The sequence below is a fragment of the Lathyrus oleraceus genome, chromosome 7, assembly GCF_024323335.1.
Source record: "Lathyrus oleraceus cultivar Zhongwan6 chromosome 7, CAAS_Psat_ZW6_1.0, whole genome shotgun sequence".
In the NCBI taxonomy this organism is placed as follows: domain Eukaryota; kingdom Viridiplantae; phylum Streptophyta; class Magnoliopsida; order Fabales; family Fabaceae; genus Lathyrus; species Lathyrus oleraceus.
Genome location: NC_066585.1, coordinates 417,111,354 through 417,183,442, shown reverse-complemented (window position 1 = coordinate 417,183,442; position 72,089 = coordinate 417,111,354).

Below are 72,089 nucleotides of genomic sequence, written 5' to 3'. Positions count from 1 at the left end.
GAGTTCATTTTGATGCAATTCCTAAAGGCACCAGCTATAGACGACACATGTTGTCTACTAGATGTCATCGACGAATACATAAGAGAGATGGAGTATGAACAAATATCATACTCCGAAATACTGAAAATTCCAAGGCTTCCTACTTTTGAAGATGAAAATTTAAGTAAGGAATACCAAGATGACAGCCTAAGAGAACGCCTAACACTAACGCCCGATCATATGCCTTGCCCAAATAAACCAACCCTAGAACTTAAGACGTTACCCAAAAATATAAGGTACGAATTCCTAGACACTGAACTTGAGCGACCTGTAATCATAAATGCAGACTTAGGGAATATAGAGATCGAAAAGCTTCTACACGTTTTGAGAAAATACCCAGCTGCTTTAGGCTACAATATCTCAGACCTAAAAGGAATAAGCCCTTTCATATACATGCATCGCTTAATGCTAGAGGAAGACAGTAAGACCTCTAGAGAACATCAAAGACGGATAAATCTCATTCTGAGTGATGTAGTAAAGAAAGAAGTCCAAAAGTTGTTAGAAGCATGTATTATCTACCCGATATCCGATAGTCAATGGGTCAGCCTAGTACATGTCGTACCAAAGAAGGGAGGCATCACAGTTGTTAACAATGAAAAGGGAGAATCTATAGCACAAAGAGTGGTTACTGGAAGTAGAATGTGTATTGACTATAGAAAATTAAACAAAGCCACTCGGAAGGATCATTTTCTTTTACCGTTAATTGATCAAATGCTTGAAAGATTGGCTAAGCATTCTCACTTCTGCTACCTAGACGGATATTCAGGATTTTTCCAAATTCCTATTCATCCCGACGACCAAGAGAAAATGAACTTCACATGCCCCTATGGTACATTCGCCTTCCGACGAATGCCATTCGGACTGTGTAACACTCCCGCAACATTCCGAAGATGCATGATGTCAATTTTCGCTGATTTCATATATGACATCAGGGAAGTCTTCATGGAGGATTTCTCCGTATGCGGGCAGAGCTTTGAAGGCTGCTTATTGAATTGAAATGGTACTAAAAAGATGCGTAAAAGTGAACCTAGTGCTAAACTGGGAAAAATGTCATTTCATGGTCCGACAAGGAATCGTGCTCGGACACATAGTAGCCAACAAAGGGATTGAAGTCGACAAGGCCAAAACAGAAGTTATAGAAAACCGCCGGCCTCCGACAACCGTGAGAGAAATACAAAGCTTCTTAGGACACGCCGACTTCTACCGGCGATTCATTAAAGATTTCTCAAAAATCCCCAAACCACTGACTGGCTTATTGATGAAAGACGCCAAATTCATCTTTGACGACAAATGCCTAACGATGTTTGAACAACTAAAAACAGCTCTTATTACCACATCTATCATGCAACCACCCGATTGGAGATTACATTTTGAAATCATGTGTGACGTTAGTGACTATGTTGTAGGCGCAGTCTTAGGAAAAAGAATGGACAAGAAACTTCATGCAATATACTATGCAAATAGAACCCTAAACCCTGCACAGATGAACTATGCCACCACAGAAAAGGAACTTTTAGCCATAGTGTTCGCTCTAGATAAATTTTGTTCCTACCTAGTAGGAGCAAATATAATTATCTATACTGATCATGCTGCAATTAGATACCTGTTAAACAAAAAAAACTCCAAACCAAGACTCCTAAGGTGGATCTTACTATTACAAGAGTTTGACCTAGAAATCAAGGATAAAAGGGGCACAAAAAATGTCGTGGCTGATCACTTGTAAGGAATAGAAGGTATAGAACCTGAACGAGTGCCTATAAACGATGATTTTCTGTACAAAAGACTCATAGCCCAATTAGAAAGCGATATAGCTAAAGATGCGTTAACCCATAAGGATACCAAAACAAACGAAGTAGTGGAAGCAATTTACACCCAAACCACACTACCATGGTACGCTGACTTTGTCAACTACTTTGCAGCTAGGGTGCTTCCGCCAGACTTGACCTACCAACAAAAGAAAAAATTCTTCCACGATCATAAATACTACTATTGGGATGAGCCTCTAATTTTCAAGAGAGGCGCCGACAGTATTTTCTGTCGATGTGTCCCAGAAGATGAGGTAGAAAACGTAATTTCCCACTGTCATTCTGCTCCTTATGGAAGACATGCAAACACCTCGAAGACTTGCGCTAAGATCTTGCAAGTAGGCCTCTTTTGTCCCACTCTGTGGAAAGATGTCCACATCGCGATCACAAATTGCGACCGGCGTCAACGCACTGGCAACATGTCTAGACGCGACGAGATTCCCCTTAAAGGTATTTTGGAAGTAGAAGTCTTCGATGTTTAGGGAATCGATTTTATGGGACCTTTCCCATCTTCTTTTGGTAACAAGTATATCCTTGTTGCGGTCGATTACGTATCAAAATGGATTGAGGTCATAGCCTCTCCAATGAACGACACACGAGTGCTAATTAGACTCTTTAAGTGTATAATCTTCCCTAGGTTCGGAGTGTCGAGACCTCTCATCAATGATGGTGGCTCCCATTTTATTTCAAGGATTTTTTAAAAGCTATTACTAAAATATGGAGTCCGGCATAGGGTAGCAACACCCTACCACCTACATATGAGTGGGCAAGTAGAAGTCTCAAACCGAGAAATTAAACAAATCTTAGAAAAGACAGTTTCCACCTCTAGGAAAGATTGGTCCTCAAAATTACCAGAAGCCCTGTAGGCATATATGATAGATTATAAGACCCCAATAGGAACCACACCTTTTAAGATAGTTTGTCGAAAATCATGTCATCTGCCAGTTGAATTAGAACATAAAGCATATTGGGCCATTAAGACCCTTAATCTCAATTATATTGCCGCAGGCGAGAAAAGAATATTAGATATCCATGAACTAGAAGAACTTAGGCTAGATGCATATGTGAATGCCTGAATCTATAAAGAAAGAATAAAAAATGGCACGACAATCGCAAATTAAGGTAAGAGTTTAACCAAGGAGACAAAGTACTCCTGTTTAACTCCCGTCTCAGACTCTTTCCTGGAAAACTTCGTCCTAGATGGTCCGGTCCCTTCGAAATTACCAATATCTTTCCAAATGGAGCAATAGAGATAAAAGGAAAGAAAAGTGAACCATTCATAGTAAACGGCCAACATTTGAAATATTACCACAACATTGATAACAATGATTTCATTGCAAATCTTAAGCTTGCAGAGCCTCGCGCTCATTCAAAAGAATAACACCTATCCTATTTTTGTCGAGCTTACGACAATAAACAAAGCGCTTGTTGGGAGCAACCCACACTCTGTCTTTAACTATTTAATTTCATCACAAATTTAAAATTATTACTATTGCTTAATTTTCATTTTTCTGTTTTCTTCTTTATTTATTTCTCATAAAGTTAATAGGTAAATTTCTGTATTATTGACCATTACTAACTTAATGATATTATCTACTTTATTTTATCTAATAATTAGGAACTAAATTATTACTAACCTTGTACCCAGATGGATGCACCATGACCAAGTTAGGTATAAGAGACAGTGTTAAGTTCCTAATTAACCAACTAGGCTGGGACACCTTTCCTATCAAGAGAAAATTTATTTCCTACAGTAGGTTGACTTTAGAATTCCTAAGCTCCCTAGTGCACCTACCAAACCACGGTATTGGACTTAAAAAAGGCCTAATCACCTTTAGGTTGTTTGATATTGATTACCGTTACACCCATAAAGAAATGGTTGAACTCCTAGGATGCCCTAATGGTCCTGATACCTTTACCATTACTCAGGAAGACAGGCTAGTAGACCATCAATTAGATCTCTTCTAGGGTAGCATCACAGGAAACGGCCATACTGAGCCAGACCTTATGCATTCAGAGAACAGAACAGAACAGAACCTAGATCTCTTCTTTGATTCGTTACTTCCATAAGATCCTAGCTCACACCTTATTTGGAAAGACGAACTCTTCATAATGTACTGCACATCACAGGCCCGACCTGTTAACGCTGCTACGTTTATGATAGATAATATCTATCGTATGGCACAAGAGGATTATGGACCAATTTTAGTGGGAGGTTTAGTGACCATGACAGCAAATGCCATCAGACTGAGACATCCAGTTATTAGGCTCAACCCCTTAGGTGGAATACGACCAATGAATATTGACATTTGCTTCAACACCGGTATCATTAGGAACTTAGGTCCAGATGTGTTTGAACTTCTAATCAACCGCGAAGTAGTACACTTGTTTACCCTGCCAGACCTTAGGACGGGTGTACATGATATGAACAACTGGCTCTATGATTTGGATGGTCCACCAGATGCACCACCTTCTCCTCCAGAGACACCCCAAATCTACGACCATTATGACAATTATCTCTCTGATGCTAAATCATATGCCCCAGTTATACCTGCTGCACCTCTCACCAATCATGTTGTTGTCATCGAAGTTGTTCAGACAGACGTCACCAAACTGAGAGGCGAGCTGAGCACCCTCCGCGTGGATCACATTTACCAGCACTTCTACGCATTCACTCCTCCTACCAGCAGTCGCTGTAATGGCTAATTTATTATAGTATTACCGATTTACTGACTTTTATTTTATTTTATTTTTTTGTTTGGAATTTTATTGCTATTTGCTGTTACACATTGGGATTTATATAATTACTTCATTTCTTTTTATTCTAATAGATAAATTATTTCATCTTTTCCCGTCTACTCGAATCTTTTGTTCATAAATTTTGCGATTAAAATTCCATTCCACGATATCATCTTTATTATTCCCATGCAATATATATTATTGGTAAACTAAATTCCATGGTCAAAGCAAAATAAAGGCACACACATGAGAAACCACATTGCATGTGGCGCCTGCGACACACAGTCGTGGCGCCCATGTGAGGGTTGTGGCGCCTGCCACATGGCCCATAGTGGCGCCCGCCACCAACACCAAAAGTGGCGCAAGCCACTACACAAGCCTGCATGCGTAGGCTGTGTATTTTGACCATTCATATCACTTTTATGGTGTTGTCCCTTGCATTCAAGACATTGCATTAATGCCATTCAACCACTCTTTGCTCAAGACATAAAAAACCGTAAATGCAATTTATTTACCAATTAATTTTCCAACCACCATCACCTCTATATAAACCACCAAAATTAACTTAACAAACCATAACTCTCATTTACGTATTTCACTCCTCTTTTTCTCTATTCTCACTATTACGCATAGAGTGTGAAATCCATTATGGCACAGATGAGGGAATACTAAATAGTGTTCAGAAACGGCGAGTCGGGTGAATTACAAGAGGAGACGTACACGTCTCTAAGCGCCAGAAAAAATGAATCAACAAGGTACGCCGATGAACACTATTTATTTGCCTTAGGAATTTAAGATAGTGTTAATTATATGCTAGATATGTTAAATTTAAATTATTTTCTATCTCTCAAGGACCCTGTCTATGCTCAACTAACATTAGAATTCTTGAGCTCATTAATTTTTAGTCCTACACCTAATAGAAACTGCTCCAGTCGGACTGTCCAGTTTCGTTTATTTAACGTCGAATATGCCCTTACATTTTCCCAACTATCGGACCTGCTACATTCCCCCATTGGGATGGCGTAGTAAGTGAGGTCCTAGATACTGAGGGTTGGCAACGCGCCTTCCAACCATTTTGGAGGGCAATAACCGGTACAGTCACCCATAGTTTTGAGGGAAACAAAGCCACTTTAATTCAAAACCCGGCTATTCGATATTTTCGGCAAATATTGACGTGCACCATTTTTGGCCGAGCAAACTCTAACAAGGTGAACGAAAAAGAACTCTTTTATTTGTTCACCACATTTTTGCCATAAAAGTTGAATACCATCCCTTTTATGCTATCTCGCATGCAGACCATTGTCAATGCGAAACGAGGCCCTATTATTTTTGGAGGTTTAATAACCTCCATAGCCAGAGTCCTAGGACTCTAAGAAAAATTCTCCAGGCTAACCCCACTCCCGTATCATGCATTGACATTGACATGGCAAGGAGCATGAAACTAGTAAAACAAAGGAGTGACGGTAGATTTAATTTAATAATTGCTAATATATCCTCTCAAATCCAAATCACGCAGATGTGCGCAACCCGGATAATTATTGTTATACTAATGATCTGGTGCTTAACCAAGTCCCCGCGCACATTCCTGAGAATGTAGCTGCTGGCGGGGACACCGATGAGGATCACATTCTGGAGCAAACTGCTCCCGCTACTGACCCGCACACCACACACACATCCTTTGAAAATGTTGCACGTACATCTTCTAGTCAAAGACCAAGAAGAAATGTGGCACCAATCACTCTTGATGAGATCTATGCTGAACTGCTGCGGCGTAGAGAATTAGACGCTCAATGAGACCTACATATCCAAACCATGGGAGCTCAGTAAACTGAAATGATGCAAATCCTTCGCCAAATGTAGCATGATCAGCATGACTATGCTTTCAGAATCGAACAAAACATGTCCGAGCTTGATCCATGAAATGGCAACATTGACAATGCGTGTGGAAGATCTCCAGAACTATACACCACCTCACCAGCCAGGAAACGGTGGACGTCCACATACATGTGGAAGAAGGCGTCAGTAGCAGAATAACCAAGTTCTACCTTTCTTTCCTATCTTATGTCGTTGCATTGGGGACAATGCAAGATTTAAGTTTGGGGGAGGAAGCTTTACCGCTTTTTATTTATTGTTTTCTAGTTAGATTTAAATTATTGTTATTTTCTTTTGTTATTTTATAATTTTTTGGTTATTTTAATTTTTTGTTAAAGTGTCAGTCAAGTTAAATATCAATGTGTTTTCGAGTCTTTATGTGTGGTTTCCGTTATTTACTAATTCTCCAATTTACTTAAGCCATACAAAAATTTTGCAAAAATCTAGACTTAGAGATACAATATATCTTTTGAAAATTATAAACTATAAATAAAACTGAGGTTGAATTGTAGAGATTTGGAAAAACTTAATAAGATCAGTATCATTTTAACACCTTAAATCTCCCAAGTATAAGATCGATTTGAGTACTTGTCATTCCATAGCCTTAAATTCCATCCTTTAATATTTCATTAAGTAGTTTGTCTAGCAGTCAGCACCATCCTAAGCACACACTACGCAAGAAGTCGATGCAAATAAGTGTATGATTTCAGGCTTAAAAGAAGAAAAGATTTAGAAATGTATCAAAAATGTTGTTCCCTCTAAGTTAGGTGATCCTCACCCAGTCATTTAGCCCAACGGTATAACCATCTTCAATTGTTATTTGAGCCAAAGTGCGAAAAAGAAAGAAATAAATAATGATGAGATCATAGTCACTAACAGATTATCTTGCTATGAATGTGAAAGGATAATGGGCTTAATGTGATTGCTCCAGAATGAAAAAGGATAAAAAGAAGGTTTAATAAGGTAGGCTTAGGAATGACAACATGATTCAGATTGGTTTGTATAGGAGGGAGACTTATGGTTGCAACATTGCGACTGTGTGTTCTAACGACACCCTTAGTGTGGAAGTGAGTACCTGTTAATACAATTTGAACCAAAGTAAAGTTTATAGACTAGAATGAGTATCTGAATGGAATTGTGTTTTCTACAAGTCTTGATAATATATGTTGCAAGTATTTTACAAAACTTTTCATTCATGTACGCGTCATTTGCTTGAGGACAAGCAAAGGTTTAAGTATGGGGGAGTTTGATAACGCGAAAACGTATCATATTTTTGGCTCCATATGCATTGCTTTTTACTCAATTTACACTTATTATTACGCATTATTTTATGTTTATTGCAGGTATTTATCGATTAAAAGGTTTACCGCAAGTAAAATGGAAAATAGAAAAAAGGAAAGAAAAAGGGAAGAAAAAGAGAAGAAAATGAATATTTCAAGGAGATAATGGGTGACCAAAGCAAAAGGGCTTGTGGCGCCCATTATCCAAGGAGTGTGGCACCCGCCACATTGGCCCAGGAGGTAGGTGGCGCTCGCCACCAGCCCTTGAGAAGGGGTTCCTACAAAGGTGGCGCTTGCCACTCATTAAGAAGTTAGGGTTATGGCAACCGCCACAACCTAGTCTTCCACTATTTTCTCCACTTTTTTAGCCACGATTGCCACCACCTTGCTACATTTTAGGGATTGCGGAAAAGATATAAAAGTGGACCTCTCAGACTCCCAAAAATATCTATCTTCTTCCAGTTTTCAAGTTTACGATTATTTTTTTTATTCAGCATTTTTTTCTTTTAGTTTTCTAGGCAGTTTCTTACCTTGTAAAAGTGATAGTTTCTCCATATCTAAGACTATTACGGTTTATTATTTTACGCATTTGGGATTCAATTGTAAGGGTTATTCATTGCCAATGTCTGCCGGAATTATATTAATCGAAGATTCAAGATTCAGTTCCTGTTCTTAAATTGCAGTCTAGGTTTCATTTTGATTACTGTTTTATTTATTTATGTCTTATTGCATGTTTAGTTTCCCAAATACCATGTCTATTACCGGATCCATGTCCGGCTAAACCCTTAGGTATCGTATGTAAAGACCGTCGAAACGACGGGATTCAATAAATAATTAGTGTTAGTTTTTATAAAACTTATTTTCCAGTTAGTAGTTTCTTATTTTAATCAAACTATTTTTCGTATGAGAGTATGAAACAAACTAAGGTTACGGTCAACAAGAACGAGAGTTTGAGATTTTAACCAGATAGCTGAAACTAGGCATTAATCCTAAACACAACGAGAGCGTTTTAGGATTAATTAGACTTTTTTTATATTCAAAAATTAATTTTAAATTCAAAATGAGACTGCGAGAGCCAAGCATTCTGGTTTAGGAGTATGGTCGGAGTCAATAAAAACGAGGGTGTGAGACTAAGTCCTTTCTATAAATAATTTCTACTGAAGAATATTTTAACCAATAAGATTACACCAACTATCTATTGAATCCCCGAAGTTTGAGGGATTACATACCGATATCCCCAATATCTCATATTAATATTCTATTTACGTTATAGTTATTTCTCTTCATCCCTCCAATCATAGAATAATTATCAGCCTTATATTAACATAGCAACATTTGACCACGATACGTTCGATTATTAGTCCTTGTGGGTTCGATAATATTTAAAACTATGCGATAGGACTGTGCACTTGCAGTCACGACTCATATAGACTTACTAAGTCGTGATCATGTAATGCTCCCACAACATTCCAAAGATGCATGATGTCAATTTTCGTTGATTTTCTAGATGACATCATGGAAGTCTTCATGGATGATTTCTCTGTATGCGGTCAGAGCTTTGAAGTATGTTTATCGAATCTTGAAATGGTACTTAAAAGATGCGTAAAAGTGAACCTCGTGCTAAACTGGGAAAAATGTCATTTCATGGTCCGAAAAGGGATCATACTCGGACACATAGTATCCGATAAGGGGATTGAAGTCGACAAGGCCAAAATAGAAGTTATAGAAAACCTTCAGCCTCCGAAAACCGTAAGATAAATACGAAGCTTCTTAGGACACGCTGGTTTCTACCGGCGATTCATTAGAGATTTCTCAAAAATTAAAAAACCGCTGACTGGCTTATTGATGAAAGATGTCGAATTCATCTTTGATGACAAACGCCTAGCGGCATTTGAACAACTGAAAATATCTCTTATTATTGCACCTATCATACAATCGCCCGATTGGAGATTACCCTTTGAAATCATGTGTGACGCTAGTGACTATGCTAGTAGAACCCTAGACCCTACACAGATGAACTACGCCACCACAGAAAAGTAACTTTTAGCTGTAGTGTTCGCTCTGGATACATTTCGTTCCTACCTAGTAGGAGAAAAGATAATCATCTACACTGACCATGCTGCAATTAGGTGCCTATTAAACAAAAAGGACGCCAAACCAAGACTCCTAAGATGGATCTTACTATTACAAGAGTTTGACCTAGAAATCAAGGATAAAAGGGGCACTGAAAACGCCGTGGCCGATCACTTGTCAAGAATGGAAGGTATTGAACCTGAACGAGTGCCTATAAACGATGATTTCCCGTACAAAAGACTCATAGCTCAACTTGAAAGCAATACAACTAAATATGTGTTAACCCATAAGGATACCAAAACAAACGAGGTAGTGGAAGCAATTTACACTAAAACTACACTACCATGGTACGCTGACTTCGTCAACTACTTAGCAGCTGGGGTGCTTCCACCAGACTTGAATTACCAACAAAAGAAAAAAATTCTTCCACGATCTTAAACATTACTATTGGGATGAGCCTATGCTTTTCAAGAGAGGCGCCGACGGCATCTTCTATCGATGTGTCCCCGAAGATGAGGTAGAAAACATAATTTCCCACTGTCATTTTGCTCCTTATGGAGGACATGCAAGCACCTCGAAGACTTGCGCTAAGATCTTGCAAGCCGGCCTCTTTTGGCCCACTCTGTGGAAAGATGTCCACATCGCGATCACAAATTGCGATCGGTGTCAACACACTGTCAACATATCTAGACGCGACGAAATGCCACTTAAAGGCATTTTGGAAGTAGAAGTCTTCGATGTTTGGGGAATCGATTTTATGGGACCATTCCCAAATTCTTTTGGTAACAGGTATATCCTTGTTATTGTCGATTACGTATCAAAATGGATTGAGGTCATAGCCTCTCCAACGAATGACACACGAGTGGTAATTAGACTCTTTAAGCGTATAATCTTCCCTAGATTCAGAGTGCCGAGACTTGTCATCAGTGGTGGTGGCTCCCATTTCATTTCAAGGATTTTTGAAAAGCTATTACTGAAATATGGAGTCCGGCACCGCGTAGCAACACCCTATCACCCACAGACGAGTGGGCAAGTAGAAGTCTCAAACCGAGAAATAAAATAAATCTTAGAAAAGATGATTGCCACATCTAGGAAAGATTGGTCCTCAAAATTACACGAAGCCCTGTGGGTATATAGGACAACTTATAAGACCCCAATAGGAACCACACCTTTTAAGCTAGTTTATGGAAAATCATGTCATCGGCCAGTAGAATTAGAACATAAAGCATATTGGGCCATTAAGACCCTTAATCTCAATTATACTGCCTCAGGTGAAAAAAGAATATTAGATATTCATGAACTAGAAGAACTTAGACTAGATGCATATGAGAATGCCCGAATCTATAAAGAAAGAACTAAAAAATGGCACGACAATCGCATATCAAGGAAAGAGTTTAAGAAAGGAGACAAAGTACTTCTGTTTAACTCCCGCCTCAGACTCTTTCCTGGAAAACTTCGTTCTAGGTGGTCCGGTCCCATCGAAATTACCAATATCTTTCCAAATGGAGCGATAGAGATAAAGGAAAAAACGAGCGAACCATTCATAGTAAACGGCCAATGTTTGAAACATTACCACGACATTTACAACTATGATTTCATTGCAAATCTAAATCTTGCAGAGCTTCCCGTTCATTCACAAGAATAACATCTATCCTATTTATGTCGAGCTTACGACAATAAACGAAGCGCTTGGTGGGAGACAACCCACACTCTATCTTTAACTATTTAATTTAATTATCCAAATTTATAATTATTACTACTGCTTATTTTTCATTCATTCTTTCTTTCTTATTTCTCATAAAGTTGATTGGTACCTTTCTTTACCATTGACCATTATTAACTTAATGTTGTTATCTACTTGATTTTATCTAGCTACTGACCATCACAATGCGACAAGTAAATTACATGGATATAGTCTTCAGAGGCATAGCTCAAAGGAGACATTTTGACGCTCTACCTCAAAGAGAAATGGCACTAACTTTATACCCACATGGACGCACCATGACCAAATTAGGTATAAGACACAATGTTATGTTCCTAATTAGCCAACTAGGCTGGGACACCTTTTCCATCAAACGAAAAATTTAGTCCCTACAATAGGTTGACTTTAGAATTCCTAAGTTCCATAGTTTACCTACCAAACCATGGTATGGGATTTAACAAAGGCCTCATCACCTTTAGGTTGTATGATAATGACTACCTCTACACCAATAGAGAAATGGCTGAACTCCTATGATGCTCTAATGGTCCTGATACCTTTACTATTACCAAGGAAGATAGGCTTGTAGACTATAAATTAGATCTCTTTTGGGGTAGCATCACAGGAAACGACCATCCCGAGCCGGACCTTATGCATTCAGAGAACATCTATAACCCTGTCATTCGTTACTTTCATAAGATCCTAGCTCACACCTTATTTGGAAAGGAACAGAATAGAACCTTTGTGTCCAAAGACGAGCTCTTTATAATATATTGCGCATCACATGCCCGACCTGTTAACGTCGCTACATTCATGATAGCTAATTTATACCGTATAGCACATGAAGACCATGGGCCAATTTCAGTGGGAGGCTTAGTGACCATGATAGAAAATGCCATGGGACTGAAATACCCACTCGTCAGGGTTATACGACCTATGAACATCTGATTTTGTGTCAACACCGATATCATTAGGAACATAGGTTCATATGTGTTTGAATTCATAATTAACAGCCAAGTAGTACACCTGTTTACCCTGCCAGACCATAGGACGAGTGTACATGATAGGAACAACTGGCTCTATGATTTGGATGGACCGCCAGATGCACCACCTCTCCTCCAGAGAAACCCCAAATCTACGACCACTATGACAATTATCTCTCTGACGCTGAATCACACGCCCCAGTTATACCTGCTGCACCTCTCACCGATCATCTTGCTGCCATCGAAGTTGTTCAGACAGACGTTGCCAATCTGAGAGGCGAGCTGAGCACCCTGCGCATGGAATTCCACGGCTTTATGGATGTAGTGATAGAGAACCTGGATCACATTTACAACACTTCTACTCGTTCGCTCCACTTACCAGCAGTCGTCGTAATGGCTAATTTATTGGAACATTACCGATTCACTGACAGTTATTTTATTTTCTTGTTTGGAATTTTATTGTTATTTATTTTTACACATTGGGAATTTATTTAATTACTTCATTTCTTTTTATTTCCGGTAGACGAATTATATCATTTTTTTCCGTCTACCCCGTTCTTTTATTTTTCAATTTTGCATTTTAATTTCATTTTACCATATCATGTTTATTATTCCTACCTATATATTATGTTGGTTTTCTTCTAGCAGCCTATTAAACCATTATTCCATACCGGTAAACTGAAATTCAAATGAAAATTATATCAAAGCAATAAATTGGCACACACATGGGAGCAGATCACACTGCATGTGGCACCTACCACACACAGCTGTGGCGCTCATGTGAGGATTGTGGTGCCCACCACAAGTCCCTAGTGGCGTCCGCCACAAGCATGAAAAGTGGCGCCGGCCTCTACACCAACCTTTCACATGCACGTTGCTACTATTTGTCACATCAAATCACCTAATTGTTTTGTCCCAAGCATGCTTGACAATGCCTTAAAGCCTTTTCAACCATTTTCAAAATTCTTTGACCAAGGCATTGAAGACCGTAAATGAAATTTATTTCATCAATAAATTTCCAACCACCATCACCGCTATATAAACCACCAACATAACCTCACCAAACCACACCTCTTAGAAGCATAATTCTCCTCCCTTTTGCTCTATTCTTACCACATTACACAAGAAGTGTAAAATTCATCATGGCACAGATGAGGGAATATGAAATACTGTTCAGAAACGGCGATCCAGGTGAGTTACAGGAAGAGACGTACACGACTCTAAGTGCAAGAAAGATCGAATCAACAAGGTACGCCGATGAACCCTGTTTATTTGCCGTAGGAATTCTAGACAGTGTTAACTATATGCTAGGCACTTTAAATTTAAATTATTTCCTATCTCTTAAGGTTCCTGTCTATTCTCAATTAACACTCGAATTTCTAAGTTCGTTAATTTTTAGTCCCACACCCAACACAAACTGCTCCAGTGGGACTATCCAGTTTCGTTTATTCAACGTCGAATATGCCCTTACATTTTCCCAACTAGCGGACCTGCTACATTTCCCCCATGGGGATGGCGTAGTAAGTAAGGTCTTAGATACTGAGGGTTGGCAACACACCTTCCAACCATTTTAGATGGAAATAACCGGTACAGTAACACATAGTTTGAGGGAAACAGAGTCACTCTAATTCACAATCCGGATATTCGATATTTCCGCCAAATATTGGCATCCACCATTTTTGGAAGAGTAAATTATAACAAGGTGAACGAAAAAGAACTCTTTTATTTGTCCACCACATTTTTGCCACAAAAGATGAATACCTTCCCTTTTATGCTATCTCACATGCAGGCCATTGTCAATGCAAAGAGAGGGTCGATTATTTTTGGAGGTTTAATAACCTCCATAGCCAGAGTTCTAGGACTCGAAGAAAAATTCTCCAGGCTAACCCCTCTCCCGCATCATGCCATTGACATAGACATGGAAAGGAGCATGAAATTAGTAAAACAAAAGGGTGATGGTAAGTTTAATTTAATAATTGCAAATAATGTCTTACAAGATTTCATCCTCCTAAATCCAAATCGCCCGTAACCCAAAAAATTATTGTTATATCAATGATCTGGTGCCTAACCAAGTCCCCGCACACATTCTTGAGAATGTAGCTGCTGGCGAGGACACCGATGTGGATCACATTCCAGAGTAAATTTCTCCCGTTACTGAACCACACACCACACACATGTCATTTGAAAACGTTGCAGGAACATCCTCCAGCCAAAGACCCAGAAGAAGAAATATGACACCAGCCACCCTTGATGAGATTTATGCTGAACTGTTGAGGCATAGCGAATTAGACGCTCAACGCGACCTAAAAATCCAAAACATGGAAACTAGGAAAACTAAAATGATGCAAATCCTTCTCCAAATGCAGCATGATCAACACGACTACGCTTTCAAAACCGAACAGAACTTGTCTGGCTTGATCGATGAAATGGCAACATTGATAATGCGTGTGGAGGACCTACAAGACTATACGCCACCTCACCAGCCAGGAAACGGTGGACGTGCATGTACACATGGCAGAAGGCGCCACTAGCAAGATACCTAGGTTCTACCTTTCACATGGCAGAAGGCGCCACTAGCAAGATACCCAGGTTCTACCGCTTTTATTTTTCGCTTTCTAGGTAGATTTAAATTATTGTCATTTCCTTTTGTTATTTTATTTCTGTAAAGTGTCAGTCGTGTTAAATATCAATGTGTTGTCGAGTCTTTATGCGTGGTTTTCGTTATTTACTAATTCTCCTATTTGCTTAAGCCATACAATTTTTTTTTTCACCAGAATGAAAAAGGTATAAAAAAGAAGGTTTAACGGGCTTAATCTGATTGCACCAGAATGAAAAAGGTATAAAAAAGAAGGTTTAGCAAGGTAGTCTTAGGCATGACAACATGATTCAGATTGGTTTGTATAGGAGGGAAACTTATGGTTGCAATATTGTAACTATGTTCCAACGATACCCTTAGTATGGAAGTGAGTACCTGATAATGCAATTTTTGACCAAAGTAAAGTTTGTAGACTGGAATGAGTATCCAAATGAAATTGTGTCTTTTATGAGTCTTGATACTATATGTTGCAAAGATTTTAAAAAACATTTTATTCATATACGCAACATTTGCTTGAGGATAAACAAATGTTTAAGTATGGGGGAGTTTGATAACGCGAAAACATATCGTATTTTTGGTTTCATATGCATTGATCTTTACTTGATTAATACTTATTATTACATAGTATTTTATGTTTATTGTAGGTATTTATCGAATAAAAGGTTTACGAACAAGCAAAGTGGAAAATAGCAAAAAGGAAAGAAAAAGAGAAGAAAATGGAGAAAAATAGAGATAATGGGCCATCACACCAAATGGGCTTATGACGCCTATCACCAGGATGTGTGGCGCCAGCCACATGAACCAAAGAGGGTGGTGGCGCCCGCCACCAAGCATGAAGAGTTTGTGGTGCTCAACCATAAAGTTGTGGCGCTCGCCACGGAGTCAAGGACTAGGGTTGGGGCAACCACCACAACCTAGTCTTCCCTACTATTCCTCCATGATTTTAGCCACTAAGCCACTCACTTTTGGCTACAATTTAGGGGAGTGGAAAAGATATCATGGAGTTTTGTTTTCCGGCAGCAAGACTCTCTCACGCTCTCTCTTCCAGTTTTCAGTCTACGCTTAATTTTAGTCAGATTTTATTTTCTTTTAGTTTTCTAGGTAGTTTTTCTTACTGTGTAAAAGTGATAGTTTCTCCACATCAAGGATGATTGCAATCTATTTTACGCATTTGAATTCAATTGTAATGGTTACTCATTGCCAAAGCCTGCCGACATTCTTTTATTTGAAGAATTATGATTCAGTTCAAATTCTCAATTCATAATCCAGGTTTTATTTTGATTTCTATTTTATTTATTTATATCTTATTGCATGTTTGATTTTTCATATACCATGTCTGTTACCGGATCCATGGTCGGCTAAACCCTTAGGTATCGATATGTAAAGACCGTCGAAATGACGGGATTCATAGATGGTCGGTGTTGATTTGTATAAAACTTATTTTTCCAGTTTTAGTTTCTTATTTTATTCAAAATGTTTTACGTACGAGAGTATAAAACAAACTAAGGCTACGGTCAACAAGAACGAGAGTTTGAGATTTTAACCAGATAGCTGAAACTAGGCATTAATCCTAAACACTGCGAGATCGCTTTAGGATTAATTAGACTTTATTCATATTCAAAAATTACTTTTAAATTCAAAATGAGACCGCGAGAGCCAAGCATTATGGTTTAGGAGTATGGTCAGAGTCAATAAAAATGAGAGTGAGAGACTAAGTCCTTTCTATAAATCAATTCTACTGAAGAATATTTTGAACAATAAGATTACACCAAATATTATCGAGTCCCCGAAGTTTGATGTGTTACATACCAATATCCCTTTATCGCATATCCTTATTAATATTCTATTTACGCTATAGCTATTTCTCTTCATCCCTCCAATCTTAGAATGATCAGCAGCCTTAGACTTACATAGCAACATTAGATAATGATGCGTTTGATTATTAGTCCTTGTGTGTTTGATAATCTTTAAAAATACGCGATAAGACTGTGCACTTGCAGTCACGTTTCCCATAGACTTACTAAGTCGCGATCAATGGCCAAACATTCCACAATGATGACACTTCCATCTTTGGGTCTTGCTTCCTGAGTAAACCTCTTGACACCCTTGTTGATGTTGGGACATTTGATTTGACATATGTTGTTTCAGTTGTCCTTTAGGTGGAACAAAGTTAATTATATGACCTTTTCCTTTGTTCATTCTCCTTTGATAGTCATAGCCTAAACCTTGATCATTTCCAGCATTCTTACCAGTTTGAAGAATTTCATCTAGTACATTTGAACTACTGTTAAGCATTCTCACAGACTTAGTCATATTGTCAATTCTTGAATTGAGCAGTACAACTTCCTCCTTCAGATCAGAGATGATAGAGAGATGCTCCACTATCTCAGCCTGTAGTTGAGCAATAGTTTTCTTTTGATCTTCTCCTAGTTTACATACTTCTTCACTTCTTAGGAAAAATTCTTTGTAGGATTTAGCAAGTTCTTCAAAGCATCTTTGGTTAGTTTTTTCTTCAATTTTGGGCCTTCTGCCAAACTCCTGATTTTTGGTGATGTCGAATGACTTGTTCTTGACATTAGCTTTTGTCTTCCAATCCATCTTCTGTTGGTGTAAGCCCTAGAGGATAATACTTTTGGTACTTGCATCGAATTATTTATTAATAATAAAAGACTTTTTCATTATTATGTTTGTTTAATAAAGTCCCTAGAATAGCTAGTCCGTTTAATGTATCAAGTGTGACTTAATCATGAGATCATATTAAACATAAGGACACTATTCTTAAAGTATCTGTAGTCAAGCTTTATTGTGAAGTGGGATAACATTAAAGCATTAAGACTATTTTGTATATAGACTGATGATCACATCTCATGGATCATGGATAAGGAGTTATCAAGTCTTAAACATAGGTATGAATATTAAGAATAATATTTATACTGGATTGACCTGCTATGAGAATACTATATAGAATGTTATGCAAAGTGTCATAATCTATTCTCGTGGTGATAATGGTGTATACCACCCTTCGACATGAAACCACTATGGACCCTAGATGTAGAGTCGAGTGCCTTATTGCTGATCGTTCGTAACTGGATGACCAAAAAGACAGTTGATGGGTACTCCACGAATCATGCTGAGGGACATGAGTGACCTAGATGGAATTTGCCCATCCCGCGTAACATGATAAATGTCTATGGGCCCAATATTGAACTGGACAAGGATGACACAGTCTATGCCTTGTGTTCAATATAGACATAACGGCAAAAGGGTAAATGTACACATAAGTATTATCACAAAGGGATTTGTCAGATCACATGACATTTTCGTGTCTTGGGTAGCAGTTATGTGTTGCTAGATACCGCTCACTATTTATTATGTTAAATACGTGATTTAATATAATTGCCAATGTCGCGAAAACCTACAGGGTCACACACAAAAGGACGAATTGATGAGAGATAGAGTAACTAAGGAATACCATAATGTACGGTGTACTTAAGTGAATTGTAGAACATCGTAAGGTATGGTGTACTTAAGTAGAATACGAAATATGGTAAGGTACCACGCACTTAAGTGATTTTGGCATAATATAAGATATGGGCCACATACACTTAAGTGAGATTTTTAGCTTGCAGCCCACACAAATGGTTCTATAAATAAAACCCTTGTGCAGAAGCATTTGTGCAGTTGCAATTTCGTTTCTCTCTCTCTCTCTCTCTCTCTCTCTCTCTCTCTCTCTCTCTCTCTCTCTCTCTCTCTCTCTCACTCAAATCCTTCATTCGTAACAGCTAGCACTGAGATTGAAGGAATCTGTTTATCTGGACTGATTAGAGGCGTTATCACCGTTCAACGTTCGTGATCGCTCCGTAGATCTGCATCAAAGGTTTCAATCGCCACAAGAGGAAACGATTCTATCACTGATCATGCCCATTCATAAGGATCACTAAAGGAGAATTTTTTAAATTCTGCTGCATTTTGGATCGTCCTTCTCCTTCAGTGGTATCAGATCCACTTATGAAACCATGCATCTGATAGCTGTTTATTTTCTGTATTTTCTATATTAATATGATTAAAAGACATAATGAATCAAAGAATAAACGAGTAGTTAAATTTGGCATCATGTGTGTACGATTTGGATGATTGACGTTGACTATGCTTCGGAATCCGACGTTAGTATGCTGAAGCAGCGATACATTGACCGTCCATAGGTTACGCAATTGAGATCGATCAAGTTATATATATGATATAAGTAATCCTGATGCAAAATATGGTATATATGAGATATTGTTTCTGTTTCGTTCATTCAAACACTTAATGTTTATTTTCCTTTGAGCGATCAATGGTCATTTGCTTTTTGATCCGACATTAGTATGGTGAAGCAATGACGTGTTGATGAATCATACTGAATTAACAATCGAGGTGTGCTTGAAGGTCTGAAATTGGTGCATTAGGGTTCAGGACGGCACAAGGGTTGTGCTGTCAAAGAATTATGCGATTAGGGTTGTGACTGCGCAAGAGTTGTGCTTTAAAGTATCAAGTGTTGATGCGAAAAATGACATCGATTTCAAATGAATTATTCATTAAAATTTTGCGTCGGGGAGCTTCCCCTGCAACCCCTCAGGGGTCGCTGCCCCCTTGACCCATGTCCACTGAACGGTCAGCAAAACCATCATACGTTGATTGGGCAGCGGAACCCCCCGCTAACTCTGCGTACTGTGATCAGTCGCCAAAATTTAATTTGGTTTTAATTAATTAACAGAATTTAAATTAATAATAATAATTTGTTTATTATTATTGTCTTATGGTGATCGGTTATGGCCTTAGTTTTCCTTTATTTTGTTTTGGGATTTTAAAATACGACATGCGTGTCGTGCCTCTCTTTTAATCTCTTAATGTAACTTTTTTTCTCATCTCACTCCCTCGTATGCAAAATGAGTTTCTTTTATATTATGTAATTTTATGAAGAAAGAGAAGAATACAATATCAAAGGAGGACAACCTTGAAGATCTTGCTTGGAGAAGCTTAGATTGTCATTAGGTTAACTTAGGTTCTCTCATTGGCTTGGGAGAACAATTGCGCTAGGGGCCATAACTATTTCATTATGTATGTTGATGCATGTGAATGTATGTTGATGCATGTGAGAGACGATTTATATGATAAATAAGCCTGTGAGATCAGAATAATTGCAAATTCCCTCAAATTAAATATTAAGTTTATGCTTTCCAAATTTTGGCATTCATCAAGACTAGTATCGAATAATGTAGGTTTCGCCTACGCGAGGTGCATATTCTATATTAGTAAGGTGTGATGGGATAATTGTAATATTCAATTGCTAAAATAATGGGTCAAACTTAACTAAACAAATTATAATAAGATTATATATGTTTAGAAGCAAGAGTTGGAAATGATCCATGTGATGGATTGAAATAAGGAGTTATTCACCCAACTAAAATATTTAAGAGTTATATTAGATACAATTGGAAGGAGTTCCTACCTAAATAACCTAGTTTTATGTAATCCGCCTACGCGGACTTAAAACAAAGTGAAATGTGGATCTCGACCCACTAGAAAATCTTCCAACAGTATTTTCTAAATCAAATGGTGAGGGTCATTTGTTTTGAGTAAAATAGTGGGAGAATATTTAATTAAAGGCCTAATTAAATATGTTATTGATACTTATATTTTCATTATTTTCATGTAGATTACCATGACAACAAACACCTCTAACAACATTTTGCGGTCAATCCTTGACAAGGAAAAATTGTCTGGGACAAATTTTCTGGATTGGCACCGAAATATGAGGATTATCCTCAAACATGATAGAAAGCTGTATGTCTTGGAGAAACTAGTTCCTGAAGAGGAACCTCCTAGTTCTGCACCTAAGGCAGAAAGAGATGCTTATAAGAAGCATGTCGATGATGCCAATGAAACTGCTTGCCTCATGCTAGCTACCATGAACTCAGAGTTGCAAAAGCAACATGAGGACATGGCAGTGTTCGATATGATCGAACACCTGAAGATGCTCTATCAAGAGCAAGCAAGGAATGAAAGGCTTGAAGTTTTAAAAGCCCTTTTTCAAGGCAAGTTAGCTGAGGGAGCCCCTATAGGTCCCCATGTGCTCAAGATGATTGGGTATGTGGAGAACCTTGAGAGGTTGGGTTTTCCCCTCGGAAAGGAACTTGCGACTGATTTGATATTGAAATCATTTCCAGAAGGATTCAGTCAATTTATCCTTAATTTCAATATGAATGATATGGACAAATCTCTTCCTGAACTACTAGCCATGTTAAGAACTACTGAGTAGAATCTGAAGTCAAAAGGGAAGTCCATTCTGATGATCGGAAATGGAAAGAGACAAAACAAAAGACCCACCAAGCAAGGTGATAAAGGGAAAGGAAAGGAAGTTGCCAAACCCAAAGCCACTGTTGATGCTTTGAAGCCTAGTGGAGGCATAGCAAAGGAAGGCACCTGCTTCCATTGCGGTAAGACCGGACATTGGAAGAGAAACTGCCCAAAGTACCTGGAAGATAAGAAGAATGGAGTAAAGACTTCAACTTCAGGTATTTTTGTTATTGAAATTAATTTATCTACTTCTGCATCATGGGTGTTAGATACTGGATACGGTTCTCAAATTTGTACCAATGTGCAGGGGCTAAAAAGGAGTAGAGATTTGGCAAAAGGTGAAGTTGACCTACGAGTTGGCAATGGAGCAAAGGTTGTTGCTTTAGCCGTAGGAACTTATGTATTGACTTTACCTAGTGGTTTAACAATTCAGTTAGAGAACTGTTATTATGTACCTGCAATTAGCATGAATATTATTTATGTTTCTTGTTTAGACAAGTTTGGTTTTTCATTTATAATAAAGAACAATTGTTGCTCCATTTATTTGAATGATATATTTTATGATACTTCACAAATGAACAATGAACTATATGTCCTTGATCTTGAAATGCCAATTTATAACATTAATACTAAAAGGATGAAACCTAATGAGTTAAATCCAACTTACCTTTGGCATTGTCGATTAGGCCACATAAATGAGAAACACATTTCCAAACTCCATAAAGATGGACTCTTGGACTCTTTTGATTATGAATCATATGAGACATGAATACCTTGCTTAATTGGAAAGATGACAAGGTCTCCATTCACAAGAAAAGGTGAAAGAGCTAATGATCTTTTGGCCCTCATACATACTGATGTATGTGGACCATTGAACATACAAGCGAGAGGATGTTTTCAGCACTTCATCACATTTACTGATGATTTCAGTAGATATGTTATGTGTATTTAATGAAACATAAATCATAGTCCTTTGAAAAGTTCAAGGAATTCAAGAATAAAGTACAAAACCAAATAGGTAAGAATATTAAAACTCTTTGATCAGATCGAGGTGGTGAGTATTTAAGCCTAGAGTTTGATGACCATCTGAAAGAGTGTGGGATCATATCCCAACTTACTCCTTCTAGAACACCTCAATGGAACAGTGTATCTGAGAGAAGAAATCGAACCTTGTTAGACATGGTCCGATCCATGATGAGTCACGCCGATCTTTCAAACTGCTTTTGGGGACATGCACTATTGACAACAGCTTACACACTTAATCGTGTTCCATCCAAAAAGGTTGAGAAGACACCATATGAGATATGGAGTGGTAAGAAAACACATATGTCTTACATGAAGATTTGGGGTTGCGAAGTTTATGTGAAGTGACAAATTTCAACTAAGCTTGAGCCCAAATCTGACAAATGCTTATTTGTGGGGTATCCTAAAGAAACAAGAGGGTATGACTTCTACAATCCTTCTGAGGGAAAAGTGTTTGTCGCTCGAACTGGAGTTTTCCTAGAAAAGGATTTTATTTCTAAAGGAATCAGTGGGAGGAAAGTAGAGCTTGAAGAAATTCAAGTATCACAAAGCATTGATACACCTATGGAGGAATTAGAGCAGGAAACACAAGTAGTTGTGGAAGAGCAACTTGCTCAAGTAGAACAAGACCATCGTAGGTCAAGCAGGATACGTCACCTACTTGAGAGATATGGATATCTCATAACTGATCAAGGTGATGTATTACTCATGGATCAAGATGAGCATGTGACCTACCAAGAGGCCATAACTGGTCCTGAGTCTGAGAAGTGGTTAGAAGCGATGAAATCTGAAATGGGTTCCATGTACACAAACCAAGTTTGGACCTTGGTAGAGCCTCCTGTAGGAGTTAACCCTATAGGATGCAAGTGGGTCTTCAAAAAGAAGACTGACATGGATGGTAAAGTACATACCTATAAGGCAAGACTAGGTGCAAAAGGATACAAACAAATTCATGGGGTTGACTATGATGAAACCTTTTCACCAGTTGTAATGCTTAAATCTGTTCGGATTTTACTTGCTATCGTTGCATATCATGATTATGAAATATGGCAGATGGATGTCAAAACTGCTTTCCTTAATGGGAATCTTCTTGATGATGTGTACATGACACAACCTGAAGGATTTGACATACCAGAAGATGCCCAAAAGATATGTAAGTTACAAAGATCAATCTATGGATTGAAGCAAGCTTCCAGAAGCTGGAATCTTTGTTTTGATGAAATAGTAAAACAATACGGATTCATCAAGAATGAAGATGAGCCTTGTGTCTACGAGAAGTTTAGTGCGAGCACGATCGTCTTCCTGGTATTATATGTAGAAGACATATTACTCATTGGAAACGATGTCCTTACCCTACAACAAGTAAAGTCTTGGTTGGGGAAATGCTTTTCTATGAAGGACCTGGGTGAAGCAGCCTATATATTAGGAATCAGGATTTATAGAGATAGATCATAAAAACTGCTTGGCCTAAGTCAGAGTACATACATAGACAAAATGTTGAGACGCTTTAATATGCATGATTCCAAGAAAGGATTCATACCTATGCAACATGGTCTATGTATATCAAAAACATAATCCCCTTCAAGTAAGGAAGAAAGGGATCGCATGAATAAGATTCCATATGCATCTACAATAGGATCTATCATGTATGCCATGTTATGTACTCGACCAGACGTCTCGTAATCTTTAAGTGCAACGCGTAGGTACCAATCTGATCCCAGTGATGCTCATTGGGTAGCTGTCAAGAATATCCTTAAGTATTTGAGAAGGACTAAGGACTCATTCTTGATATATGGAGGTCAGGAAGAGCTTGCTATAATTGGATACACCGATGCTAGCTTCCAGACAGATAAGGATGACTTTGGATCGCAATCTGGTTATGTGTTTTGCTTATACGGTGGCGCTGTGAGCTGGAAAAGTTCAAAGCAAGATACAATTGCTGATTCTACAACCGAGGTCGAGTATATTGCTGCCTCAAGTGCAGCAAAGGAAGTTGTTTGGATCAAAAAGTTCATTAGTGAACTTGGCATAGTTCCTAGCATTGTAGATCCCATTGGTCTCTATTGCGATAACAATGGTGCTATCGCACAAGCTAAGGAGCCTAGATCTCACCAACGATCCAAACACATACTTAGGCGTTATCACCTCATTCGAGAGATAATAGATAGAGGAGATGTGAAAATATGCAGAGTACCTACACTTGACAATATTGTTGACCCACTGACAAAGCCTCTTGCACAGCAGAAGCATGATGGCCATACTAGACCTATGGGCATTAGGGGTATGCTTGAATGGCTCTAGTGCTAGTGGGATATTGTTGGTGTAATCCCTAGAGGCAAATACTTTTGGTACTTGTATCGAATTATTTATTAATAATAAAATGCTTTTTCTTTATTATGTTTGTTTAATAAAGTCCCTAGAATAGCTAGTCCGTTTAATGTATCAAGTGTGACTTAATCATGAGATCATATTAAACATAAGAACACTATTCTTAAAGCATCTGTAGTCGACCTTTATTGTGAAGTGGGATAACATTAAAGCATTAAGACTATTATGTATATAGACTGATGATCACATCTCATGGATCATGGATAAGGAGTTATCAAGTCTTAAACATAGATATGAATATTAAGAATAATATTTACACTGGATTCACCCGCTATGAAAATACTATATAGAATGTTATGCAAAGTGTCATAACGTATTCTCATGGTGATAATGGTGTATACCACCCTTCGACCTGACACCACTATAGACCCTAGATGTAGAGTCGAGTGTGTAGCGGGGTATTCGTTACCATTAGAGATATTGACTAAATCCAAGGTAAACCATACAAGTCGAGTCGCCACCGCACTTCTATTTATCCAAAGGAATGGTTAGAAAACGAACAAAAACCTAAAAGTTTTATCAAATCAAAAACTAGTAAAAATGTTAGAGATCTGGGTAAGGGGGTTGGTTATGCAATGGGAAGGTTTTAAGCACCCAAAACATCCTAGGTACTCCTAGGGAGCCCTTTTCATACTTGTTGTAAAAGTTGGTATTTTGTGAAAATTTGTTTGTGCAAACATGATTGAAGAGATGAGAAGAGAATATAAGTTTATTTACATTTTGTGTTTGGATGGATAAACCCATTGCCTACATACCATCTTATAAAAGATTAGTTTCAAAACCTCGTAGTTCGGGGTAAAAATCTCAAAATAAGTTGGTGAATTGATTGGTCCAAAAGCCTTAAGGTCTTTTGTTATCCAAGGGAGAAAACTCAACCTAAGACCACAAATCCACCATGTGAGGATAGCTTCAACATGCTAGTGAGGGGTTAACCCTATAATAAGCATGGAAGACTCATTGTCCATCACTAAGGATATAGGTGAGTATTATATCTACCTCAAGGATAACTCAAACCTAATAGCTAAAGGTTATGAAAAGTTTGCTTAAGAAAGTGGCCATTGAAACCACGAAAAGCATAAGGCTTAGGTTTCTAATGTTTGAAAACGAAGTGTTAAATGTTTGCACAAAAGTTTTGGCTTGGGTTAGAGTGGAGGGAAGAAGAAGAATGGCTAAGGTCCTAATCATATAAAAGATAAGGGATAAGAAACAAGACCACAAATGGAGTTCCTCTCTTGAGATCGTATTGATGATCCAAGTAGCTCCCATCCTCTGGAATATGCAAGCAAAATAATAGTAAGCTCAAGCAACAATCAAACAAGTCTCTTAAGCGATCCTCAATGCATCTTGTATCTTTCACTTTGGATGAACATGGCAGTGGTTCTTCAATTTGAGCTCTCATAGGATTCCCTAGCACAAGAGCACACACATCAAAAGTTGTATGAAACAAATCAAGAATGGACAAGAGTGAGTTTAGAGGTTTGGTCCTTCTAATCCATCTTCACATTAAGATCCTTTTACTCCACTTTCCATAGGGAAAGTCCTAGAAACTAAGTCTATTTGTCCATTTCTTTGCATTTTGGTCCATAATAATCAAAACAAAAGCACAAGCACAATAATACCTACACAATTATGTGCTCAAGTGAGCAAAAGGCAAATTGCATTAAAATAAACATGTGCTCAAATGAGCAAAGGAAAAAGCAAATGAATAATATGTACAAGAGTAGTAAATTGCATAAAAGTAAAGAGCAAAAAATAAATGTTAATTGTTAATGGTTAATGTTAGTAGTTAGTGTGCCATAAGGAAAATTTAGCGATATGTTAAGCAATCGTAATTGGACTTATGTAGAAGTCACAACTATTTGAGGCCGGTCAATAATAATGTAGGCAACAACATAAGTTAGAAGTCTTGATTAGTGAACCAAGTTCCAACAACTTGCCATGCCAAAAAGAAGAAGAGAAATGATCTTGTATTGGTTTAAGTCCTTTGCATGATTTAGAAAGCAACCTATCCTTAATGCAAAGCCATTCACTTGATCATTTGATCAAGATGAATTAGATTTGGATCAAGGAAGATTAAACCTCCCTAATCAATGCTAACTTATCAACCTTTAACTCATTGATACAAATATAAAAGAAGGAGAAGAAGAAGAAGAAGAAGAAGAAGAAGAAGAAGAAGATGGATAATGGAAATGAATAAAATGCATCAAATAAAAAGGAATGTACCAATCCATAAATGTTGACCAAAGATAGGGAAGATCAAGGTCAAACCATAAAAAACAGAAATGAGATGAAGATTGGAAGTCAAGAAATAAACAAAATATTTTTTGGCATTTTAATATTTGATAATAAACTTGAATTAAAATATTAAAGAAAGGTCAAACTTCAAATTCACTTCAAGTCAACTTTAAAAAGTCCAAGTGAATTATCCCAAGTTCAACATGGTCAAACAAAGTTTGACAAAAAAATTTCAGCATTTTTAAAAGTCAAAAACTATATTTTATCAATTTAAAATGAATAAAAATAACCTAACTGAACTAAAATCTCAAATCAATTAATAAATTGATGAGAATATTTTTCATAGATCCATCATCATTCAAAGAGGTTAGAAAAATATTTTTGTAATTTTTGAATATCAAAAACTATTTAAAATGAATTAAGAATAACCAGAAAAGAGAAAATTGTTTAAAAATAGAAAAAGATAAAATAAAAAATATTAAAAATCAATTTTAGAAACTAGAAAAATTAAAAGAGAAATAATGCAATTGGTCCTATATTTTTTGGACCAATAATAAAAGAGATATGGATTTTAGAAATAATATGGAATTAAAAAACTGAAATAGAAAATAAAATCAGAATTAAAAAATGGCAAAAAGCGTGAGCCCTTGGATCTGAGCTCATTAATTGAGCTGGCAGATCCAAGCATTCAGAGGCGCGCGTCCAACATGTTCCACGGTCAATGCAACTACACGTGGTATTTAAAAAAGTCATAAGAATGGAGCGTGGAGATTAGATCTGGAGATTGAGATCAATGGCTCACAATCAATCTGGCAATGAGACGGTGGCCACCGCCACCGTCTTCTCCGGTGAGCTCCGGCGAAGTTCAAAAAACACAGATCTTCAAATGCTTACTAAAATGGATGATCTAGGCACCATTCGAAAGGTGAAGTGATGTACATCACTCCTATGTCACTCACTTCCCCTCTAGATTTCTATTAAGAGAGAAATCAGAGATGGAAGTTTGGTGGTGTTCAACTGAACTTGCTCGATTCCAACAATTAAACACACAATAATGATGCCTCTATAAAGAGGACTTCAGATAACACAAGATCAAGGCAAATGGAGCAATGTATGATGAGATTCGAAGCAAAATTCAGTGGAGCAAAACCTTTGGATTGTGAAGAATTGAGTCACTCTCTTTGGTTCCTTTTGCAAACAGAAACTTCAATAGATCAAATGATGAAGGTCTAGGAACTTTAGATCTGAAAATTCAACCAAATGCAATTGAATTTCAGATCTGAATTTTTGGAGAAAAATGAACTTTGTTCCTTTGGTATGGTTAGGGATTCACTTTTGCAGCATTTCAGGCGCCTTCAGGTTGGAGAATTATGAAGCATAGCACATGTATTTATAGCTGGAAAGGGCTGAGTGCATGAGTTAACTCGTGTGCATGGCAAATGGATTTTTCATTGCATGGGCTTGTGGGATCATGTGGAAGGCCCAATGAAGACTGAAATGACCTGCTGAGTTCATGTGAAATGGTGGAAGTGTAATCAGCTCATGCATGGCAATTGGATTGAATTTCACAAAATGCACTTAATCCTTCATGCCTTCAAAAATGGTGCTTCCAAACTCCAAATGCAACCTAGTGAGTAGTGGTTAGAAAGCTTGTTGCATGAGGAACAAATGATATGTTGATCAAAATTCCAATTGGGCCTTGGAAATTAGTGAAATTTGAGCTTAAAGTGTAGGGTGTAAAACATGCATAAGTGAAGTTTCCAAATTTGGCCAATGTTCAAGCCCTTATGTCTCAATGATTCAAGCTCCAAATGATAAAACCTTCAACATCCAAGTTGTAGATCTTTTCAAGAAAATAAATTTGGACTTAAATTTTGCATCATTTGGATTTTTAATGAAGAAATTATGGGCATTTGAAGTTGGACTTTTTTCCATTTCAATGCATTTGGCCCAAAGTGACCTATAATGTTTTGCATTATCACATGTATTTATTTTGAGATTTTGAAATTTTTCTCAACATAACATTTGAAGTAGACACAATACGCTTTGTAATGCATTTGGTTCCACCCCAAAATCATAAAAAATGAATGAGTTATGTTCTTGAGAAGTTGACCCAAAATTAGGGTTTCAATCAAAATGACCTATAATGTCTTGGAATGGATGATGATCTTCCATGCTTCAAATCCAATTTTTATGAACATGAAAGTTGTTCATATTGTCCTTAAGAACATTTTTCCTCTTGGGATCATCTCCATTTGACCAACACATAAAACGTTAGGTCTCAGTACATTTCAAAATAGACAGGTGAATTGACTGATCAACTTCTCAAGTCCACCACTCATATTTTGATGAATTGATGATTGAGGGCACTCAAATAAGTTCAAATATGCATGGAATGATGAATTTAAAGAACTTCCCTTGATGGTATTTGACCATGGGCTGAGGTTGCTTCATGAGCAAGGCATAGTTGATGAACAGATGAATTAGGGTTTCCTTGGGAAACAAACCTCAAACCCCTTGACCTGCTTTGATCAAAATGATGAATTGAGATACTAGGGAGGCATATTTGATGGATGAGAGCTTTGTGAACCATTTCCATGCTTGCTTTCATCTTCTCTTGACCTTTTCATTGCACAGAGGATCTCCTAGAAGCCTTTAGACCTTGTGATTGCTCAAGCTACAAACAAGAAATGTTAATGACATATTTTTGTGCTTTTGGTTAGTAAATAAAATGAGAAAAGCAATGATATACAATTCAAGCATGCTTAGTGATCTCAAACCACTCACAAGAGGTCCCCACCCAAAGGCAAAGGGAACCAAGGATGTTCATGATCCTTGAGGCTTTGCAAATGCAATGTTATGATGCCATGAGGGATCTTAGGGTCAAAATTGGGGTCTTACAAATGCAATGTTATGATGCCATGAGAGATCTTGGGATAAATTGCGTGAGCAGGGCACGACTCAAAACTTGGGGAGCAGAATTCCAAAAGAATAAATCAATGGAGAGACCCGAGCTGACTCAAACGCGCATGTATTGGGGAATATGCCAATACAGCGGAATTATCCACCAAGGATACTTCGAATGAAAATCCGGACTCAGACGGGGATAATCCGCTAAAGGACCTCGCTGGGGAATATCCAACGGGACTCCTCCGGGGAACACCAGGGCGAGGTATTACCGGTTACTAGGTAATAAGCTCAAAGAGACATGTGATCCTAACATCGGTATAAGGGTGAAAGAACAACATGCTCGGGGAGAATGAATATCTAAGACCGGTACAAGGGTGAGAGATATCCGAACTCATCTGAGGAAAACCTAAAAGGTATGTTTCAACTCAAGAAAATCTGACTCCATAGGGGACAAAAGTCATAATAGGGAGCAGAGAGGAAGGAACACCAGGGATACCAGTTACTGGGCATATAATAGGTGACCGACCAGGGTGTGAATTGGGGAATACTCCCAAGACATTCATCATCCAAAAGAGGGCTAAAAAGCAATCTTGACAACAGGATGATCATTCGTTTCCACAAAGGGAACATGAATCTTACTCGACTGGGGAAGAGAAAAAGTCTTCGACCAAAGAGTGCATGAGATATATTATCTATTACCGTCAGAACGTAGATAACATACTCGCACGGAAGGTTATCCATAACCGGTTACTGGGTTAATAAAGGATAAATCGACCGAAAGGAAAGGACATCGGGAATACCAAAAACTAGGTATAAAATGATGACCAATCAAGGGGAGAAACGATCATTACCGACAAACGGCCAATGAAACATGACTCGCCGGGGATACATTGACAAAGGCAATGATCCTGGAGATATATTCAAAAAGGGTGAAGGACTATCAATACCGAATATTGGATAATGATAACCGTCAAGGAGGGGATTACATCTACCAGATACTAGGTAGAAAACCACGGAAAAGTAGCCGTCATCGGTTAGGATGAATAGAAGGTTAACTCTGCCAGGGGGATAAAAATAGGGTTTACAACTACCGGTATGAGGGTAGAAAACCATATACTCCAATGTGGAAAAGATGGATAATTACTGGTTACTGAGCAATCATTCATCCGAACTACGGGGAACTACAAGGATAATCTCCAGAAGCCAAATCTAGGGACAAACTAGAGATGCACAAAGAAACAAGACTCATCCCTTTGAGGATATAACTCAATGGGAAGTTCCATCCCAATATATGTGTTGGGAGGAAACAGAAACAACCATCATCCACGAGGACATAACTCGGTGGGGAATATGGAAGAAAGGGTACACATTTTCTACTTATGGGGCTGACTCTTCATGGAGAGATCAAACACAACCAACCTGCTTGGGGGATACATTACCAACTAGCAGGGGATAACAAACAAAGATATATGGCACAGGATGCAACATGAATATCTGAATGTTAAAATTATGCATATATGCGTGGTTTATGTACGATGAATGCTGACAGAACAGATATATCTAACGCAACCAAGTCCACTGATTGACTGAACAAAGATCTGGTGCTACATCTCAAGAGAGAAAGCCAGGCTCAATGGAGAACATTCCATCCGCTGGGGATCAGGGGTACCGGGAAACAAAGACTTCTGCAGGGGAATGAACGACCAATCCAATCGGGAACAGGATCATGGCACAGATAAGTTCTACTGGGGAAGCCACTCCGCCGGGGAAATTATCAAAGGGGATGATGGATCTTCATGGGGATACAACCACCAATCAGAAGCTTCCAAGGGTCAACCAAATATTATCCCCACCCAAGATCACATCTGCTGAGGAGGAAAGGGAGCTGCATACCTGTACCCCACACTCTACTTGGGAGAGGAAACCACAAGAGGATACAAACATGCCAGGAATATGAACAGATGTCTTACCTTGTCAAGAATCCTACCATCCTTGGGAGAGCACTGAAGACATCCCAATATCCTTTCATCATTGTGAATGTTCACTTTGTTTAAAAACAAGTTATGAAAAGTTTAATTATTTAAAAATAATGATATTTCTCAATTAAAACATGCAAAACATTTGTTGAATAGAAACAAATAAGAGTGTAAATAATTGGATAAAGGCTCAAATTTATTTGATGAAATGGTAGTCTGCAAATGGCAAGACTCCATAGATCTTTACAAATTTGAAATTGGTGATATATATTGGAAAAGGGGCTACATTGAACATAATGACCATTTCTCCATCAACCCCGAATTCGATGTATTTAAAGCTTCGGTTGATAATGACTGAGCGAGAATCTCTGACGGATGACAGTTTGTAGAACGTAGTCTTGTTAGGATGCAGTTACTTGCCAAATCCCTATTTTTTGCCTAGATTGCCCCAGGGTGAGGTACTCAATCTAGCGGGATACATATTCATTTTTTATGTCTTTAACTTTTTCCTGGATCGCCCTTTCGGGTTTTCAATCCACCGAGACGCTCATTTTTGCCTAAGTCGCCCTTTCGAGTTTTCAACTTAGCAAGCTATTTTGTTTTTATTTTTTTAGGCGAAGTATTTCTTGACTGCATCTGAATTCACTGGACGAGTGAAATCCTCCCCATCCATAGTTGTAAGTATCAAAGCACTTCCTGAAAAGGCTCTCTTGACAACATATGGACCTTCATAGTTTGGAGTCCACTTGCCCCTGGAATCGGGCGTGAAAGACAAGACTTTCTTGAGCACAAGGTCACCCTCTCGGAACACACGAGGCTTGACCTTCTTATCAAAGGCTTTTTTTCATCCTTTGCTGATATAATTGACAGTGGCACATGGTAGTCAATCTCTTTTCTTCAATCAAATTCAGCTGGTCGTAACGAATCTGAACCCATTCAGCATCAGTCAACTTGGCTTCCATCAAGACTCTCATTGATGGGATCTCCACCTCTACTGGGAGCACAGCCTCCATGCCGTAAACAAGAGAGAAAGGGGTTGCCCCTGTTGAAGTGCGGACAGATGTACGATATCCATGCAAAGCAAATGGCAGCATCTCATGCCAATCTTTGTACGTAACAACCATCTTCTGGATAATCTTCTTGATATTCTTATTAGCAGCTTCAACAACCCCATTCATCTTGGGTCTGTAAGGAGAAGAATTATGATGCGCAATCTTGAACTCATTACACAGCTCTTTCATCATCTTGTTGTTCAAGTTAGATCCATTATCAGTAATGATCTTATCTGGCACACCATACCGGCATATGAGTTGATTCTTGATAAACTTCACGACCAACTGCCTAGTCACATTTGCATATGATGCCACTTCAACCCACTTGGTGAAGTAATCAATTACTACGAGAATGAATTTGTGACCGTTGGACGCTTTCGGCTCTATCATGCCAATCATGTCAATTCCCCACATAGAGAAAGGCCATGGTGATGAAATCACATTCAGAAGTGTCAGAGGAATATGAATCTTGTCCGCATAAATCTGACACTTATGGAATTTCTTCACATATTTGCAGCAGTCAGACTCCATTGTCAGCTAATAGTAGCCTGCTCTCAACATCTTTCTAGCCATGGCATGTCCATTGGAATGAGTGCCAAATTAACCCTCATGGACCTCAGTCATTAACAGGTCTGCTTCATGTCTATCCACGCATCTGAGCAGCACCATGTCAACATTCCTCTTATAAAGCACATCGCCATTGAGGTAGAAACTGCCTGACAATCTCCTCAAAGTCTTCCTATCTTTCACAGATGCCCCAGGCGGGTAAATATGGCTCTGAAGGAAGCACTTGATATCATAATACCACGGCTTACCATCTTGCACCTCCTCTACTGCAAATACATGAGCTGGTCTGTCCAAGCGCATCACAGTGATATTGGGAACTTCATTCCAAAGTCTTACCACAATCATCAAAGCAAGTCTAGCGAGAGCGTCTGCCATCCGATTCTCATCTCGAGGAATATGATGGAAGTCAACCTCAGTAAAGAACTTCGAAATCCTCCTCGCGTAATCTCTGTATGGAATGAGGCCAGGCTGATTCGTTTCCCTCTCACCCTTAATTTGATTAACAACGAGGGCCGAATCACCATAAACATCAAGATGTTTGATTCTGAGATCAATGCACTCTTCCAATCCCATAATACAGGCCTCATACTCAACCATATTATTCGTGCATTTGAAAGTTAGCCTTGCTGTAAACGGAAAATGTGTGCCCTGAGGAGTAAAAATCACTGCTCCGATACCATTTCCATATTGGTTCACAGCGCCATCAAACACCATGCTCCATCTGGAACCAGGCTCTGGCCCTTCGTCGAGCGTAGGCTCGTCGCAATCTTTCATTTTCAAATACAGAATCTCCTCATCCGGGAAGTCATACTGAACTGACTGATAATCTTCGATCGGTCGATGTGCCAAGTGGTCTGCCAAAATACTTGCTTTAATGGCCTTCTGAGCTCGATACTTGATATCATACTTAGATAACAACATCTGCCAACGGGAAATCCTCCCAGTTAAAGCAGGATTCTCAAAGATATACTTGATTGGATCCATTTTGGATATCAACCAAGTCGTATGATTCAACATATACTGGCGTAAGCGCTTAGCAACCCACGCCAAAGCACAACATGTTTTCTCAAGCATTGAGTATCGAGACTCACAATCAGTGAACTTCTTACTCAGGTAGTAAATAGCATATTCTTTGTTCCCTGATTCATCTTGCTGACCAAGGAAACAACCCATTGAGTCTTCAAGAACTGTCAGATGCATAACCAATGGTCTTCCTTCCACAGGCGGGGACAGAATTGGAGGTTCAGACAAATACTTTTTAATGCTGTCAAAAGCCTTTTGGCAATCCTCGGTCCAATCATGAGACTGATCTTTCCAGAGGAGCTTGAATATTGGTTCACATGTGGTAGTCATGTGGGATATGAACCTGGAAATATAATTCAAGCGGTCAAGAAAACCTCGAACTTGCTTCTCAGTTTTGGGCGCAGGCATCTCTTGTATTGCTTTGACCTTTGCAGGATCAACCTCAATACCTCTTTCACTAACGATAAAGCCCAATAACTTGCCGGAACAGACTCCAAATGTACACTTGTTAGGATTCAGACGAAGCTTATACTTCCTTAGACGCTGAAAAAGTTTCGACAAGTGTTGTACATGTTCAACTTCCGTTCTTGACTTCACAATCATGTCATCAACATATACCTCGATCTCCTTATGCATCATATCATGAAACAATATGGTCATAGCTCGTTGATACGTGGCTCCGGCATTCTTCAAACCGAAGGGCATCACTCGATAACAGAATATTCCCCAAGGTGTGATGAATGTTGTCTTCTGCATATCCTCGGGTGCCATTTTGATCTGATTATATCCGGAAAATCCATCCATAAATGAGAAGACATTGAATTTAGTTGTATTATCTATCAACATATCAATGTGTGGTAGAGGGAAATCATCCTTCGGACTAGCTTTATTCAAGTCTCTATAGTCCACACACATTCGGACTTTTCCATCTTTCTTAGGTATGGGCACAATATTGGCCACCGATTGAGGATATGTAGAAGTCACCAGAAACCCCGCATCAATTTGCTTCTGAACTTCTTCCTTGATCTTTACTGCCATATCGGAATGCGTTCTTCTGAGCTTCTACTTCACAGGCACGCACTCAGGCCTCAAAGGCAGGAAATGTTGCACAATATTTGTATCTAGACCAGGCATGTCTTCATATTACCAGGAAAAGACGTCGACATATTCTCATAGCAACTCAATCAACCCTTTCTTAACAAATTCCTCCAGGAGTGCCCCAATCTTTACTTCTCGCACACAATCTTCAGACCCTAAGTTGACTGTTTCTAGATTCTCCAGATGCGGATGAATGATCTTCTCCTCATGCTCAAGTAGACGGGTAATCTCGTCAGGAATCTCTTCAACATCATCTTCTTCCGCCTCAAATACAGGGAATTCAAAGTTGGGAGATGGTGTTGGATCATTATGTTCAATGGGTTTGATCATCCTGCATAATGATTTTGGATATAAAAGAGATTTTAGAATTCAAACAAAGCAAATCATTATGCAGATGAAAAGATTGATTTTATTCTTATTTTTAGGGTTTTATGTGATCACCAATTTCATGCAAAAGCGAAAAGGGAAAATAATTGGAAAAATAAACATTTAACAAGAGTTTATTGAATGAAAATATCATTGTATTTATGCACCAACAATGTCATCACTTCTCCTTTTGGCATGGGAGAAGGGTTTTTAAACACAATGAACATTACTTTGACTTATGGATAACTGTCGGAATATCATTAGCGACCCAATTATTGCAGATCCCTCCAAGGATGATGAAATTGCCAGAATCCTCTTCATCTTCTTCCAGAATGGCATCAGCTTCTTCATCTTGACTGGTGTGGATGAAACCTCCGCTTTTGAACAGCCCTTGCTCGTTGAAGACCCCAGAAGAATAGCCTATGTCAGCTTGGGACTTATTGTGTTCCAACTCAATCATTTGCCCCAACCCAGCAGTTGCACCATGCTCAATGGCCAACTTTGCATCTTTATAGGAAGCAAATGAAGGAGTTCCCTTCTTAACAGGTTCAGCAATAGATAAAGCTTGGAAGGGAGTTCCAACTTCATCATCAGCATCTATATAAGAGTCGGAAGACAAATGGCTAACCAGGAGAGCCTTTTGACCCCCTACCACTACCAGCTTCTTGTTTTTCACAAACTTCAGTTTCTGGTGTAGGGTGGATATCACGGCGCCTGCCTCGTGAATCCACGGTCTTCCTAGGAGACAGTTATAGGATGGGTGAATGTCCATAATCTGGAAGGTAATCTGGAAATCACTTGCCCCGATTTTGACTGGGAGATCAACCTCACCAATCACAGTTTTGCGAGACCCATCGAAAGCCTTCACCACTACTCCACTCTGCCTCATGGGAGGCCCCTGATATGATAACTTCGTAAGAGTGGACTTTGGCAATACATTCAATGATGACCCAGTGTCCACCAGTACATTGGACATGGCATCATCTTTGCAGCTCATGGATATGTGTAATGCCAAGTTGTGGTCTCTTCCCTCCTCGGGGAGATCAGCATCACAAAAACTTAAATTGTTACAAGCGGTGATATTTGCAACAATACTGTCAAATTGTTCAATTGTGACGTCGTGGTCCACGTACGCCACATCCAACACCTTCTGTAAAGCTTCTCGGTGTGGTTCTGAATTCATCAGCAATGATAAATTAGAGATTTTGGATGGAGTTTGTAGAAGCTGATCAACCACGTTGTACTCACTTCTCTTGATGAGCCTCAGCATCTCATCACAATCTTCTTTCGCATTGCCGCTCGGGCCAGCAGAAGCAGGAGTTTTCAACATAGAGGTAGGTTTAACAACAAGTGCCAGATTCGGAGCATTCACAACATTCCCAATCGGGCTTTCAGCGTAATCAGCATTGTCATTCCTTCGAGTGTCGACTTGCGGATTTGGCGGAGCCGAGAAAACACGACCACTGCGGGTCAGGCCGCTGACATCGGCAATATTAACAACAGATGAAGAGGGCAGGGGTACCTCTTTCCCATTCTCCAATGCTACAGCATTGTAGCGATAAGGGACTGCCTTCTCAGAAGAGTACGGTATAGGACCGGCTGGCTTAATAGTCAGAGCAGGAGAAACCTTCTTCTTGCTACCATCATACTTGATGACAACAGGCTTAGGTATCCGGAATACCGGAGAAATTACGTTGACTTCAACAGCGTCTTCATCAACATTTCTGTTTTGAAGGATCTCAATGACTCTCTCATCTAGCATTTCCTGAACATCCTTACGCACCTGGCGACAACCTCTCTGATTGACAGAACAGACTCGACATCTATCATGGTCGTGCTCAGAGTGGCTATAGTCACACAGCAAACGATGCATCTCAACCAGCGATTGTCGGATATGACTGACGTATTTAACCTTGTACTTGCCAGGACAGCCCTGGACCATATTGACAGATTTCCCATGCTCGGGCAATGGGTTCTTCTTCACATTCGGACCTACGTCCTCGAAAAACAAAATCCCACTTCTCACAAGGTCTTGCACCTTGGTCTTCAAGGGATAACAATTCTCCACGTCATGTCCGGGAGCACCGGAATGATATACGTGGTGAAGCTCAGGCTTGTACCACCACTAAGGGTTAGAAGGTACAGCGGGAGGGTCTCGTGGAGTGATTAACTTTCTATCAATCAAGGATGGATAGAGTTCAGCGTAAGTCATCGGAATTGGATCAAAGGTGACCTTATTCCTCTCGTAGCTGGTGTTGGTATTGTTGTTATTGCGAGGCTGGTAGGCCTGTTGTTGTGGACGTTGTTGTTGTTGTTGATAATGCTGAGATTGTTGTTGTTGATATTGTTGGGCTTCTCTGAAAACAGGTCCTATGTGAGCCATTTGATGCTAGTTGTTAATGGGGCGGGCAATCTTCCTCTTCACATAGGGTCTTCTCTTGATATGGGAAGACACGGCATGTGCCTCTCCCTCCTTCTTCTTTGCAAAACTTTCATATCTCTTTGCTGAAGAGCCTTCATCTCGAGCTAAACGTCCTTCACGGACCCCCTCTTCCAGTCTCATTCCCATATTCACCATCTCGGTGAAGTCTGAGGGAGCACTGGCTATCATTTTCTCATAGTAGAATAAACTCAAGGTCTTCAAGAAGATCTTGGTCATCTCTTTCTCCTCAGGGGGTGGTACTATCTGAGCTGCTAACTCGCGCCACCTCTGGGCATATTCTTTGAAGGTCTCTTTCTCTTTCTGGGACATTGCCCTCAGCTGGTCCCTATCAGGAGCCATATCCACATTATATTTATATTTCTTGACGAAGGCCTCGCCAAGATCGTTGAAAGAGCGGATGTTCGAACTTTCCAGACCCATGTACCACCGGAGAGCGGCACCGGACAGACTGTCCTGGAAATAGTGGATGAGCAATTGGTCATTATCAGTCTGCGTCGACATCTTGCGAGCCTACATCACAAGATGGCTGAGAGGGCATGTGTTTCCCCTATACTTCTCAAAGTCAGGTACTTTGAATTTAATAGGGATCTTTACATTGGGTACAAGACACAACTCAGCGGCACTTTTACCAAAAAGGTCTTTCCCCCTCAGAGTTTTCAGTTCCTTGCGAAGCTCAAGGAATTGGTCTTTCATATCATCCATCTTCTCATAAACATCTGGACCTTCAGATGATTCAGAATGGTAGATGGTATCTTCAACTCTTGGTAATGTGTGCACAACGGGAGGTGGCACTGAAAGGACCGGGCTAGATGCCGGCAAAGAAGCAAGAGTAGGAGTGAAACCCTCTGGCATGAAATTGGCGGGCATTCCCCACGGGAACCCGGCCGGCATAGATGGCGCAAAGTGGGTTGTTGCAGCAGGCACAGTAGAAGTCACGATCTCAGAAATGACCGTCATCTGGGGAGGAGTTGAGGGTGTCGGAGAACACTGTCTTTGGGCAGCCATGAATGACTCCATCAGGGCAGTCAACCTGGCTACTTCTTCCTTCAGCTCGCGGTTCTCTTGTTCCAAATGATCCATCAGTCTCGATGAGTTGGCTCTGGTGTAGTACCGGTGAGTCAGCTTGTCTTCAAAATAAATGAAGAACACAAAGTTAGACCATATGACAAGAAGCCTGGAGCAAAACCTGCTTATGCACATGATGCATGCAATGCTTGTGCATATGATTTGTTTTTGTATCAAAGGAACTTTAGAGTTCTATTTGCAAACGTTGGAAATATTAAACAGTTGTCACATATGGAAATACAATGTCAATAATATATGGGAAATGTCTTCACATCAAATAAGTACAACATTGGTAACCAAATACAAGAGAGAAGGAAAATGATCATCCTATGGATCCCTAGAAATAATCATCTAAAGCTCGAGAGACTGGAAGATAAGATGCACGAATCCTCTTCACCTCCTCCTCGTAGGCTGCCTCCATATCTGCCTTCTCTTTGGCAAGTCGATCGTACTTCCTCTTCCAAAACCTGGAAGACTGACGAAGTAGAGAAGTCCACGCATCATTAGGATCATCAATAACCTGATGCTCGAGGAATTCTATCAAAGCATCCTTCTCCTTAATCTGCTGAAGCAACTCCTCTCGTTCACGGATCCAAGCATGTGAACAGTCTTTGTTTCTCAACTCCTCTACTCCTTAGTCAGGGAGGGTTGAAGGCCCAACCACAACCAAAGGTGTAGGTCTCAGATATTCGTAAGGCATGAGGTATTCAGCAGCTCTCCTCCTAACCCAAGAAGTATAAGGTTCCAAAGCAATACAATTCTTCGGTCCCAGCTCCTTCCTTTCTTTCCTATGGATCTTGCGCCAAGCGCGGGCCATCCTGCCTTTCAGGCCTTGGGGATCTTTACGCTCCTGAAAGAACAAACCCTCTAACAGAATGTTATTGGGTTTATCCTTTAGGGGGAACCCAAGTTGACGACGTGCCAAAATAGGGTTGTAGTTAATCCCACCACATGTACCAAGAAGAGGTACATTGGAGAATTCACCACAAGAGTCAATAATCTGCACACCATCATACACACGGTTGTACCAAAAGATATCATCATTAGTGAGAGACATAAGTCTCGTGGACCACCTTAGACATCCTTTATTCTCCTTGAAGGCGACCGTCTACGGCAAGTGAGAAACAAACCACTTGTACAACAGAGGCAAACAGCACACAATGGCACCACCACCCTTTGCATTCCTCATATGCAAAGAAAAGTAAGTGTCACCCAACAAAGTCAGAACGGGATTAAGAGTAGAGAAAATCCTGATAGCGTTCACGTCCACAAACTTGTCGATGTTGGGGAATAACACTAGCCCATTGATGAGAAGTACAAATATGGCCTCAAAGGCATCCTCACTCATGGGCTTCCCATACATAGTAGCTTGAGTAATGAGGAACTCAGAAGGGAGACCTTGAATTCCACCTTTGGTAGTCATATGTGCACCAACCAGAGATTCATCTATATGCAACATGTCAGTTATCTCCTGAGAAGTAGGAACACTCTCTAAGCCACTGAACGGCAACTGGTCTAGAATAGGTATACCCACAAGGTAGGCATACTCCTCAAGGGTAGGCAAAAGCTGGAAATCCAGAAAAGTGAAGCAATGGTACAAGGGATCATAAAACTGCACCAATACACTCATCAATCCTTCGTCCACTTGAGTAGGTAGAAGAGAAAGAAGCTTCCCAAAACGAGCCTTGAAACCCAAGGGATCTAGTACGTAGGATGTCAAATTCCTTAACTCTTTCAAGTCGGGTTGTCTGAAACTGTACTTCTTTGTATTCCTTCTTTGTCTTTCCATGTCTGAAAATTTTCAAATAGACCTTTTTAAGTTCCTTGAAAATTTTCTCATTGTTGATGATATGGATTTGTATGAATGCATGAATGCATGGATGCAACAATCACGCTCAAGGCTCAAGAAAATCACACCACACAAAGGTCATGGGATGGATCAAGTCATCCTTAATATCAATCATCCATTTTGGTGGATTATGGTTTACACCTTATCAACACCCAACTTCCATTGATATTAAGGATACACAAGAACGGATCAACCACGAATCAAGGGTTTGTTGCAAGTCACGAGCATGGAGTCTCGGTTAAGAACCACCCAAAGGGAGTGTACTAGGGTTTAAACCTGCCAAACATGTTCTACAAGAGGTTCCCATAGTCATCATCCCATCTTTCGGATATTATCGGATAAACGACTACTCGTATTCCAAAAATATTCTCAAGAGAGACTCTTATGAGTGTAGTATCGCGTAACAATCGTATCAAATCTTACACTTGAACGACTTTCGCACTACATCCTAAGAATAGGCCAAGATGGGCTTGGTAAACTAAGGTCCTTGGCTTCTAAGGTCTATATTGGAAAGAGTAATGTCTAACCACAACTACTTGTGTGACATTATTGATATCAACATGACCTCCACCAAGTGAATGGGCTTGCAAGTCAACTTGCTAAGGAATAACTCCACACAAGTCAACAAGACTATGCCATTCTCCGATCCTAAGTGCACTCGAGTTCGGGTATAGAACTCATCTCACAAATATCACCAAGCATACAAGGAATTAATATTCGAGCAAATTAATCATTACATACAATACAATAATCCCAAATTGCACAAAAATATGTCACAAAACAATATACAATACAATACAACAAATATGAAAAGTAGGCAAAACCCACTAGGCAAATGATCCCCAGCAGAGTCGCCACTTTTCTGTAGCGGGGTATTCGTTACCATTAGAGATATTGACTAAATCCAACATAAACCATACAAGTCGAGTCGCCACCGCACTTCTATTTATCCAAAGGAATGGTTAGAAAACGAACAAAAACCTAAAAGTTTTATCAAATCAAAAACTAGTAAAAATGTCAGAGATCTGGGTAAGGGGGTTGGTTATGCAATGGGAAGGTTTTAAGCACCCAAAACATCCTAGGTACTCCTAGGGAGCCCTTTTCATACTTGTTGTAAAAGTTGGTATTTTGTGAAAATTTGTTTGTGCAAACATGATTGAAGAGATGAGAAGAGAATATAAGTTTATTTACATTTTATGTTTGGATGGATAAACCCATTGCCTACATACCATCTTAAAAAAGATTAGGATCAAAACCTCGTAGTTCGGGGTAAAAATCTCAAAATAAGTTGGTGAATTGATTGGTCCAAAAGCCTTAAGGTCTTTTGTTATCCAAGGGAGAAAACTCAACCTAAGACCACAAATCCACCAGGTGAGGATAGCTTCAACATGCTAGTGAGGGGTTAACCCTATAATAAGCATGGAAGACTCATTGTCCATCACTAAGGATATAGGTGAGTATTATATCTACCTCAAGGATAACTCAAACCTAATAGCTAAAGGTTATGAAAAGTTTGCTTAAGAAAGTGGCCATTGAAACCACAAAAAGACATTTGAGTGGGTTATATTCACTAATGAAAAGTATGTACAAAATATGGTCAAAGTTGTCTTAGAAGTTCAATTCAAAATAAGTATTATAAAAAGTAAGTTTGAAAATCAAAAGCATAAGGCTTAGGTTTCTAATGTTTGAAAACGAAGTGTTAAATGTTTGCACAAAAGTTTTGGCTTGGGTTAGAGTGGAGGGAAGAAGAAGAATGGCTAAGGTCCTAATCATATAAGAGATAAGGGATAAGAAACAAGACGACAAATGGAGTTTCTCTCTTGAGATCATATTGATGATCCAAGTAGCTCTCATCCTTTGGAATATGCAAGCAAAATAATAGTAAGCTCAAGCAACAATCAAACAAGTCTCTTAAGAGATCCTCAATGCATCTTGTATCTTTCACTTTGGATGAACATGGCAATGGTTCTTCAATTTGAGCTCTCATAGGATTCCCTAGCACAAGAGCACACACATCAAAAGTTGTATGAAACAAATCAAGAATGGACAAGAGTGAGTTTAGAGGTTTGGTCCTTCTAATCCATCTTCACATTAAGATCCTTTTACTCTACTTTGCATAGGGAAAGTCCTAGAAACTAAGTCTATTTGTCCATTTCTTTGCATTTTGGTCCACAATAATCAAAACAAAAGCACAAGCACAATAATACATACACAATTATATGCTTAAGTGAGCAAAAGGCAAATTGCATTAACATAAACATGTGCTCAAATGAGCAAAGGAAAAAGCAAATGAATAATATGTACAAGATTAGTAAATTGCATAAAAGTAAAAAGCAAAAAATAAATGTTAATTGTTAATGGTTAATGTTAGTAGTTAGTGTGCCATAAGGAAAATTTAGCGCTATGTTAAGCAATTGTAATTGGACTTATGTAAAAGTCACAACTATCTGAGGCCGGTCAATAATAATGTAGGCAACAACACAAGTTAGAAGTCTTGATTAGTGAACCAAGTTCCAACAACTTGCCATGCCAAAAAGAAGAAGAGAAATGATCTTGTATTGGTTTAAGTCCTTTGCATGATTTAGAAAGCAACCTATCCTTAATGCAAAGCCATTCACTTGATCATTTGATCAAGATGAATTAGATTTGGATCAAGGAAGATTAAACCTCCCTAATCAATGCTAACTTATCAACCTTTAACTCATTGATCAAATAGAAAAGAAGGAGAAGAAGAAGAAGAAGAAGAAGATGGATAATGGAAATGAATAAAATGCATCAAATGAAAAGGAATGTACCAACCCATAAATGTTGACCAAAGATAGGGAAGATCAAGGTCAAACCATAAAAAACAGAAATGAGATGAAGATTGGAAGTCAAGAAATAAACAAAATATTTTTTGGCATTTTAATATTTCATAATAAACTTGAATTAAAATATTAAAGAAAGGTCAAACTTCAAATTCACTTCAAATCAACTTTAAAAAGTCCAAGTGAATTATCCCAAGTTCAACATGGTCAAACAAAGTTTGACAAAAAATTTCAGCATTTTTAAATGTCAGAAACTAGTTTTTATCAATTAAAAATAAATAAAAATAACCTAATTGAACTAAAATCTCAAATAAATCTCAAATCAATTAATAAATTGATGAGAATATTTTTCATAGATCCATCATCATTCAAAGAGGTTAGAAAAATATTTTTGTATTTTTTGAATATCAAAAACTATTTAAAATGAATTAAGAATAACCAGAAAAGAGAAAATTATTAAAAAATAGAAAATGATAAAATAAAAAATATTAAAAATCAATTTTAGAAACTAGAAATTAAAAGAGAAATAATGCAATTGGTCCCATATTTTTTGGACCAATAATAAAAGAGATATGGATTTTAGAAATAAAATGGAGTTAAAAAATGAAATAGAAAATAAAATCATAATTAAAAAAATGGCAAAAAGCGTGAGCCCTTGGATCTGAGCTCATTAATTGAGCTGGAAGATCCAAGCATCCAGAGGCGCGCGTCCAACATGTTCCACGGTCAATGCAACTACACGTGGTATTTAAAAAAGTCATAAGAATGGAGCTTGGAAATTAGATATGGACATTGAGATCAATGGCTCACAATCAATCTGGAAATGAGACGGTGGCCAGCGCCACCGTCTTCTCCGGTGAGCTCCGGCGAAGGTCAAAAAACACAGAGGTTCAAATGCTTACTAAAATGGACGATCTAGGCACCATTCGAAAGGTGAAGTGATGTACATCACTCCTATGCCACTCACTTCCATTCTAGATTCATATTAAGAGAGAAATCAGATATGGAAGTTTGGTGGTGTTCAACTGAACTTGCTTGATTCCAACAACTAAACACACAATAATGATGCCTCTATAGAGAGGACTTTAGATAACACAAGATCAAGGCAAATGGAGCAATGTATGATGAGATTTGAAGCAAAATTCAGTGGAGTAAAACCTTTGGATTGTGAGAATTGAGTCACTCTCATTGGTTCCTTTTGCAAACAGAAACTTCAATAGATCAAATGATGAAGGTCTAGGAACTTTAGATCTGAAAATTCAACCAAATGCAATTGAATTTCAGATCTGAATTTTTGGAGAAAAATGAACTTTGTTCCTTTGGTATGGTTAGGGATTCACTCTTGCAGCATTTCAGGCGCCTTCAGGTTGGAGAATTATGAAGCATAGCACATCTATTTATAGCTGGAAAGGGTTGAGTGCATGAGTTAACTCGTGTGCATGGAAAATGGATTTTTCATTGCATGGGCTTGTGTGATGATGTGGAAGGCCCAATGAAGACTGAAATGACCTGCTGAGTTCATGTGAAATGCAAATGGACATGTATATTAAGTGTAATCAGCTCATGCATGGCAATTGGATTGAATTTCACAAAATGCACTTAATCCTTCATGCCTTCAAAAATGGTGCTTCCAAACTCCAAATGCAACCTTGTGAGTAATGGTTAGAAATCTTGTTGCATAAGGAACAAATGATATGTTGATCAAAATTCCAATTGGGCCTTGGAAATTAGTGAAATTTGATCTTAAAGTGTAGGGTGCAAAACATGCATAAGTGAAGTTTCCAAATTTGGCCAATGTTCAAGCCCTTATTTTTCAATGATGCAAGCTCCAAATGATAAAACCTTCAACATCAAAGTTGTAGATCGTTTCAAGAAAATCAATTTGGACTTAAAATTTGCATCATTTGGAATTTTAATGAAGAAATTATGGGCATTTGAAGTTGGACTTTTTTCCATTTCAATGCATTTGGCCCAAAGTGACCTATAATGTTTTGCATTATCACATGTATTTATTTTGAGATTTTAAAATTTTTCTAAACATAAAATTTGAATTAGACACAATAAGATTTCCAATTCATTTGGTTCCACCTCAAAATCATAAAAAATGAATGAGTTATGTTCTTGCGAAGTTGACCCAAAATTAGGGTTTCAGTCAAAATGAACTATAATGTCTTGGAATGGATGATGATCTTCCAAGCTTCAAATCCAATTTTGATGAACATTAAAGTTGTTCATATTGTCCTTAAGAACATTTTTTCTCTTGGGATCATCTCCATTTGACTAACACATAGAAAGTTAGGTCTCAGTGCATTTCAGAATAGACAGGTGAATTGACTGATCAACTTCCCAAGTCCACCACTCATATCTTGATGAATTGATTATTGAGGGCACTCAAATAAGTTCAAATATGCAAGGAATGATGAATTAAAGAACTTCCCTTGATGATATTTGACCATGGGCTGAGGTTGCTTCATGAGCAAGGCACAGTTGATGAACAAATGAATTAGGGTTTCCTTCGGAAACAAACCTCAAACCCCTTGACTTGATTTGATCAAAATGATGAATTGAGATACTAGGGAGGCATATTTGATGGATGAGAGCTTTGGGAACATTGCCATGCTTGCTTTCATCTTCTCTTGACCTTTTCATTGCACAAAGGATCTCCTAGAAGCCTTTAGACCTTGTGATTGCTCAAGCTACAAACAAGAAATGTTAATGACATATTTTTGTGCTTTTGGTTAGTAAATAAAATGAGAAAAGCAATGATATACAATTCAAGTATGCTTAGTGATCTCAAACCACTCACAAGAGGTCCCCACCCAAAGGCAAAGGGAACCAAGGATGTTCATGATCCTTGAGGCATTGCAAATGCAATGTTATGATGCCATGAGGGATCTTAGGGTCAAAATTGGGGTCTTACAGAGTGCCTTATTGATGATCAAACATTGTCCGTAACTGGATGACCATAAAGACAGTTGATGGGTACTCCACGAAGTATGTCGAGGGACATGAGTGACCTAGATGGAATTTTTCCAGCCTGCATAAGAGGATAAATGTCTATGGGCCCAATATTGAACTGGACAAGGATGACACAGTCTATGCCTTGTGTTCAACATAGACATAAGGGAAAAAGGGTAATTGCACACATAAGTATTATCACAAAAGCATTTGTCAGATCACATGACATTTTCGTGTCTTGGGTAGCAATGATGTGTTGCTTTACACCACCCACTGTTTATTATGTTAAATATGTGATTTAATATAATTGCCAATGCCGCGAAAACCTACAGGGTCACACACAAAATGACGGATTGATGAGAGATAGAGTAACTAAGGAACACCGTAAGGTACGGTGCACTTAAGTGAATTATAGAACATCGTAAAGTACAGTGTACTTAAGTATAATACGAAATATGATAAGGTACCACGCGCTTAGATTTTGGCATAATATAAGATATGGGTCACATACACTTACGTGGGCTTTTTAGCTTGCAGCCCGCACAAGTAGTTCTATAAATAGAACCCTTGTGCAGAAGCATTTGTGCAGTTGTAATTTCATTTCTCGCTCTCTCTCTCTCTCTCTCTCTCTCTCTCTCTCTCTCTCTCACTCAAAGCCTTCATTCGTAGCAGCTAGCACTGAGATTCAAGGAATCCGTTCGTGTGGATTGAGTAGAGGCGTTGTCACCTTTCAATGTTCGTGATCGCTTCGTAGATCTACATCAAAGGTTTCAATCGCCACAAGAGGTAACGATTCTATCATTGATCATGCCCATTCATAAGGATCACTAAAGGAGAATTTTTTAAATTCCGTTGCATTTTGGATCGCCCTTCTCCTTCATCTTCTTCATCACTTTATTGAATTGTCTCCCATGTAAGACAGTGTCATTAGATATCCCTTCATCTGTATCCAGGTCACATTCATCTTCAAGATCTTCAATATTAGAAACAAAGGCTATACTTTTCTTCTTTTATGACTTTTCACTGATTCCTAACTCCAAGGTTTGAAGAGATCCCATCGGTTCATAAACTTTCATGTTGTTGATATCTTGAGCTTCTTCAATGGAAGTAACCTTCACGTCAAATCTCTTTGGAAGAGGCCTGATGATTTTTCTGACCAGCTTGGCTTCTGACATCTTCTCCCCTATAGCACTACAGGCATTGTCTATCTCAATGATATTCATGTGAAAGTCATGGATGCTCTCATCCTCCTTCATTATTAAGTTCTCGAACTTGGTGGTCAGAATTTGAAGTCTTGACATCTTAACCTTTAAGGTTCCTTCATGAGAAGTCTTCAATATCTCCCAAGCATAAATAGCAACAGTGCAGTTGTTTATTAGTCTGAAGATGTTCTTGTCCACTACATTAAATAGAGAATTCAAAGCTTTGGAGTTTCCCTTAGCTAATTTTTCATCTTCATCATCCCAGTCTTCCTTAAGCTTCATCTCTTCAGTGATCTTGCCCTCTTTGTATCTAATCATTGGTTGATCCTATCCTTTGATCACCGATTTCCAAGCCTTATTGTCCATGGATTTGATGACAGCCACATTATGTGCTTTCCAGTACTCATAGTTAGTTCCATCAAGAATAGGTGATCTGTTCACAAAGCCCCCTTCCTTTTCCATTGTCCAGAAAGTATCTTCCCTTAATCTCACCCAGAAATAGAGCAGGATGCATGCTCTGATACCAATTGAAATTTTGGTATGCAGATATCAGATGTCCTATGAGATGTCGAGACACTGATATCGGAATAATAACAGGATAACTTACGTATAGAGGAACATAGAATAACATAACACACAAAGTTGTTAACCCAGTTCGATGTGCAACAACACCTACATCTGGGGGCTACCAAGCCAGGGAGGAAATTCACTAAATAGTATTAGTTTGTTGGCCTTCTGCAAACTATCTCCAATTTACAGTTAACAACCTAATCACTACCCGTGCCTAACTTCTACCTAGGACTCTCCTAGGTGTGAGACTCTTCTCACCTCCCTATCAATCACAACAATGATATTTAAACACTTACAAGAAAATCAGAAGACACACTTCACAGACACACAATCACTCAATGCTTAAAAGCTTATGAGTGCTTGACAATGCTTACAACCAATCAACACAGTTCTACTCATATATCAAGATGATATTTGAGAGGCTCACAAATAACACAAACACTCAAACCCTAATATTGTCAACTATCTTCTCTTCTTCTTCCCTAATTAGGTTTTGAGACATTCTATTTATAGCCATAGAATGCACTAGATTTGGGCCTTGTATTCCACGAGCACCAGTTGTACAACATTAGGTTATCAATCAAAAGTTTACTAAAATGTCTTAACATTTAGAAAGCAGAATATGTTAACCACAATTTGAATCTCTGATTCCTCAATCACGTATGTCACAAGGGAATGTTTAATATTCGTAGAATAATTTATAGACAGTTAACCCTACAAACGCTACCAAGGTAAAACCTATTGCAGCCAAGATGTCACACCCACATGTTAGGAGACCTGGTTCAACATGTTGCAACTAAGTTAGTTTTACCAAAATTACTGCCAATTAAAACAACAAGGAATTAACAGCTGGTGTAAGAAGTTTACACGCATACGGTGCTCTTGGCTTTAGTTCATCCAAGTCGACCTTGTTCTATTTGACATGGCTATATTCGACATCTGACACCAAGTCATTATCTTCCATGTCGACATCAGCCACCCATTCTTTCTTACTTTTGTTTACACTAGCTTTCTCAACCTTCAACCATTCGACTTGTAGAACTCTATCTGTCAACTGGACCATATCCCTAAGATACTGTGTATTTAACTTCTTTCTAATTGAATAATTTAATTCTGACAAAGGAGGTGTACAATTTAGCCTCTGTAGGCCTATGTTCACACCATTTTTCACCATTCTAGATTATCGCTACTAGATTGTTTTGTACTAACAGATTTTCTTGTCGAACTTGATGGACCACTGAGTCAGTGTCTTGATCTTGATAACTACCAAAACTAGTGGTCGTTCGGCCTCTGTTACCCGAGTGTGTGGGGCATAAATTGTTACCCCTGGTTTACTGTGTTGTCTCCAAGGACTATTCCCTTGTATCGAATTGGCCTGGCCAATTAAGGATGCACAATGGGTCAATCTGTGCTAGAGGGGCACCAAAGAAGTCAGTGATTTGATTCATTCGAGTTCCCAATTGCTGGTAACTCTGATTTGTGTTTTGAATCAATGGGTTAAATATAGAAGTCAGTGATTTGATTCATTCGAGTTCCCAATTGCTGGTAACTCTGATTTGTGTTTTAACTACATCATGGTTACTTTCGTCCATCTCTTGTCTCATTCCCATAACATAATCTATAGTGAATGTTGGCATTGCTTGGGAAGCGAATTCCACCCCCACTTTGGGTTGCATTGTCCGACCAGGGTTACCTATGGCCGATCCCGATGCCAATAGTGGTGAATATGTATTTGCAGCGTTGATAGAGAATATCGAAGGGTTAGTATGCAAGTTAGCCATCAATGATGTTGGCATACCATATGGTTGTTCACACCCAAGCATAGGCATTGTGAAACTTGTTGCATAACACCTAAAATTTGTTTCCATAATCGGTTTAGGAGTCACTGGGTAACTTTGTGTTATTGAAGGGGAAAATGTTATCCCTTCTTGGGCCATTGACGATACAACAATGGTTGAAGGCATGATCATGGTTGACGGTATGGCCATCGTTCTACTAACAAAGGGAATTGTATCAGTCAAACTTGTAGTGATTGTGCCTGCCCCTGTTCTTTTGGATTTTTTTTCTCCATTGTTGTTATTTCTCGAATTAACCATTCTCCTAACATATCTCCTTGTTCGATTTCTAACTTATTTTTTGGTTATCCTACCACTCTTCAATATTATGCACACTCACAATATGAGAAGTTTCTTAAATGAAGAACTTTGAAAATAAATTTTCTCAAAAACGAAAAGTAGAAATTCACACAAAAGCGGTTCCATCGGGTTTGCCAATTTTTGTTTACAGTGAATTTTAGTAAACAAAAACAAGTTTCGTTTTACTTAAGGAATTAAACTCGAAAATATCCCTGGAAATATTTGTGTGAATCATAAGTTTTAAACAAGTTTGACATCAAAATCAAAATATAAAGTTTGGAAATAATGACTGGAATTAAATTGTGAAATCGAAATGCAAATGCAAAGGAAACTTAGAGTGACTAAAATTAAATTCAATGCAATAGATGACTTGAAAATAAAGATTTCAATTTATAAATTGGAACGCATACGTACATTCCTTACTCTTTTCTCACAAACACACTAATACGTGGAGTTTTTGCAGAATTTGCGTACAATTGTGGATCCCTAAAACTCAAAATGAATACTACTTATATACTAATCCTAAGTTAACTGTCTACAACGGTCAACTAAGAAACACACGCCATGTCTTCGTCTTCATGCAACCTTTGTTTTTGACTGACTTCCATGTGTCCTTCAATAAACTCCTTGGTCTCTATCTAATTACCGTTTCGATCAAAGTTAGTACTCATTTTTGACAAATCAAATTAGTCGAGATCTTCATGACCATTACTAGCCATTTTGACTTTTTAACAAAATTCATTATCACGTGATCTTTATCACATTCTTGTAATTTAATGTTGATGTAAAAAAATTGAGATAACAGTATCATCATATTCATCTTTGGTGTTTGTGAATCGATTTAATATTAACGTGATCAAATTTCAAAAAGTATAACTTTCATATTTTCGTATAAACCATTTCGCGCGCGTTTTTTGAAAACTCTCTGATAACTTTTTAAAAAATTGGTTGTTTTTTAACAAGAGTCTATCAACCCCCCCCCCCCCCCCCCCCCCCCCCTAACCTCCTCTAGACTGTTTTTTGTACTTCCATATTCACACCCAACAACCCTGTCATAAGACCTCCCATATTTTGTATTAGTTCATTTAAGTCTTAGTTCCATTTTATTACATACAATGTGTCAAACTTAGTAACATGCTACCTTCGATAACTTTTCACTCTACATTCGTATAACAAAATCCACCATTGTATTGAAAGCAATTATCATATAGATCATGCCTATAAAATTTCACATGAATAAAAATTTATTTGATATATTAAAGATAATGATAAAAACTAACGATTTTCATGAAGTTTTGTAAGATATTAGTTTTTGTTATCTCGTTGACATGACAAATGATTTTCAATTAATATTAAAATTGTATAGATATTATCTATATGATAATAGCTTTCAATCCAACGATGAATTTTATTATACGAATATGCGTAAAGAGTTATCGGAGTTGTCAAATTATTAATTTTAACACTTTGATTATATATATATATATATATATATATATATATATATATATATATATAGAGAGAGAGAGAGAGAGAGAGAGAACTTAATTGATATACACCGTGTAAAGATTGTTTACACCGTTAGTTAATCACAACCCTTGATTTATTTAAAATATTTGACTTTTATTTTAACCATCTAAAAAGTAATATAAACGAATGATTGTGATGCATTGACAGTATATATATTATATATATATATATTATATATATATATATATATATATATATATATATATATATATTATATATATATATATATATATATATATATATATATATATTATTATATATATATATATATCTATATATATATATATTATATATATATAATATAATATATATAATATTATATATATAATATATATATATATCTATATATATATATATATATATAATATATATATATATATATAATATATATATATATATATATATATATATATATATATATATATATATATATATAATATATATATATATATATATATATATATATATATATATCAGGTCCCTCGCATTCTTGATATTGATTATGGGTCACTCTCAAATGATTGATATACTATAGCCAAAGTTGAATAATGGATTGAAGAAAGGTAAGAGGCAAATGAGATCAAATTCATTGGATCTAGGCTTCTTACATATTTAAACTTTTCTCCACATGCTTTTAAAATTGACATTAAAATGTATATAGAACATATACCCTTTCAATTCACTCAAACACCAATTTGTCACTTTGTTTTATTGCACACGTGGATCTAAAAACAAGAGAGCTAATGTTGAATATTGTAAACTAATTATGTTCATTTTGTTGGGTATTCCATTTTGTGTCACCCGTTAAATACCACTATTTGTTTTATATTTAGCACATAAACTTTTGGAATAATTATTCAGATTCAGACACATATCAGTATTTACATTTAATTTAATGTATTTATTTTGAGATTTTTTATTAAATTAATTTTTTTAAACAAAAAAGTCGTCCTTTGAATATAGAAATTACCAACAAAAGAAAAATGTCACAAAATATAATTTGAATAGATCAACTTTGAAATTTTGAACGAAAGGAAAATGTTATGTCAAAGTTCAGTATTATAATCCAAGATTACTATAGATGAGATACAAATATTAAGGTATAAAATGTTGATTTTGAATGGTATGATTCTATAATCTACTCATCCCGATTTTTGGTACCAAATGCGGTTTTCTCTTTCCGTAGCACCAGCGGACGTTCTAAATCATATTTTGTCATTTAGATATTGTGGAATTTATGTTTTGATGTAAAAGTGAAATTTTCTTGAGATTGAAGAACCGTTTGACACTATTACAAATAACGTTTTCAACGCCGCACATGAGAAAGAGATGTAACTTCACCTACCGAAAGGATTTAACGAAATGTGACATGAAGAGATGTCACTTAACATCTTGGTTAATGAAAAATTGAAGGGTAAATTATTTGATCATGAGTTCGAACTCTATCATTAATATTTTTATTATTTACAGAGCTGGATGACACATCCAATATAACATTTCAGTTTTATTTATAAACTGAGATAATAGCCTTATATTATTACGTCAGTTTTATTTAAAAATCGATGAATGAATTTTTTTAAAATATTTTTTCGTTTGTACCCAACGAACCATATCACATAATAAATAACCATATTGTGTATATTTTTGAAATAGAAACATTGTATATGCATTACAGAACCATATCACAGAAGAACAATTGTTTACAACAAATGCAAAGCCAAAATTGGACAAACCTTATAATTTTACAACAAAACTAAATCAAATGATTAACTAACAAAAATAATTACCAAAATGGAAATCTTGTAGACTATCCAAAAGTTCAATGTTAAGATTTGTCACCGGTCGTTAAACATCTATAATTTGAACAACAATTTAAACCAATTAAGATAATCAACAACAACAGTAAATCTTTAGTAAAAGGAATAAAAAAAGTAAAATGAATAATTATAAATTACTAAGTGATATAAAATATTTATTTACAAGTTTTCTCATATTCCCTCTTTATGATCACGACGAATAACATGCACATCATCTGAATCATTTTCTTCAAACGATTGACATACATGTGTTGTGAAATAAGGGGTCTCATAGTCGAAATCTTGATTTTCATCAGGAAGATATTTTCCTTGAAGTACAATTGACCATCTAGTGTTAGAAGGTTCAGTGACATAAAAAAATTTGTTTTGCTTGGGTTGCCATGATGAATGGTTCGTTCTTATAAGTTGTCTTTCGAATATCAACCCGTGTGAATCCTAATTTATCGGTTTCTACACCAGTGTTACTGTCAATCCACTTGCACTTAAATAAAAGAACTTTAAAACAAACATAATCAATCTCCATAATCTCCTCGATGAACCGAAAGTAAGCTCTAGATGCTAGTACATGATTGTTATATTTGGCACTAAAGAAGTACATGGTTTCAACTTCAACCATAACCCCACTATTTTGTATGGTACTATGATCATTGATTTTGTTTAGAATGAATATCCAGTAATTTCGTATGCACTCAAAGTAATTACATTAAACTTAGGCATACGTGACAACCATTTAATGGTCTTTGATGCACAAGTACTCTCTTTAGAAACACTTTTATTAAACCAAGTTAAGAAAGTTTTGTTATGTTCTGTCAACAATCATTTTTCATTCATTTTGGGGTATTGTTTTTTATAATACTTTTGTGAGCGGTCAAGTAAGGTTGAACTTCAGCCAGCTTATTCAATATATACAAATGTGCTTGAAGAACTACATATCGGCTAAAAGTTATAACATTTAAACCTTGAGTATCTCTATCATCATATCTTCCCTCAAGACGAAACTCAAGAATTCCTATAGATTTAGCTTCTGACAAATACATTGTACAAAACTCAATAGCTTCTTATGTGATGTACCGTTCAATGATTGAAGCTTCCGAACAGTGATGATTCTTTGTATACCCTTTAAAGATGAGATGTAATGCTCTACGAGATGCATCCACCATAAATAAACTAGACCATAAATTCTAATCTCCCTTACTAGATGAATAACTAAGTGAATCATAATGTCAATGAATGATGGAGGGAAAAACATCTCTAATTGACACAAGATAATTGCAGCCTCATGTTCTAATTCGTCTAAATTTTCAGGATCAATGACTTTACTACACATAACATTGAAGAATAAAGATAATATTGTTAAGTTACCCTTACATTCCTTGGTAAAATGTCACAGATAGCCACTGGTAGAAGTTGTTGCATCAGGACATAACAATCATGAGATTTTAAGTTAACTAATTTGTGATCGTTCTCTGACACAAATTTCTTCATATTTGATGAGTACCCGTGGAGAACTTTGATACCCTACAAACAATCACAGAAATATTTTTTTCTTTTTTAGATAGAGTGTGACAAGTTATGGACAAATATGTTCTATTTCCTATTTCTTTTGGGGCTACTTCTTGTCATACACCCATCACCACCATATCTTCACGGGATTTTTTAGTATCTTTTGTCTTACCTTTAGTATTGAGAAGTGTTCCAATCAAACTATTACATACATTTTCTACACATGCATCACACCAAGACAATGTCTTACATCAAGACTAGACCAATATGGAAGATCAAAGAATACCGATCTCTTTTTCCAACTATTTTTCTCCACGGGCCCTTTTTGTTTACCTTTTAGTTTCTTTCCAAAAACAACCTTAATACATTGTTGTCTTTTGTAAGACCCCAATTTTGTCCCTAAGATCCCTCATGGCATCATATCATAGCATTGCATAGCCTCAAGGATCTTTGAGCATATTGCCTTCCTTACCTTTGGGTTGTGATCTCCTTGTGAGTGGTTTGAGATCACCAGGCATTGCTTTCATTGTATATCATTGCTTTTCTTGTTTAATCACTAACCAAAAGTACAAAAATATGTCATCTAACCTTTTGTTTTGTAGCATCAAGCAAGCACAGGTCAATCACTTCAAGGATTTCCTTTGTACAAGAGGTGATGGTATTTTCTTGGTATGAGGACCACATGATATTATATTGAACTTATATGAGCTAGAGGTACATTTTGAAGCAAATTCCCCAAGTGTTTGAAGCTCAAATTCATCAGGCATTGTTAAAGTCATCTGAGGACCATATGGTCAACTGTGCAGTCAATTGAAGGCTTGGAGGTGTGGGAAATGACTTGAGACATCTCATTCATGTTCAAACAAGGCCTATTCATCATGTCAAACATCTATCTTGAAGATTTTGAAGTCATTGCAAAAGTTTCCCAAAATGGAAAGTGACCTGTAATTTCAAGTTTCCAAAAATGGCAAGTTTTTGGTCCATATTCAACTTGACTTTCCAACATCAAAGAAGCTTCAAACGAATTTTTGGTCAACATAAAAGTTAAAGATCTTTCTCTCCCATTTCCAAAAAGTCCAAGATCATGATGTCGCAACCTGAAAAATACAGTGCGAAAAAAACAACCGGCGAAAGAAAAAGACAGAAGAGTCGCCACCGTGCGTTATTCATCCCAAAGGAGGGAAAGGAAACGCTCGAAGTAAACCTGAAAAAAGGAAAGGACAAGACAGGGTCTCACAACCAAATCTTGGGTTCGGGAGTCGGTTATGCGAAGGGAAGGTATTAGCACCCCTACGCATCCGTAGTACTCTATGGGATCCACTTTTGTAGTTCTTGTCTAAAGGGTGTGGGTTTATCTTGTGCTGTTTACCAAAAAAAAAGAAAAAGGATTGAATGAAAATGACTCGCGCGGATGTCGCATCCACTGCATACGTATCTCATCTGAATATGAGAATCAGAGTCTTCGTAGCTCGGCTACCTATGGGTTGGGGGGATGTGTGCTCGCTAAGACATCGCGTCTTATGCCTACGTATCTCATCTGGCCTGAGAATCAGAGCAAGCCGTAGTTCGGCTAACTACGGGGTTATGGATTGGGTTTTGGGCGACAACGACGTTACTACGCAGTCTACCGGATGCTCGACCTCTGGAGACTTACTCGCCTGTAGTAAAGGGAGTTAGCGTGTTGCTTTGGGTTTTTGGGGTTGGGATGCTCAAGGGCAAAAAGGCAGTCCTTGATGAAGGAACCGCGCTACCTGCAGGGATACGAACACAAAACACAAAACATGTATCTTGAGGTAAACACAAAACATTGCCTCCTATCGAGGTCTTCCAGCTAGGAAAGCAGTAAAATGCGGGAAAAGGTAAAAAGTACCACACGGATAAAGATCCGAAGTAACAGCAACCAAGGGGACAAGAAACCCAGAGATCTCTCAAGCTGGTACCATCAAAGAAAAGTGAGTCAGTACAGGTAATCGGAATGAACCTCCAGGGGTTATCCCACAAATAAAGTGGGAAACCACGCAAGTTATCCCTGCAAAAGTCATGTGAGCCCTCACAAAATTCAACAAAAGGGTTAGTGAAACACCATAAGCATTTTTTCATGAATAACAGTATGGTTTCAGAAACCTCAAACCCTGTGGCAAACACTCAAAATTAAACGGTTAAACATTCAATGCATTGTTTATACATTCATATACATATTAAACCCATGGGCGAAAAACCTAATGAAATTCATCCATCATACCTCATACATTCAGAGTATTCAACTTCAAAGCAAAAGGTAATGGGAATAAAGGCAAACCTGATTGGAGAGCTTGATTGAAATTGAGTTGCACCCGTGAGGTTTACAAAACAATCTTCAAGGTTTATGTGAGGCAGAGGCGATTTTGTGTAGCTGAGTTCCCTTCGGGGTTTGGAGGCTGCTCTGAACTCCGTTAGGTCTTCTCTCACTATCTTTTTCCTCAGGGTTTTGTTCCAAGTAAACCTCAGAGTATTTTGCTTCTCTTCTTTCTTCCTTTGTTCTGTGTTCTCTCAAGTGAAGCCTTGGTATTTATAGACTGAATTTCATGGTTTTGTGGGCTCAAATGAGAGACCCAAGTCCAAAAAAATTTTATTATATTTTATTTATTTAATTATTTATTTAAATAATTAATTAAAAAAAATTTATTATTATTTTTTTTGTAAATTTTTTTTTTCGGATCTAATTCTGATTGACATGATGAAATGCAATATGAAATGCTAAATGAATGCATGAATGAGGAGGGCAAATTTTGGGATGTTACAGCTACCCCTATTCAAACATCAGCTAACCCGAGTAGGATGAAAGCGAACAGCTTATCAGACAAACGGGGTGAGCTGTGATTGAATACCAAAGACAAACCGAAAATTTGTGCTCCGAGAATACCACAAAAACGCGGAAATACACCTCGCTGTTTATCTTTTTCCGATCCTCTGGCTTAATCTGGAGTTTCGATCCTCTGGCTGAACCTATACTCAATTTAGTCCTCTGGTCGGATATTAATTTTGATCCTCGGGCTGGATACGATTTTGATCTTCTGGCTAGATCTTCTTCGATCTTCTGGCTAGATCTCCTTCGTTTCGATTCTCTGGCTGAATCTATTTCCTTTGATTCTCTGGCTGAATCTACTTCGATCTTCTGGCTAGATCTGAATTATTGCGATTTTCGATCTTCTGGCTAGATCTTCTTTGTTTCGATTCTCTGGCTGAATCTATTTCCTTTGATTCTCTGGCTGAATCTACTTCGATCTTCTGGCTAGATCTGAATTGCTTCGATTTTCGATCTTCTGGCTAGATCTTCTTTGTTTCGATTCTCTGGCTGAATCTATTTCCTTTGATTCTCTGGCTGAATCTACTTCGATCTTCTGGCTAGATCTGAATTGCTTCGATTCTCTGGCTGAATCTATTTTCGGTCTTCGGGCTAGACCTGACTTCGATCTTCTGGCTAGATCTGGATTGTTTTGATGATAAATTCCCATCATTAGGATCCCGCATCTGAGGCATGCGTTGGTTGACCCTCTTTTGAAATCTACACCCAACCTTCATATTAGATATGCAGCTTCGAGAATATTACACTTTTGGGCTTCGTACATATTCTTCGGGCTAGAACATGTTGTAACGACTCCTCAATTAGACTTGCTGGGGAAATAAAGCTTGTAGGCGACTTCATTGGGGAATCTTCAAATTGAGCCTTAGGCTGGCTTACTGGAACATGATTCTCAGGCTGAATCTTCGAAATGACCCTCAGGCTGGATCACTGGAACACGATTCTCAGGCTGAATCTTCAAAATGACCCTCAGGCTGGATCACTCACGCTTGATCCTCTGGCTGGATCTTCAAAGTGACCCTCAGGCTGGATCACTCACGCTTGATCCTCTGGCTGGATCTCATGACCTTGGTTGTAAAGTAATTCTTCAGTCTGCTTGGAAGAACCTGTTTATCAGCTTATGTGTATGCTTGATATGATATGCATGCAAGTGCAAATGTTATGCATGGTGTAAAAAGAAATCTGCTTGGGGAAGCAAACTCCGGTAGGGAACAGATCGTTGTATCAATCCTTGAATGCTCTGTGGGGAATGATCCGTCTGCCGGGACCAATGAGCCACCAAAAATAAATTGGCTGCTTGAAAAGTCGACCTTGCGGGGGGAGTATCAACTATGGAAACTTTGTTCGGCGAGGCTCTGTGAGGAGAGTCTATGGGGAAAACACTTCCTGGGGAAATGTCGTAGGAAACGACCTTTGTTGGGGATATGAACTTGCTAATCGTCCTCAAATTGGGGATTAGAACAAATCTGTTAGAAATAATGCTGGGGATGAGATGAACACTGGGAACACCACCCTCTTGTCCGTTGGGTATGGAACCACTCCGCTGTTGCTAGGAAGATACAGTCTGACACTGTCAACTCCGCTAGGGATATATAGTCTGGATACTGTCAACTCTACTGGGGATAGACAGTCTGGATACTGTCAACTCTGTTGGGGAACATGCTCTGCTGAGGAGAGACTTTGTCAACCGCTTGGGGATGAGGATTCATGACTTGGTATCCGGTTCCTGTGACCTGCAACCAAAAATCACGTATGCCTCGGGGAATTACTCGGTTTGAATTCACCGTTCGGGATTAAGCACATTCAAAGCAATTTTAAATGTTTTCCTGTGCAAATCATCTGCAAAAGCCACCATTATGTTCATATGCAATATGTTTTATAAAAAATTCGGACATTTTTGCAAACAAATTGATAAATGAAAATAAAGAGGCTCTTTAACTGAATTATTCGACTCTTAATGGGGAGAAAAATTTGTGCCAGGAATAGGGTGAGGTATCAGGAAGCTGATCCCTGAAAAGAGGTGATCGCTATAAAAAGAGCAAGAGAAACTGTCCTAATGGCAATGTGGAAACGGGGTCCCACTGAGTTTCGACTCTGCTATGACTCGTATGTCCTCAAGACGCTCTGCTCATCTTGCTTTCTGAAGTGGATGATTAGTCGATCTTTAACCTTCGAAGATTGCCGGATTGAATGAAACGGTGATATAACACTGATGAACTCAGATCATAGTCATTCGCTTATTCCCTAACTTTTGCCTGGATCGCCCTTTTGGGTTTTCAATCCACCGGGATACCCATTTTTGCCTGAGCCGCCCTTTTGGGTTTTTGACTCACCGGGTGTACTCTTTTTTTTTATATATCCCTAATTTTTGCCCGAACCTCTTTATTCTTTTTTTTGGTTCGTCGGGATGCCCCTTTTTTGCCTGGACTATTCTTTTTACTGTCCAGCGGGTCTATTTTATGCGAAGTATTTTTTAACCGCGTCTGAGTTAATAGAGACGGGAATCCTTCGCCCTCCATGGTTGTTAGCGTCAAAGCTCCATCATAGAAAATCCTTTTAACCACGTGCGGACCCTCCTAGTTCGGTGTCCATTTGCCCCTGTGATCTGTGTTGGGAGGAAGAAATCTTTTGAGTACCAATTCACCGACTCGATACTCCCGAGAGCGCACTTTCTGACCAAATGCTTTCTTCATTCGTCTCTGACCGAGATACGTCAATTCTGGGTACGTAGTTCTAGCATAGCACCATTTCCCATTGGTTTGATTGATGACCAAAGCTGAATCCCCGTATACATCCAGGGTTTTAATCTGTATATTGACGGCTTCCTCAAGTCTTAGGATACAAGTTTCGTATTCGGCTTCATTGTTGGTGCAGGGAAAAGTTATTCTGGCACCGAATGGCATATGAACCCCCTTCCGGTGTGATCAATACTACACCAACTCCGCGACCATTGACGTGGACCGCCCCATCAAACATCATAACCCATTTGGATTCAGGGTCAGGCCCCTCCTCCGGGAGTGGTTCCTCTCAATCTTTCGATTTGAGAAATATGATGTCTTCATCAGGAAAGTCAAACCTCATAGGTTGGTAATCATCAATCGGTTGCTCTGCAAGATAGTCTGACAAGACACTTCCCTTGATGGCTTTTTGTGAAGTGTATTGGATATCATACTCTGTCAGTATCATTTGTCACCTAGTAACCTTTCCGGTAAGTGATGGCTTTTCAAAAATACACTTGACTGGATCCATTTTTGATATCAATAGAGTCGTGTGAGTCAACATATACTGTCTTAGTCGGCGAGCAGCCCATGCCAAAGCGCGACAAGTTTTCTCGAGCAATGAGTATCTTTGTTCATAGTCGGTAAACTTTTGCTAAGGTAGTATATTGCATGCTCTTTTCGACCTGACTCGTCATGTTGACCGAGCACACAACCCATTGACTTTTCTAACACAGTCAAGTATATGATCAACGGTCTTTCCTCTCGGCCTGTAGACTTGCCCCGATCTTGATCTCTTTCTTGTCGTCTTCGGTACCAATGTTGATGGTCTCAACCACCTCCTGATAAGGTGTAATAGCTCGGTCCTCCTGTTTCAACAATCTGGCTAACCCCTTCAGGCAATTCACAATCTTCCTCAGCCCCTTCTTCGGCTTGATAGATAGGATTGTCGAAGTCATACTTGGCCATAGCAGTGTCGTTAGCAGTGAGATCCGAGTGGTCGGCTCTGCATGATGGAGGATCATGCTTTACCTTAGAATGAGAGATTTTTTTTTTGGAAAGAGAGAAAAAACGAAAAAAGAAACATTGCCATTTTTTTTGTAAAAGTAAAAAAAAAACCGAAAGAAAGAGAACACAAAATTGTTTGCAAAAGCCGTCCTTTATTGATGATAAAAATAATTGCGAAACGTAACTAAATGGATGGCCCTACAAATGAGCCGTTACACCTTGGGCAAAGTGTAAGACTTTATTATGCATGTAATAAAGGAAAACAATAAAAATCACTCTTTCAGTAGAGTAACCCGAACGGTTTTTCAGACGACCAATTGTCGAGCTTTTCTCCCGAGACACACGGGCGAATCCAGCTATCTAAGTCACAGTCGCTGTCAGCCTTGTTTTCATCTGCAGCATTGACGACGTGGGGAGAAACCAAACCCCCGCTGGAGAAAGTACCGGCTTCATTCTTCTGAGATCCCGGAGCATACCCCAATCCAAACTTGTCTTCTTTGATGACTGGCTCCACAAATTTGCCCCAGCCTTGGGCATTACCAGCTTTAACCACTTCGACAGCTTGCTTGTATGAAGAGATAGAAGTCCCGACCTTCTCAAACTCAGGTGAAAAGACAGCTTCGGGCGCGACCTCATTGATGTTTGTAGTTTCGAAGCCCTGACACAGCATCTCATGCATCTCGCCATCCATCTCTACATACTTAAATGTAGACAGATGGCTAACAAAAATATCCTCTTCACCACATACAGTGACGATCTGACCTTCTAGTTCATATTTGAGCTTCTGGTGGAGGGTAGAAGTAACAGCACCGGCAGCATGAATCCAAGGCCGACCTAGCAGACAGCTGTAGGCAGGCTGGATATCCATCACATAAAAGGTGCTCTTGAACACCTGCGGTCCAATCTTAACTGGCAACTCAACTTCGCCAAAGATTGCTCTCTTAGAGCCATCAAAAGCCCTCACAACTAAGTTACTTGGCCTCAGGATGGTGTCATCGCAATCCAACTTCATTAAGGCTTTCTTTGGAAGAACATTCAGAGAAGAGCTTGTATCAACCAAAACATGGGAAAGCACCACCCCTTTGCACTCCATTGTGATATGCAAGTCTTTGTTGTGATTCCTGCCCTCAGATGTCAGGTCATTATCGGTGAAACCTAGCCCTCGGCTAGCGTTTACATTGGAAACTACCGACTCCAGCTGGTTAACAGTTATCTCCGATGGAACATAGGCCATATTCAGTACTTTCAACAAGGCTGCTCTGTGCGCCTCAGAGCACAACAATAGTGAGAGAATGGAGATCTTTGAGGGTGTCTGATTTAGATGGTCGACTACCTTGTAGTCACTTTTCTTGATAATTCTCATAAACTCATCCACTTCCTTCTCGAATGCGGTCTTAGAAGGATCTTCCTCAGTAGTAACCTCTTCGGTGGATACCTGTTTCCCTTTAGCCTTGGCAGCTGCCTCGGCTTCAGTATTCGCGCGTAATGTTGATGGTGCAAATAGGCGTCCACTGCGAGTGAAGCCACCAACCCCTCCAACATTGTCTACAACGGACCTACCAATGTCAATGTCTTCTTCGTTAACTTTCTGCCCCTGGCAGTAGATATCAGCCCCATAGTGCCACGGGATAGCACTGTCTTTCTCATACGGAACAGGTCCTGGTACCGTGATGGTGATTGGACCAACCAAAGTCGGTTGAGGGCTGTCAGAGTAAATTGCGACTGGTGCTGAACTTTCGATGTTCACCGCTGCTGGTTCTATACTTTCTGGGAAATATATTGTTGTCGGAGCGAGTCTCTCGGGAACATATATTTCTTCAGGAGTGAAATAAAACGTCACCGTTGATACATCATTCTTCACCGGACGAGCCTGATCGAACTGAAGACAACCTTCATCTATCAGCTGCTGAATACCCCTTCTCAAACTGTCACATCCGTTTTCGGCATCTTGACAATTTCTGCATTCTTCCCCACAGCCCGGGAAAATCTGTCCTTTCAGAAGTCGGTCTTTAACCACCGATAGCGAAGTCTTCACCTTAGTCACATCAGAAACCAAATTCAAAGTTTCCCCACTATCAACAGCATTAATCCTCTGCCCGCCGTGAGCCGGCATCGGGTTCTGGATAACATTAGGCACCGGAGCAAAATTGATAGCCTGGGAATCTCTCAAATCTTGTACCTTTAACTGGAGAGCCTTGCAATTATCTGTAGTATGGCCAGGTGCGTTGGAGTGAAAAGCACATCTGGCGTTGACATCATAACCTCTAGGCAAATTATTGGGATCGATTGGTGGGGCCAGAGTTCTCAATGTAACCAGATTCATGTTAATCAGCTTGGGAAGTAATACTGAATAAGGCATTGGGATTGGCTCAATGACCCGGTCTGCCTGCCTTGGACGTTGTTGATAGTGTCTCTGCTGACCCGGATTACCTCCTTGTTGTTGATTGTTGTACCTGGGTTGTTGTTGCGGATGATATTGCGGTTGAGGAACAGGTGTTGGAATAGTGACTGCGGCCACTTGATCTTGATAATAATTAGGGCGTCCTTTACTCCTGCCTTTGCCGGCATACACAACGCTTGCCTCGCCTTCTTTTCTCCGCTGACCGTTACCAGCAAACGGTCTCTTGGGACCTGATGAGTTGGAAGCACTATTGTCTTGAATTCGGCTCATCTTCAACAGACTCTCGATTCTTTCTCCAGCAATTACTATCTCTGCAAAGCTGATTGACGGGCAAGCAGCCAATCACTCAATATAATTGCCTTGAAGAGTGTTCATGAACATGTCCGCCATCTCCCTTTCAGACATAGAGGGTTGGACGGACGCAGCAATCTGTCTCCAACGCTGAGCATACTCTCTAAAGGTTTCCTTGGCAGTCTGAGACATACCTTGCAACAAGGTCCGATTTGGAGCCATGTCCAAGTTGTATTGATATTGCTTGATAAAAGCCTCTGCGAAGTCTTTCCAGCTCTTGATGGTAGTACGAGACAAATGAGAATACCATTCACGAGAAGCTCCAGTTAGACTGTCTTCAAAATAGTACATCCACAGCTTTTCATCTTCCGTGTGAGCTCCCAACCTTCCCAAATAAGATTGGAGATGAGTGCGTGGGCAAGAAGCCCCGTTGTATTTCTCAAAAGTAGGGGGTTTGAACTTGTGAGGAATCCTTACTCCCTGAACCAGACCAAGATTTGTGACATCAAAGCCTAATGAATTTTGAGACTCCAAAGATTTGAGCTTCTCAGCAAGCTCATCCATACGGCGAGTGGTCTCGAGGGCCTCGTCGTGCAAAGAAAATTGATCATACTGATAATCTTCAGTAACGGGGTGCCCGTTAATCCGAATTCCTTGATTCAGATTGTACCTTCCGCCAATACCATTTCCAACATTCCCTGTGTTGCCAACATTACCCGGGTTTCCATCAGCATTTGCGTTACCAGTGTTCACAGGGTTATCAGCGTTCCCAGAGTTACCAGGGTTTCCCTCAGCATTTGGTATCTCCACCTCCGGATCGGGTCTCGGTTTCTCAACCAATTCCCTCAGCTTCGCTTGGCCTTCTGCCATACCAGTCATCAATGTCATGAACTGATCCATCCTTTCACGCATATCAGCCAGCTCTTTCTGTACTTGGTCCATCGCTAGCTGTGGACGATTTTCCTTTGTCGGGTACCTGTGGACTCGCTTGGGACCAATAACTGCCTGATACGGGGAACAAACATTAGACACTGCGGTGACACCTGCAAAACAGACAAGGGTTAATATGCATGGTATGCGATGCACTGCTTGTTCAGTTTTAAGGCACCCCCATTTTGAAAGGGAATACCCTGCAAATGAATAAGCATGAGATGTTGGATGCAAATATGCAGATGATGTTATGCAATGCAAAGGCATGTCAATCAGAATTGCTGGATCCGCTTGAACATTTGTCAGGTTGCACTGCCTGGAGAGAAATTAAGAGCACACCAAACAAAGGTCATGGGATGGGTCATGTTATCCTTAATATCAACCACCCATTTTGGTGGATTATGGTTTACACCTTATCAACACCCGAGTTTCATTGATATTAAGGATGCCTGATCGGATCAACCATGAATCAAGGGTTTGTCGCAAGTCACGAGCATGGAGTTTAGGTTAAGAACCACCCAAAAGGAGTGTACTAAGGTTTAAACCTGCCAAACATGTTCTACAAAAGGTTCCCATAGTCATGATCCCATCTTTCGGATATTATCGGAGGAACGACTACTCGTATTCCAACAATATTCTCAAGAGAGACTCTTATGAGTGTAGTATCGCGTAACAATCGTATCAAATCTTACACTTGAACGACTTTCGCACTACGTCCTACAAATAGGCCAAGATGGGTTTGGTAAACTAAGGTCCTTGGCTTCTTAGGTCTATATTGGAACAAGTAATGTCTAACCACAACTTACTTATGTGACATTATTGATCTCAACACGACCTCCACCAAGTGAATGGGCTTGCAAGTCAACTCGCTAAGGAATACTCCACACAAGTTGACAGGACTATGCCATTCTCCTATCTTAAGTGCACTCGAGTTCGGGTATAGAACTCATCTCACAAAGATCACCAAGCAGCCATAGCCAACCAACAGATACAACAATGATATGTACACCATGCAATAAGGTAAAGCAGGTAAATAAATAACTGTACAAAAGCATGAACACCCAATAAACAAACAAACTACAAAAGCTAGGAGGGACTCGTTTAGGGAAGGTGGACCAGCAAGAGGTCAACTTCTTAGTCCCCAGCAGAGTCGCCAGTTGTCGCAACCTGAAAAATACAGTGCGAAAAAAACAACCGGCGAAAGAAAAAGACAGAAGAGTCGCCACCGTGCGTTATTCATCCCAAAGGAGGGAAAGGAAACGCTCGAAGTAAACCTGAAAAAAGGAAAGAACAAGACGGGGTCTCGCAACCAAATCTTGGGTTCGGGAGTCGGTTATGCGAAGGGAAGGTATTAACACCCCTACGCATCCGTAGTACTCTATGGGATCCACTTTTGTAGTTCTTGTCTAAAGGGTGTGGGTTTATCTTGTGCTGTTTACCAAAAAAAAAAGAAAAAGGATTGAATGAAAATGACTCGCGCGGATGTCGCATCCACTGCATACGTATCTCATCTGAATATGAGAATCAGAGTCTTCGTAGCTCGGCTACCTATGGGTTGGGGGGATGTGTGCTCGCTAAGACATCACGTCTTATGCCTACGTATCTCATCTGGCCTGAGAATCAGAGCAAGCCGTAGTTCGGCTAACTACGGGGTTATGGATTGGGTTTTGGGCGAACAACGTTACTACGCAGTCTACCGGATGCTCGACCTCTGGAGACTTACTCGCCTGTAGTAGAAGGAGTTAGCGTGTTGCTTTGGGTTTTAGGGTTTGGGATGCTCAAGGGCAAAAAGGCAGTCCTTGATGAAGGAACCGCGCTACCTGCAGGGATACGAACACAAAACACAAAACATGTATCTTGAGGTAAACACAAAACATTGCCTCCTATCGAGGTCTTCCAGCTAGGAAAGCAGTAAAATGCGGGAAAAGGTAAAAAGTACCACACGGATAAAGATCCGAAGTAACAGCAACCAAGGGGACAAGAAACCCAGAGATCTCTCAAGCTGGTACCATCAAAGAAAAGTGAGTCAGTACAGGTAATCGGAATGAACCTCCAGGGGTTATCCCACAAATAAAGTGGGAAACCACGCAAGTTATCCCTGCAAAAGTCATGTGAGCCCTCACAAAAATTCAACAAAAGGGTTAGTGAAACACCATAAGCATTTTTTTCATGAATAACAGTATGGTTTCAGAAACCTCAAACCCTGTGGCATACACTCAAAAATTAAACGGTTAAACATTCAATGCATTGTTTATACATTCATATACATATTAAACCCATGGGCGAAAAACCTAATGAAATTCATCCATCATACCTCATACATTCAGAGTATTCAACTTCAAAGCAAAAGGTAATGGGAATAAAGGCAAACCTGATTGGAGAGCTTGATTGAAATTGAGTTGCACCCGTGAGGTTTACAAAACAATCTTCAAGGTTTATGTGAGGCAGAGGCGATTCTGTGTAGCTGAGTTCCCTTCGGGGTTTGGAGGCTGCTCTGAACTCCATTAGGTCTTCTCTCACTATCTTTTTCCTCAGGGTTTTGTTCCAAGGAAACCTCAGAGTATTTTGCTTCTCTTCTTTCTTCCTTTGTTCTGTGTTCTCTCAAGTGAAGCCTTGGTATTTATAGACTGAATTTCATGGTTTTGTGGGCTCAAATGAGAGAGACCCAAGTCCAAAATTTTTTTATTATATTTTATTTATTTAATTATTTATTTAAATAATTAATTAATTAAAAAAAAATTTATTATTATTTTTTTTGTAAAAAATTATTATTATTATTTTTTTTTCGTTTTTTTTTTTTTTTCGTTTTTTTTTTTTTCGGATCTAATTCTGATTGACATGATGAAATGCAATATGAAATGCTAAATGAATGCATGAATGAGGAGGGCAAATTTTGGGATGTTACACATGATCATCTGATGAATGGTTGAGGAGTTATGATCCAATGATTGCAAAGTATGCTTGGAATTTCAAAAGGCCATAACTTTTGATCCAAAACTCCAAATTGAGTCCCTCTTTTTGCAATTTGCTTCTTGTGACTGTTAGACTATGGCACGGATCTAGAAAAGGGGGGGGGGGTTGAATAGATACCAATTAAAAACTTGAGTCGGCGCTACCAATTTAAAATTGGTTTTGAAAAATTGTTTTAAGTGCGGAAGCGGCCGAGGAAAATTTTAGTCTAAAACGAACCGTTATTGGAAATACAAATCACTACACTAATTGCACAATCAATGATATGTTTCACTTACTAGGATTCCTAGTTCCAATGATCCAAATACCAAATCAAACTAGATACAAACTTAAGACAACTTTGATTTAGGCAAATTATCAAACACTTGGTGTGCATAAACACTCCAAGTGATATTTGTGTTGAGTAAGTAATTCAAATTTATCTAGTACAATATACTATTGTACTTTGGATTCAAAAACAGAGTTTTAATCTCTTACTCAATTAATATCAATGTTTGGTAAAAATGCTTAAACTAAAATCACTTAATTTTTAAGCTGAAAAACAATTATGCAGAAAATTAAAGAAGACAGAGATTTGATGAGGCAGTTCCCCCGCCGTCCTCGCTTCGGGGTACGTCTTCCCTCAATTCTAAAATTAGAATTGAGATGATTTAATTAGATATCACCTGTAGAATTTAACCGTTTATACAAGGATTGCAAAGCAAGTAAACAACAGAACTCTCAAGGTGTTGAATGCTGCTTCCTCTCCTTGTTCCTTGATTCAAGATGAATCAAGACCTTCGATTGTTGTTGATAGACCTCCGATTCCAGCCCCTTTGTTGAATAACCTTCCGTTCTTCAAACCCTCGTCCCGACTGATCTCAACCACAACGAATCGAACCCGAATCCTTCCCTTAAATATCACCGAATCCGCTACTAGACTGATGAAGACTTCCTCTTCTCAATCACCTTCGCTCAGCTGAATATTGATGAAGCAATTCGTTCAAAAACCCCCAAACACAAACCAGTCTTGGAGGACAAAATCCTAACGGTTTTATTCAAGAAAAAACCTGCCACAAGCTTCAACCCGAACCGAATTCTCCAATCTCAGCTTCGAACCTTATCACCTTTAACCGAACACGAAGCACATCAAAAATGGTTGTGTGTAGTTGATGTGTTGTGAGATGTTGAAGATGAAGATGATGAATCTTGGACACCTATTTCACTCTTTCTTGTTTCCTTGAACACTTGAAATCAATTTGACAAATGTTGGTTGATAAAAGTAATTTGACTTCTATTTATAGTAACCAACTTACTAACCAGAAATAACAGCTTTTCAAACAGTGGAAAATACTCAGAAAACTGAGTTTACGCACGAGCGGTCGACCATAGGTCGGCGTGCGCTGACCCGTGGGAAATGCGCCGACCCCTATGGTCGACTCAAGTATTCCATGAGCTGACCCGTGGGAAATACGCCGACCCTTATGATCGACTCAAGTATTTCATGAGTTGACCCGTGGCCAACAGCACTATGCCATGCGCCGACCTGTGGTCGACTCAAGCGACCATGCGCTGACCAGTCACCAACTGGTCTGTGTTATGCGCTGACCCGTGGCTCATGCGCTGACCCTTGACAAACTGCACTATGTTATGCGTTGACCTATGGTCGACTCAAACCCTGCAAATCTGCAAAAATTCAGATTTTTGTGGTTTTCATGCATTTTGTCATGACCACATTTTATCCACATATGTTGTATGAAATATAGAAATTTAGATGAGCATAGAAAAGGATATGATAGGTGATATGTTGCATTTGTTTTGTAGAGGTGGAATCGACAATGCCGATTCATCCATGGTGGTCATTTGTCATCATCGAAACCTATGATCGTATGTTGTATGACAGTTTTCCCTTACAGTAACCAATAGTTTCCAAATCCATCATTGCATTGCATGAAAATAGTTCACATGATCATATATTCATTCAAGTGCATTTTGGAGGGAAAATGCCTAATTCAAATTTGGTGCATTACATGAGCTAAATTCCAATTCAATGTTGATCATGAGCTGATTTTAAGTGATTTTACACCCTCACATGGCACTGTTCACGTGCTCATTCACAATGCATAGGTGTTTTTGCTAAATTGGTCATGCACCTCATATCTTCCTAATTACAATTAACCATTGCCTGATTACATTTTCAGCATGATTAGCACATGGTATATAAGCTTAATTGTAACAGAATTTTCATAACAATCACATTCTAGATCTAAAATCTCATTTCCCTCCATTTTTGCTCTCATCTCAAACTTCAAATTTCTCCACATAACTCATTGATTTTACTACATAATCGTGTTCATTGATCATCATTAAGTACAAATCAAGCACTGGATTGGAGAATTTGGTGAAGAATTGTGCATGCTCCAAGCTTGAACATGAAGATGGAACTTGAAGTTTGAACTAGATCTAGGTGGAATCAACTGCCAATTCATACATAAAGCTTCAAGTCATCAACATAGGAGTGGATCTGGATCGTTTGAGCACTTGAATCCATTGTTTCATCTCACTGCTCTTCAAGAAGGTTGGATTTCGAATCTCACGTTTCTTCAATTCATTGCCATGATTAGATAGATCTCATCTTGCTGAGAATTCTGATATGAATAGTTTTGAATTTGGTGAAATATTGAATGAGATATGTGGATTTGAATGTTTGAGCATGAAGATGTTTTGATTCGATCTGATGAATGCATGATGAATTAGATCTAGCTAATGTGATTTTCATGTTCCTCATGATGAAACCTTTCCAATGATGTGCCTGTTTTTAATTTCTGGAAAAAAATTTAGGTCTTCTCCGCTGGCTGGCCGGAGAAGACGGTGGAAACTTCCACCAGCCACCGTCTGGTGTGACGCTAGGGTTTTGCCCTGTGTGCTGCCACGCGTGCGTCCTCATGGCAAAACCATTGGCCTATGATCCTTTGACCTGTTCCACGCATGCATTGACTGTGAGTTGGCACG